The sequence below is a fragment of the Cyanistes caeruleus genome, chromosome 2 (assembly GCF_971803275.1).
Source record: "Cyanistes caeruleus chromosome 2, bCyaCae1.hap1.1, whole genome shotgun sequence".
NCBI classification, from domain to species: Eukaryota; Metazoa; Chordata; class Aves; order Passeriformes; family Paridae; genus Cyanistes; species Cyanistes caeruleus.
This window is the reverse complement of record NC_141702.1, coordinates 101,103,596-101,175,684: the sequence shown is the minus strand read 5'-3', so window position 1 is coordinate 101,175,684 and position 72,089 is coordinate 101,103,596. Positions and strand designations below refer to the sequence as shown.

Below are 72,089 nucleotides of genomic sequence, written 5' to 3'. Positions count from 1 at the left end.
GAACTGTTAGGTCAGCTCCTGCCAACCACACAGCCCACATGGAGCAAGGGAAGGGCAGAGGTGATGTGCATCCCACCCTCATGGCTCCTCACACCTACCAGCAGCACGAGTGGACCCAAGTGGGTCTTTAAGGAAGGTATAGCGAACCCCAGGGATGGTGCCGTCTCCAGCAGCTGCCCATCTTTGTGATGGCTGGGACTGTGCTAAAGATGCAAAGTTCACGCTGTCCCTGCTCAGCCACCACAACTGATTATCCAGCTCCAGCAGGGCCCAGAGGCACAACCTGACCCTTCACTTGCACTCTGCCCTAATTGTGATATTTCAGTCCATCACAGCATTCACTGCTTGTCATTTATTAATGTGGTGGTCATTTATTAACATTGCATCACACCCCCCCTGACTCCAGAGCGCTTCCCTGGAGAGCGACACATGCCCCAGCAGTGCAATAAAAAATCTTTTCCCCCCTTTTCTGTGGGAAAAGAAAGTGTTGTCTTTGCCAAAGGACATATTTCATGACTGTGTACTACGAGGGGACTCATAGGCCTGGTGATTTTTTATTGAGCACTAGTGAGAACCCCCAAGTCCTGTGTGGAAATAAATTTTCAAGGAAAAGCTTTCTGTGTACATTTGCAACTTGCCCTCCTTGGCAATGAGCCCTCCGGGTAAGATTGATGCCATTCAGCTCACTGTACTCGAGCCTCCAGAAGAGTTAGGAGGGTGGAATGGGTTCCCTGAATCATTCAAGCCCCACCTTTTTTGTTTAGAAAAATAAACTGGGCTGTGCAAATACTTTGCTGATCACAAAATCTACTGGCAAAATCATTGTATTCTTCATTTTGTACAAAAGGGAAAACAAATGCTGGCAAGGATCACAGTGTGGATATTTATGTCAAATCCAATAAAGGCCAGAAAACCACAAGCACTACTCAGCATCTGAACTGATATGAAATCAAAAGCCATTTTTGTTAAAGTTGGTTGACATTATCTAGAGTAATTCTTAATAAATCCTTTCACCTAGAAAGGGGTAACAAGTTCAGTTTAAACTGTGGGGGATTGCTTCACAAGAATAAGAAAGAAAGATTGAAGGGCAGCATAGAAGGCTATATGAGAGTATAAAAAACCAAGAATGAATAAAGGGGTTTTAACAGAGAAAAGGACAGAGCAGTGACAGTTATAAGGTAGCCATGGGATAGATGTTTCTTAAACAAGCAGGTAGCATCATGGTGAGGGTAAGATTTGTCACAAATATAGCATTCATTTTCCTGGGGAGCTGTGAAAGCTTTGCAATAGCCAGGAGCAAGAAGGTCATAAGTGACCAAAATGTGAATGTTCTCTTTTCCCTCACATTGAAGTTCAGACAGGTTTACCTTGGCTGCTCAGCAGATGCTGCATTGCAATTACTGCTTTAGGTTAAAATATTGTAAGCCAAAGTCTTTCAATTTCCCTTCCAGACACAAAACAGCTACTGCCACCTTAAAAGATTCAGCTAGGTTACATCTGAGGAAGCTTTAACCAACTTTTGTTTCAAATCAGTAGAGATATTTGCTTTGCAATGTAAATTCTCAATTTTCATGGGAGATCAGCACTCAACATCCCGTTTCCATCTTGTTTTTTCATTAGGACTGACAGCATTTCATGGGAACTGAAGTTCAAACTAAGGATAGAAACTGGAGTGTTTCAGCTCTAGTCCACTGAATTTAAATATTTGAATTTGTTTATTCTTAAAAAAATCCTCAATTTTTCCAGAAAATGTATTTTTCTGGTGGGTTCTAATTATATCCACATACTGACTGACAGCTGGGCAGAGTCACCACAGAGAGGATGGCATTTGAACTGCCTTGTGGCTAACTCTGGCAGCGGGAAAAGTTCATTGTGTCCTAATCCATAAGTCATCCTTGTTTCTTTTCTGGAACACTTCTCAAAGACAAACTGACTCAACATGATGATAAATGCTCGTGAACTTAAATCACAGAAAGGAAAGTACCTTTTAGACTTCTATTTTTTTTTTTTTAAGACTCAAAGAAAATCAGATGACCTTTCCAAAGTCCAGTGGGATAAGGTTCATATACCTCAGGCAGAAACAGCTTGTGCTTTTGTTTAAAAAGTAGACAGGCAGATGAAGAAACATGTGAACCCTTTTCTAAGATGCACAAATTGATCAGTTATGATAGGAAGAACAAAGATTGAGCAATATTTTCAATTGTTCCTTTAAGCATAATTCTGATATATGCTTCTCCCCTTAACTTTCTGGGTTCCACCATCCCTTTGTTTGGTTTTGGGCTTTTTTTAAACAGAGTTTAATCTTTTGTAGCACATTTTTTTCAAAATCTGTGACTAACCCATTACTAATGAACCAATGTTCTACACAGAGGACAAGTTTTCCTGCTTTTTTTGTTTGTTTGTTTGTTTCTTTTTTTAATTAAAAATTCATCTTCTTACTAGACAAAAAGTAAGAGAAATGAGGGAACTTAGGAAAACCACAGCCACAAGTTAAGGTTCTTGTTACAAGCACATATATGTCTCCCTGTCCAGGTGGACCTGCCCCGGGTTAAAGTCCCTCTAAAGGTTTCAGGCAGTGGGAGTGATATGTGCTGCTCTATGAATTTGCTGGGCGAGGACTTTTCCTGCTGTCTTACCACTCTTCAACTCTGAGCATCTTTAAATCAGTTGAGTATGAATCTTCAGCAAGATATGGCTATAAATTGTGGGGAATCCCTTTTGGGACGCTGCATTTGTTGATTCGAGGCTAAGTGAGTCAATTTGTTATTTATTTAAACATTCCATTCACCAGTACATAGCCACATAAATGTGGAATCACATTCTTGTGAGCATCCTAGAGGACAGTAGGCCACTGACCCATGCCAAATTTTACTTGAACCCAAGCCAGGTTTGTTCAGCTCACATACACAATGAAAAAAAAAATAAAAATCACTCCACAAGTTACAGCAGATGCTCAGCAACCTAAATGTATTTAATATATATCTCAGATTAGGGTCAAAATTAGGGATTGATTAGGGTCCCTTCTCCTCTGCAACCACCTGAGAGTGAATGAAGAATAAGGAAGCATGAGTCAGTCAAAGCATTTCATTGAAGCCAAGGCAAGTTTTGATACCAGCCCAACCTGCTCCTCAAATTCTGAATTTGAGCATTCTGCTGCTAAAGAAGGGCAGCCCAAGGAACCCTCCTTTTCTGGAGAGATATCTTCAGTGCAGACAGCATTTCTTTCCTAATATTGCATGACTTAGTTGCTTCACTACCCAGAGGCAGAAACTGCTTTTTGGTAATGAATACATAAATATTGTTTGTGAAGTGTCATCCTTCCACTGTAGGTTACATTGGTGCAAGATTCCAGAAAGTATTACAAAAATGAAGTTGAGTGCTTGGCAGTTTCACTAATACAGTTGATGAAATCCAAATTTTAGAGAGCATTAAAATGAGTGAAATATTTAAACTCTCCTCACAGGATTTTCCTTTCTATTATTGAGTCTGTGTGAGGTAGGGAAAGATCATTCATATGCTCCAGTAGCAATTTTAAACAAACAAACAAACAAACAAGTAAATCAGTTAATCTCTCCTTCTATAGAAGCTATTAATGATTCTGTTTTGCTTTTGTTAAAGAGATAATTAAAGCATGCAGGTGCAAAGCAAGACATTCCAACTGAAGTTAGAGAATGCTCTGAGGAGAGCTTTAACCTTCAAGAGGGAACTGTTTTCTAGCTGGAGGGTGTGAACCCTTTTGAGCTTCTAGGAGGGAAAAAAAGAGTTCTCACAGTGTGAGGCGTGCTAATAGCAAGTTTCCTTTGTCTTTAAAAATCCAGCTAGAAACACATACTTTCAAACAGGGCAGTGCTTCCCTTGCCAGGGTCTGCCAGGTAGGAAGGCAGGGCTCAGAGAGTCAGGAAAGCATTACATGGATCCTCTGCTGTTGTAGGGCTTCCTTGTTAGCTGTATCCTTCAAATGATTTACAGACCTTTCACAAAAGTTTGGTCCCAGGACCTTAAAAGTCACATTTGACCCTCATCTCAAGGATCTAAACATTAAAAGTGTATTACTATCTTATATTCTACACAAACCGTATTTCACAACAGGAGGTACAATATCAAAAGGCTGTGCCTTTATGATTCAAAAGCCAAACTCCCCATTTACATTTAAGGATCATTAGAAGTTGGTTGAAAGAGAAGACACAACAGAAATTCAAGCAGAATGTGAGCTACCATTGCTGGCAAACAAATCCACAGTCACTAATAACAGTTAAAAAAAATGCAAAATGTAGGAGAAGGTGGTGGCAGCAAAAGAATACGAGAAAACAAACAAAAGCAACATTTGAAAATGCAGAACTTTGTTAAGTGGTGGAGAGACTCACATTAGAGAGACACCATAAGCCTGCAAGCAGAAATTAATTGCCTGATACACTGAGGAGACAGACTGGGAGTAGAAGAGGTGGGGTAGGCAATTTTTAGAAAGAAAAACAGTTTAATCAGAAATGGCTGTCCAGGAAAGAATATCACTCAGCAAGGTCTAGTAGCTATAGATGGTGAATTGTATCCTGAAGTGGGGAAAATGGAAAGAAGCTCAAGGTGCTCTGGAAACAGAGAAACCTTTGGACACTCTCTAGTAGTATAATATCTTTCTTATATGGCGGTGCCCAAAACTGCAACAGTATTCAAGGTTAGTCTGCACCAGTGCAGAGCAGAGTGGGAAAATCACCTCCCTCAATCTACAAGGTGTTAGTTGTTTTGGTGTCAGTTCAGCCTGTAGTTCTCTTTATGTTTCTGCTCAGTGATTTGAACTGAAGAATTTCAGTGCAAGTCTCCTCTTGTGTGTTCTGGCAGGAGAGCTTGCTGCCATGGACTATGTGTGTTGTGTGGGAATTCCTGCCCATGAGGGAGCAGGGCAAGGCCAGTAGCCAAAGGAACTGAAGAGATGGAGATGCTCTTGAGGGTGCTGAGCAGTGGTAGGCTTCTACCAGCAGCTTTTCCAAAATCTAAAGGTCAGGAGTTGAACAGTTCCCATGGTGCTAGTTTGTAGCCCTATAAAAATGTACTGGCAAAATGTGCTTTGTCCTAACAGGTTCTAAACTGCTATATTTCCATTTGAATGATGGAATAAGCCTGTTTCTCCTCTGCTCTAAATAACATCAGCTTGTAATACTTGGTACACACTTTTTCCCTATATTAGATTCAACTTACAGAGATGAAGGTAAAAGTTATTCTCAATTTTCATTTACCTATATAAACTGGTTCTGCTTACACCTTTCTCCTCTGACTTTCTCTGGGAAGTACAAAGTCACCAGCTCAGCCTCAAAATGTCCTTCTTAGATCTGGGTGATCAGATCAACACTTTATAGCAACATTATGACAAGAGCAATAATAATAACAATTATAACAACAACAAAATCCTACTTTTCTTTCTTTATCAAATACTCTGGTTCCAAGATTAGTGTTTTAATCTAGGAATAGCTGGTACACTTCCTTCTCATGACCTCATCCTTAGGTCTTACGTGGGAAATGGCTCATGGATACCAAGACATTTTACACAACTAGGAACAAGGAGAGACAGCCTTTCTCAAAATATCTGCTGTTGCCAAGGGTTGGTCATCATAGCATATAGAAAGTAGTACAATTTGTTACAGAAATAATAGTACATAGGTTTATAAAAGTGATCCTTCTTATCTGGATTCATACAGAGATATAGAAATAGTTGTATTTTAAATGCTTTCACTTCTGTGGGGTTTTTCCTGTCAATATTAAAGATCTTGCAGTATTCCTTATGACTCAAAAGTGCCTTGTTTCCTTTATATGGAAAATTCATTTTGAAAAAAGAGCTCTCACTACTGTAAAGATCAAGTGTCTATCTCTGGGAGATTGTTACATTCCTTTTTCAGGAGCCAGGGCTTAACAATGCTGTAGGAAAAAAAAAAAAAAAGGATCTATATGGCAAATCTTGTAGTACAAGTTTTTGTGGTTAACCGAGGAACATGTCATGAGTCAAGCCTTTGGAAACAGTTTAGTAATTAAAGACAAATGCTATGACATAACCATTTACACGCAGCAGAAAGATTTTTAGATTAAATCTGGCCTGACCCATTGCTCAGCAAGTGTTATCTGGGATTCTTGAAAGTCATTCATTTATTTACATACTAATTTGGCCCATATGTTTTATTAAAAACAAAGCCTACATTTTTCAGAGGAGTGAGCTCTAGTCCAGCTCTGGTTAATGAATTTGGTCAAGCAAGGTATGGACCTGTTCCAATGGGTGCTATATGAAGATACTCATGAAGCAGCTGAGAAAGTTTTGGTTCCCCTCCCACACCCGAAATTTATGTTCTTCAAGTGCATTTAATGCAGGTAGATGCAAGAGTCCTGTCTAGTGGCACTATCAATCATGCACTTGCACTCTACACACAGCAGATAAGCTGGTCCACAAAGCTAAGCTGTGCAGAAAACAGCTAATTTGACTAAGGCAGCTGGGCCCTCCTTGAAAGGGAAAAAAGTACATGAATATAACCACCTGGCAGCCTCCTTTGTGCATGTCAGGATATTGCTGGATGCAAATACCGCTCCATGTAATCACTGAGAGTAAATCTACTTCCCTCTTGTTCAGCCAGAATCACCTTGCTACCAGTTTAGCTCACTGAATTCCTTCTGCTGGGGATGTGCTGAAAAGAAGAAAGAAGTTTTATATGGATGGGGTTTTGGAAAGAAATAATGCAACACTTGCTGACAGGAATGCACCAACAAGAGGAGAAGATCAAGGTGCAAAACGCTTCTGACCTGGCATAGACAGAAGCAGAGAAGTAAAGCTGTAAGATTAATGACTAAAAAAATTTGAGTGAAAATAGATAAAGGATTTTTTTGGCTGTTAGATTCTGGGCTGCCTTCCTCCCCTGCTCTGTTCCTCTCTTTTGTCAGTGAGATGATGGAAAAGAAGGGACTGGAAAACAACAAAACACAGGAGATGAAGGAGGACTAAATCTGATGTTTCTGCAGGAGAATAGGGAGTTTTTCCAAATGAAAACAAGTTGCCCAAAAAGCTTTTTATTTTCCTGGCCAAAAAGTGATCATGCTCCTTTCATGCAGGGCAGTGAATTTCTGAGGTAGAGTGTTGTAAGCAGCTGTCAGGAAGGAAAGGTTAGGCTTTATTGTAAGCAGGTCCTCACACATAAAAAAAGCTTCTAATGACCTATGAAGCTCCCTCTCCTCAGCCAGTGCCTACTCCCACAGAGACAGAAGACAGAGCAGCACTGACACTGGGCAGGTGCCTGAGTGCAGGCAGGGTGATCTCTCAGCAGGCCTTGGGGAGCACCAGCTGTCAGTGCTTGTGTGGGAAGAGAAACACTTTAGGAGACACAAGCTGAGTAGAAACAAAACCAAAGCGTTGCATCAGGTACAGGTGAGTGCACAACTGGACTTGTCCCTGGGATTGGAGCTGTTCATTGCTGCTCAGGGTGAGTGGAAAGCAGTGTCTGATCCTTCTGTTCTGCCATGGAAGGTCTCAGCCAGCTATAATGCAGTTGGCACGGTTGAAGACGCAGGTGAGGACAGAGAAATAATTTGGATCTTGTTTGGATCTTTTTGCCTTCACAGCACTGTGGTTGTCCCCTCTTAGGGACAATTGCCCCCAAGGCAGGTGTGCTGACCTGGCAGGAGCCGTGACTGGGAACACTTGGCTGGGCAGTGCTACAGCTCCAGCACTCCAAGGCTCACTTCAATTTAAAAGAGGGGACCCACTCTGTACAGAGCAGGTGTTTTTGCAGGCCCACACTGACACTGGCACAGCTCTTTGAGCAGTAGTGTGCTTGACTCCAGAGTCACAGAATGATTTGGGCTGGGAGGGACCTTAACGATTATCTAGTGCCAAAACAGCCTCAAAAAGGCACCTCACTGAAGTGTGTGCACACTTCGCAAATAAAGAACTTGAACTAGCCCTAAAACTTTTTAAAATTTTAAAATTTTAAAAATTTTTGAACTAGCCCTAAAAGTTCAAAAATGGGTATGAAAATGATTGCAGAATAAGACAGTATTTTCTAATGTGTTTTTCACCTTTTCATGCATCTGCAGTTCAAATAAAGGTGCAGGAGAGTGGCTTTCTCTATTAGACAGTGCAAATTTTCTTTAATTTATTTGCTTAGGAGAGCTGAAATCTGATTCAAAGATGCTTTTACCATTAGTAAGTGCTTGGAAGTGGTATTTAAAACAGCTCTTTTCTATCTGTGGCAGCTTTTACCTTTACTTAAACCTCACAAACCCAAGATTTACAAGGTAATGAATACTAACTGACAATATGTAGACGATACCCTGTGAACTGGCTCTTTGGTGTAGATAACTAAGGCTTGTGAGTTTACTCTCAAACTGACTGCCTAAGCCTGGATATCTGCTGAGATACTTTATCCTTTTATGAGGGTGAATCCAGAGTGCACTGAGTAATGCATAATAAAATTAGTTTGAGAGGGGAAAAAAGAGAGCAAAAAGATAAGCACAGTAAAATAAGCTCAAATGACTTCACTGTTCAGTAATGACTCCTACCAAATAACTGCATTGTAGTTTTATCTTTCCAACCAAGACTGTGTTAATGCTCTAAAATTAAATCTCTTGTGAAAGTTATCTGGAATTTCTCAAACAAGTTTTAAAGGGGTTTATTTTTTCATCAGAGGTCATGCCTCAAGAATTTGTAGGAATTCCGCCTGGAAAGTAATAATCAGTGGAAACTGGCAGTCAAAGCTAATTTATATTACTCTTCCAGATAAAAATTCCTTCCATCTTAGACCTGCATTTCAAAAAAGATGATTATCACTCTTGAGAGAATACATCAGTGAAAAAAGAGAAGGAATGACTTAAGAGATGTCTCTCTTGCATTTGTAGATTTGGGGTTTAGAGTGGCTTTTTCATAACCCTTCCCTCTGAAATGTGTGAAGGACAGGCAAAAGGGCAGGAAAGGGAGAAGGAGAGGTATGTATGAGGAGACACCAAAGCAAGCTTGAGAAATCAGCTGTCAGGTAATTCCCCAGGAATTTCAGAACAACTGACTTCAAAGCAGATTCTAATAAATAAAATATTATATAAGGTGTTTTAAATAAAATACAGTCACTTCACCAAAGAGAGATGCTAGAGCCTATTCTTTATTTTGTTCTGCTTGTGGTCTCATACCATGTTTGTCACTACTGTATCTGCCTTTCTGGCAACACTCAGTTTAATAGGTTAACTGCTGCTAGAGGAAAAGTAAAACCATCTATTTTTAACTTAAAAAAGGATTCCAGCTTTGCATGCTGGTGGGACAGTTGTCACTCACCAGCTCTTGAACTCCACCCTATGCCACCAGCACTGGGCAGAGGCTGAAATGGCAAAGCTCCTGATGCATTTGGAGAGCAGATCCTGGACCCATCTGACCCTGTGTGTGAATGAGATTCAAAGGAGTGTGCACTCACAAGGTTAGAAGAGCAAGAGTTAGGATGAAATCAAAATGAAGGCATCCTTGGCAATGACAATTTAGGTGTCTGTCGTGTGCCTTCACATGTGCCTTTTCCATATGCTGGCCCTGCTGTCAAACTCTGCTGCCTTCAAAGTCCCAAACTGTGGTCAAAGGTGGCACCAGTAAGTTCTGGTGTTTGGTGTTCATCATCAGAGTGGTGGGCAGAGCAACTTGTGCTTTGTCAGTAGCCTTGTAGCTGAAGCACTGATCAGTTGACAGCAGCACCAGCTCGCAGGATCTGCTTGCAGAAAAGCATTTCTAACAACCCCACACAAAGGCAGCACGAGGCTGTTTGTTAACTGGATCTTATTCTGAGATGCTGCCAAATGCTACATAGCTCATATGCACATTACAAAACAACAGGGTTTTGCTGTTCTCCTGCACAGTCATGCTAGATCAGATATTTTCCTGTTCAATCTCAAAGCAGAATATTTGTGAATAAAGGAAGCCATCTATTTATTACAAATTTAATATTTTTTTATTGTAATACTTCAACAAGTTTTTTTTTTTCCCTTAAATCTGTCAGTGTCATACATGTGTGCATGTGTGTGTATTTATTTTTTCCACAGAATTCCAAATCATAATTTTGGTGTAAGGCCATAAATAATCCCATGAGTTTCAGAGAGTAGGTAATCCTTTAGGAGTGGAAACAGAAGACAGATTTGCTTCCAATGGTGAGCTCATTCCTAGGTCACCACTGAAAGCAGAGAGAGAAACATGCTCCAAAATAAACAATGGTTTGAACTCGAAAGCATTTTTCTTTTAGGGTGCCCAGCTTTGCATGAAGGAATTCCTGTGAATTCTCCTCAACTCTTTTGAGGGTTGTTTTGGTTTCTCAGGTCACTAGTTGCACTTCCAAAAAGCACTGTGACAATGCACTGACTCTGTGATGCACTTTGAAGAGGAGCATTTCAATGAAATATGTAATCAGGTCCCTCAGAGGCTCCCAGCTGGAGCTACTTGGAGGAGTGGGGAACAGGGGGTTGGACACAAAACTGGTTAAGAACAATGCAAAGAAAGACCATGACACAGTGAATGACAGAAACCTCAGTGAGTGCCAGGCAGTTCAACTTCTTCTAACCTAGAGCTTAGCACCAGCTACTGGCTAACAGATAACTGTGTAGACTGCATTTGTAGACACCTGGAGTCATTTTCCAATAAATAAAATATTGAATAAGCTGGTGTAAATAAAATACAGTCACAGATAGGCGGCATATAACCAATTAATGAAAATTCCAAATTGGTTGCCCTTAATAAAGAAAAGGCACCTGTATGTGAAGCCCACACATGTGAGGAGTACCAGGTTGTGCAGTACCATGTCAGGGCTTCTTGGATGGACTAGACTGAGTGATTTCTGTGGCAAAGGAATCCCAGGCACTGAAAAAACAGGTAATTTTCCAGTGACCCGGCTTTCATGCAAAGGGATGTGTACCTGTTGGAATTCCAGGTCAGTGAGTGGTAGGATATGGGTTGCCTCTGATTTTAAGGCAGATAGTTGACAACTATCTGCAGCAGGAAACAGCAGGAGAAACTCTCACTGATGGAATGAAGTATTTGGTTTATAAAGAAGGAGAATAAACAGTTGGATGAGGTCAGGTATTGCCAGTGGAGGACTCAAATACAGAAAATGGATGGATTCATCTGCAGTGACCAAGCAAACCCATACTTGGTAAGTGAGGTTAGGTAAGAACCAGGATTCACCTCTAGTCAAGCACATAGACAGTGATTGTGGTGGAACTGTGGTTCTTTCTCTGAAGGGACAGAGGAAAGGAAGGAATCAACACACAATTAACTGAGTGAAAGGTTTCTTACCTGTATTTTAAGGTGTTTAAAAATTAGGACACTCTGCTGCTGCTGGGAAATAGGCTGTCTTTAATTTTATTTTCGAGCTGGATGCCAAATTATGGGACAGGTTCTTTCAGAAAAAAAAAAAAAAAAGCAGAAATTCAATATAATGGTGTTCCACTAATTTGTCTTGGCTTTACGAAATTAGTCTTGCTGATTTTTTTTCTGAAGTTGATGTATTTCTTTCCTGCATTTTTTGAATGAAAATGTCTTATTATTTGATATGCAAAAATGCCTTTCATTTCAAATATCACCTACTTTTAATAAACTAAAAAAAAAAAAAGTGAATTTGAAACAATAGAAAAAGAAGAGGTCAGTGAATAAGAAAAGTTATTCATACATTTTTTGCAGAGACCTTAATCCCAAATTACCCTCCTGACTCATGCTCAGCTTTGTCCTGCTTAGGCAAAAGTAAGCTTATGGGGTTGAAAGCTGGGTCCACTGGGGGCCTCCTTCCTCCCTCCTGAATGGAGGCACAGGAAACTTGTCTTAAATGTATTTCCTCCCATCCATCCATCTGCCTCAGAGACAAGAGGTGGCCTCCATCCAACTCATTCAGTGATCTGCTCTCAAAGGTCTTCTAAAATATGCTGTCAAATAAACAGATTATTTAACTCCTGCTAATCAAATCAAAACCCCCATAACTATCTTTAAAAAATAAATACTTTCTCACATAGTGATTTCTTCATTCCCAGCTCTCTAACTACACCTACCATCACTATCTAGGACTTTAACCTCCTATTCTCTTTATAAGAATAATTGCCATGATGAAGATTATTTTAACAAAATAATACAGCTATGGAGAAGAAGCAAATCATAAATGCATAAGCATTAAATTTAATCGGCTAGTCCTCACTGGAGATATTCAGGGAATGTCTGGACAAAATCCTGTGCAATGTGCTCTGGGATGACTCTGCTTGAGCAGAGAGGTTGGACCAGTGACCCACTGTGATCCCTTGCAACCTGACACATTCTGTGAAAAATTAAGAAGAAAAATTAAGAATTGTTTACTTGCCCCCCCCATATTAGAGTTCAGAGTCGTCACCCCAGAGAGATTAAAGGGGACTTGCTGAGACCAGGCAGACACTCCTCCTGCAGAGGATGGCTTTCCTGGCTTGTGACTCCCCTGGTAGAGACACACTGAACTCCTGGGAGGAGAATGGCCTGTCTGCAGTCACTGCTGGGAAGGGGAGATGTGTCACTGCTGTCACAGCACTCTGCTCTTTCCTGGATGACTTGTCACCTTCTCCTTGACTTTTTATTCTTCAGGGCTTCCTTTGTCACTGAGGTTCTGCACATTACTGTTGGTCATGATTTGCTACTTTTTTAATGCCTCGCTTTAGACTGCAATCAGCCTTCTTTGAATCATTCTGATCACAGGAGTAAAATCCTCTCATGGCAGGACTGAGGAGACACACTTTGAATTTACCAGTATATGATAACTGGTTGGATTTTGTACCAGTTGCTGCTCTGTGGGGTTAAATGAAGAGGCCAGCTATGAGTAATGATCTTTGTAGGTTCTTTGTAGACCCTGGGACTCTGGGCTTGAGACCTGGGTTTCAACCTAAGCTCTCATTTCTCATGCTGCTGTGTAGGTCTGATCTGCACCCCAGTGGGAGCAGGAAGAGACAAAGCAGCTTCTCAGACAGGCAAATAGAAATGCAGTTTTAGTACATGTTTGAAACATGACCTAAAAATCTGCTTTAAACATAAAATCTGCTTGTGGCAGATTGTTTGTGCCACAAGCTTTGGATGATCATATAGAGGATTTAAGAAGCTTGGTAAGTCTAACAAGCAATACAGAAAATATCATGGTGAACATTCAAAAGCCCATTTTAAGTGTGTTTCTCTGTTTTCAGAGAAGACAGCATGTGGGATTTTTTTGCTTTCTGAATCTTTCTTTCCTCATTCTCTTCCCTGACTACTGTGAAAATACACTGAACTCTTACCTCTGTCTTCTTCTGCTGGCCTCCCATTCTCCAGAGTGTCCAAATTTGACATTTTTACCTGCCTTTCAGCAGAAAGCTGGACAGTCAGCTATGAACCTATGCTGTGTTTATTTACTACCAGAGTGCTCTCAGAGAGGTCACCGCTCAAATGATGGGAGAGATGTTCACCCTGGAACCTCTGGCAAATGACTTTATGGGTGATATGATCCAGTTGCAGATCTTGATTTATGGAAGGGAACTGAGCTGTGATGAACAAATTACAGCTCCCAGAACATATTCCAATTTCTGCACTCAGGGCTTAATTTGTACTTTCCTGAAAGTAATAAGATTTTCTTGACAGGGAATGGGAGAGGAAGAGAGAACTTTCTCTTCTTTCTCTTATATTAAGATTTTTTTGAAAGAGGGCAAGTAGGATGAAGAGAAGTCACTGCAGTTCAGTTTTGGGTTTTTTTTCTGTCCTTTGTAAGTTCCCATCAGTCTGTTATTTTCACTCCTCATTTCTGCCTGTTCCTGTCTGCACCAGAAGATGAATCAGGCTGTTCCTTTGTAATTACATCTTAATAGAGAGTCATGGGTACATTGTCTCATACTGCCCAACATCACTCTGAATCAACTGGCAAAAACTTCTGTAAAAACACCTGAGACACCTCTAGGAAATTATGGCATGACAATGATAATAAGGTGATGATTATGTTCCAGTTCCGTTCTGAATACCGGTGATACATAAGGGAAGGCAGATCAGATCCTGTTTCAACAATTTCTGCAACCTCAAGTTATTTTCACCATTTTTTTCTGTCTAGGTTCAAGACCAAAGATGCCATTGCATCATTTGAAATTAATTTAAAGGTATTTTAGGCAAGGGAACTACAAAAAAAAAAAAATTATCTGTTTAGCTCAATTATATATTATAGTCTTAAGAAACCCATTCCTGACTTAAGGGCACCTGACTTAAAAGGAGTTTTAAAGGGATGATAGACATAGTGACAAGTTCAGGTTAGGGGTTAGAGATTAAAAATGATAATATTTTTTACAGTTAAAAAATCTTGTACATTCACATGTTAAAAAAACCCTCTGAGAATTATGCAGCACTAGTTCTGAGATCTACAGTAGCTTAATGATTTAATATTTGCTATATAAATGTAAAAATATACTTAAAATTCAAGTTATTTTCTGAAAGACAGAATTTGTAATGTGTTATTAAAAGCAAACAAATATAACCCAAACCAAAACAGCAGAACCAAAGAGTTTGTTATTGCCCAACTCACTGTAACTCTATATTTCAAAGCTTCAGCTTAGCTATTGTGCCATAGGAAGGTGAATATCTGGATTACAAAATTAAAGTTAAAAATGAATAGTAAACATGGTTTCTTGAATGAAATCTTGCTTCAGATAAGAAGTGATTGTACTTTTTTAATATTTCCGTGTAGGAAGAAGTAAAATGATTACTGCAGCACTCAAAAATAAGCTATAAGATATTTATTTTGGAAAAAAATCATAATTTGATTTGAGTAAGTAAATTGTGGTGATAGCTCTGCCTAAGGTTAGTACATGGAGCTGCAAAAAAGCTCCTGGTGTAAAAAGCTGATTTCTCCTGTGGTTCAGGGACAAGTCCCTTAGTATTTTTATTCTCTTGGGAAATTTTGTAAAACCTCCCTTGATAATAGCAGCACTGGCAGCTGAGTTGTTTCCCAGGAGGAGATGCATCTGTATCATATTTTCCTTGCCTGCAAATTATTAATATTATCATCTACCTCATGCAAATGTTTTGAAACTCAGCAGATTAATGATGGTATAAAAAACGAAGCAAAGCAATTTTGAGCAAAGGTCAGATGAAAGCTACCACATGTGAGCTAGAAGGCGCTAATCATGTTTTATCATTAGTACTTCATGATTCACATTAAAGTTTTATGTATAGACCCTTGTGACAATCAAGGACACTCTGAAGAGTTTAAACTGAGAAAGTCTTTTTAAAAACAGTTAAGGTATTGTTTTTAAATAAATGGAAAGCTCTGCAGTGAGTGGCTAAACTGAGACACTCAGCTTGCCTTGCAGACCAGACAAACACTCAGGAAATGACTAAACTGGGACATTTATGCTCAGAAACTGGCAGCAGGGACAGAAGTCAGTGGGCAAAACTTCTGGGGTTTGGATGACTGGCTGTGGTCACTTCACTATGTTTTCCATTGCACTCACCACTTACTTTCAAAATACCCCATGCCATGCAACAAATAAATATAAAATCAAGTTCAGAGCCTTTACAATACATCCTAATGCTTAAACCAGTCCCATGAGGTTAGGAATTAATTTGTATTAGTTGGGGGCTAAATAATTTCAAATGTTACTCTGTGCTTCTGTGATGTCTTCAGAAAATATGAAATTGTAGGTTCTGTAGGAAGAATGCAGTTTTTTGATTTTCATTAATCCATTGTTTGTCAATATTGTAACTGTTCACAATAAACTATTCCTTTCACTCATTATCCTTAAAGGTGCTGCTGAGAAGACAGAACAAACAAAAGAAAATGAATGCCATTTTTTAAACTTTTTCCATTGCAAGAGAATTCATAACTCTTCATTACCCAAACAGTTTCAGCCTTTACCTTTTGAGAGTTCTTGAGACTCCATGAGGTGGGTGTTCTACAATCTGTATCACCCAAATGGATTTTTCTTTTACCATGAGCATTTTAGAATAATTTCCTACCAGGACTGTCAGATATGCATGAAAATGAGGTTGATTTCCCTTTTTATCAGACTTTGTAACAGTTCCACCATTTATCTGAGGCATTAAATACATGCTCGCAGCAAATACAGTCCCTTTGGAACAAAACATGTTCTGTGTGGAAGGTGGCAATTTTCTGATGCTACAGAAAAATCAACACTATATTTTCATGGAAATATATAGTGTCTCTACAAACTAGATTTTGAACATATTAGAAGAACATATAAGAATCAAATTTCAATGTTTTTTAGGTGCTTTTCTAAGGATGCAGACACGTTTGAGCAGGTTTTTCAAAAGTGTCTAGCCATATAGGATCATTTCTCTGAAAGAAAGTTTCATCATGATCATGTTATCTCTGTCTCTGTTAGTGATTAAACATAAAATTTAATCCATAAAATCTGGATCTATTGGCTCTCCACATAAAATATCTCAAAATATTTTGTAAGATGCAAGATATCCTGATCTCTTCCTCCACCAAAATTTCCTAGTTTCTGTAAACAGCAGGGTAAAATTTTGGGCTGAAAAATATTTTCATCTTTATTTTATATTGACCGCATAAAAATTGTTTTTATGAAAAAAAGGATAATGACACTTTAAAACCTCAGCCTCACAGAAATCACATGTAATTTCAGCATCTAGGACCTAAGGGAATCAGAGAAGTGAGATGTGGTGCTTTCAAATTTTTTTTACTTCAAATCATTGAATTAAACATATGGGTGCCTGACTTGAGACATTATGGATGTTTTAGAAAGATTTAATCAGGAATAAAGTTTTATAGCAATAATCTAACCAGATCTATCACATGTTTTATTGTTTCTTCTTTGTCACTGTCTCACTCCTCCTTGGAGCTTAAGCAACACTTTGTAGCCCTCTGTCAAAATCCTGCCTGCACAAAGGCAGCTATGTCCTATTCACTGAGGGACTGCAGATCTGTTTTGTGTGAAGCTCCTAACGAGCAAATGTGTTGTTGCTGCTTTGGAAAGTTGATATATGTGCCCTGACACAGCCTTCAGCAGAACAACCATGGGACTGAAGCTGCTTTATTGCCCTGACCAGAGGTTTTCCCAGGAAGGAGGCAGGCGCATAATGGGCACGCTAATCTGCTGTACTTGTGATCTGCCCTGAATGACCTTACTGCTACAGACAGAACTCGGTCTTATTAATCCTTGCCTATGCTCAAATCATGCTTGGTTTCAGCTAAAACTGCTTTGAAGGGTGTAAATTAGCATTTTGTAGATAACTGAGTTTGTGATCCTCCCATTTATCCAATGAGAAAGTGTATTAGGATCATTTGACAGAACACATCTGCAATACTAGATGGAAATGACAATGCAAATACAATTTTAGCAATCATAGTGTAGAAAGTTTTCATTTTTTGATCTGCAAAAGAACACAGGTCATGCAAATATCTTTGACTTTTGCTTTTTTTTTTTAATTTCACCTTACTAAAAACTGAGAGCACTTGGCCAACAACACAGGCTCTTGGCAAGTGAAAAATATGCACAAGGAGAAGAAAACCTAAGGGAAAAGAAAGACAGCTCTCCTGTCTTTTTTCTTCCTTCTTTCAACATATAGTTTTGCTCATTGTAAAGTGCAGTGATTTTGTTACTTTTTTATTGTTTAATCAAAGAATAAAGACACATATGAAAAGAAATGACAACACTGAAGAATGCAATAGGCATCACCACCCCTGTCATGACACTGTTGTTGTTTTTCTGCTGTCTGTAATACAGACCACAGACTGGGGAGGGACCTCCTGGGCTCTTGGGCCTCTCAATAACTACATTATATGAGCTCCTTTCGTAACTAACCATGTTCCCACTGAAAGTAGGTCAGTGTTTCACCCATTTCTCCTACCAAAAGAATGCTCCAGACTCTGTACTTAAGCTCCTTCTGAAAGCTTAGTTTATTCATGAATTGTTCAAGCTCATTTGTTCATGGGCCAAGAATATCCTCTAAGTAATTCTTTCCTTTCCTCTTAATCCCCATGACTGGCTCACACAGATCAGTCATCTTTCTCATTTTTCTGCGCTGGACAAACCAGGGTTTACCCTCCCCTCCCAGAACATGCATGCTGTAATTTAGTTAATCTTTCCAGAGAACAGATTACCAGAGCTCTGGAGTGCAATATTGATGCCAGCTGACCAGAAACCTTCACGGTGGTGGTGGTAGTGCTCCTTCTATTTCTGAAATCCTGTGAGGCAAATAAGGTTGAAAGCATTCCAGAAAAGTTTATCAGCAAGGATATCAATATTAACCAGCTCCTTACATTCTAGGGAATTTTAGAATTGTGAATCCCTATTTTCTTGAAAATACTTTGAGTAGGATAAAAGGGACATAGTCCTAACCTGACCTGTATTTAACTGTATAACTTCTTCCATTATAGGCAATTTAATGCCTTTTTTCAGTTTTACCTGTTATTTAGCTAGCGGAGCAGGAGTTGGAAGGCAAGTTTTGCTTCCTGATTCTGCAATGCTCTAACAGCAGGATTGTTTGGAACCAGTTCAGGGATTTCTCTGAAGGCAGTTATATAGCAATAGTCAAAAATCCATTCTGCATCAGCTCTCCTCTTAGGTCAGCAGGTGAATTTAAGGACAAAAAAGGAGTAAAAAGACAAATATATTCCAAGAAAAGATTAAAAAAAATCAGGAATGGTATTAAATAAAAAATAAACCAAAATACAAGAAAAACTAAAAAAAAACCCAGAAAAACCCCCAAATCCCCCAAGTTTTCTATTGGCTCTCTGGTGTTCATAAACACAGGTTTTATGAAAACTGCTTGGTCAGTATATAAGTATATAAGTCAGTGTTTTATATTGATTAGGTGTCAATGAACAAATGGAAAATGAACACAATTTTACACATGTAGAAAAAGAAAATACTGGCAAGACTTGTAGTTGCAGTTGTGACTATGCAAAAGAGGTTTAAATCATCTTTATTTGGTTTGGTTTATCATCATTTTTATTCATTTCCATCTCAGATGAGGCTTAAAAATCAACAGAATTTTATTTCTTGATAATACGTAATTTATTTTTTTTCTTTTAAAAGCATCTTGCTCTTAATTCTCCTCTTTCCTAATTTACTGCAACAAAGCCTCAGGAGCCATGGACTTTTATTCTGTTTATACCTTCATTATTTTCCTGGAGAGAGGCATTTCAACACAGAAAACTTTTCAGAAGTTTCAAAACTTCACATCTTCAACCAAGGTGTTGAAATACCTGCTAAATATATTCCTTCATGGTCCTCAAGGAAAACACAAAGCATAGGCTTTCAGTCATAAACTGTAACGTGAAGCAGGCTATCACAGATTAAAAATGGAAGAGAAATGAAGGTCAAAATCAAACATGGCTAAGCTCATGTCTAAGCTTGCCTCTTGAGGAAATGAGGTAAAAGGACACATGACAAATTAAAAATTGAGTCTTCTCTTGTTGCTGCTGGAGATGAATAGGTCACACGAACACAGCTCGAGGTGTGGTGACAGGAAGAGCTTTATTTCTTCTCCCAAAATTTATAGGTTTCTGACCATGGTCAGGATAACACTGCCAACCGCACTGGCCGTGAGAGATGTCCATCGAGAGACGTGTAACAGAAGAATGTACACATATCTATGTTTATAGTTACTGTCCTGGGAAAGTTCTTTAGAAACTATGTCAACAAGGTCCAAAGTTGAGTTTTCAGGGTGACATTTTCTCACTGTTTTTAAAACACAGGTCCTGATCACTCCTGGACTGAGGGGAAAATGATGAGATGCAAGTTCAGTCTGAGGACCACCACCATTATACAGTCTATGGTGGCTCTTCTGTGGCTGCCAATGCTTTCTTTTAAATGTCTGTGTTGCACCAGAACTCAATGATAGAAGGGAGTGTGACTACTTTAACTAAACCAAAAAAGATTCTGTTCCCCAGACCCTAATGTTTCAAAGGGTTGTTATAAGTTGGTGAGGGTGTTTTTGTTTTAAAATACTGTTCCACAGTAATCAATAGATCAAAATTGGCTTTGGCCAAGAAATGCATCATAGAATGGTTTGGTTTTGAAAGGACCTTTAATATCATCTCATTCCAACCCTCCTGCCATGGGCAGGGACTGCCTTCCACTAGATCAGGTTGGTTAAAACCACACCCAACGTGGCCTTGAGCACTTGCAGAGATGAAAGCAAACACCCAGATCTTTGAGTTACCCCACTAGTGCTTTCTGCTGGTAAAAGATTTCACCTCTGTAAATCTGTTTGGCAACATAGCTATTGCAATTAATTGGATTTCATTCTAATATCTTTTGTTTCTAGAGAAGTCCTGTACTTAAACAATGATTCTGGCTTATATTTTTAAGACCAATGACAAAGAGAACAAACAATTGTTTCATGCTGACCCAAATCAATTAAAAATCTGAGATTCCAGCAGTAAGCAAATGGTGCAGCTAGAGAGAGCACACAAAATATTCAGTACAGATGGGTGCACTATATGGAAATAATATGGAAAACTGAGGCACTTATAATCCCTGCTCTTCTACAACTCTCAAAAAAAAAGTAATGTGTTTATTGTGATGTTTTCTAATTCTTATTTGAAATATTTTTTTCTGAACTTATTCTTAACTTGCATCACTTGTGTGAAAGTCTTTTTCAAAAACTTGCATTAGAAATGTTCTAGAAGGTTTTTTGTGCATCATACCAAGTAGTTCTAGAAGTATGGTAAGGAACAGTGGCAAATCTAATTAATGATTTTGAGGGATCACGCAGATTTCAAAGATATAACCTTTCCAGAAATCAGAAAGCAATATGTGCAATCAGCTGGTTCCCAGGGCAACACAAGCAGATTTAGTTTAGAGAAGGTATTTCTGATATTTCAGAAAGACAAAATGAAGGTGACTGATTTCTATCACCAGTAGAGAGATCTGCAGAGACTGAAAATTCTGTGAGATTCCCAGGATTTTCTTCCTTTGGAGAAAGTAATTGAAGCTGCATCAAGCATACAAATCAACAATTGTCTATCACATCCAGGATGAAGTAAAGTCTACTGAATATTAACCTAAAAAGTACTCAGAACTAGTCAAAGAGATTAAGGAGACAAGGATATGTAAGCATCTTCTGAAGCATTTCAGGGTATCTAAGCATGCATCAGAGGGCAGAGTTTATCTGTACCTACTGCTGAGGATCCACTTCCAGAGCTTGTTTTCTGTTTCTTTTCTTGCTTTTTGCTCCCTGTTGTCAAGAATGACCACTCAAACCCAGCTGCCATGGTTCTTCTTCACTGCCTTTGCAGTAAGTTAGCCTCTATTTCTTATTTGTCCACTCTGCCAAGGCCCCCCATTTTTATTTGTTCTCAGATTTCATGCTGTAACTGAGGGCTCAACTGTATGCAACATCTCAGCCTCTACAACCATTTTTTTTTTCCTTTCTCCTATGTAGTACACCTATCTTCATTGCAAAAAAAAATGAAATATGGTCCTTTCTTTAGAAAAAGAAGTCCTTCCCTCATCAAAATGGCATTTGGCTGTATGCTACCTAAATTCATTCCTTTCCTAGTGACTGGAATACACACCGCTAATTACCGGGAATAACCACAGCTAAAATAATTAACTGACATCCCAGTCAGAATTTGTGAGATAACAAAAAGACAAGTCTTGTCTGGTGGAGCTTGAGTTGAAGAGTTTAGTGAATGACATAAGGTAGCAAAAACTGAGAGAGTAGGTGGAAGAAGAAAAGTGATGAAGATTGTGATGCTGTATTAGAAGCAGTAATCACAGAATTAACATTTCTGACATGGAAGGACAAATCTTGCTCTTATAGTTATATCCTATCCCAAGACTGATGAACTTAAAGAAATTTGTGGGAAATTCTATGGAAGAAGGCACTAAAGGGCTCCATACTAAGCAGAGAATCTGCTATGGCCACCAGAGCTGAAATGGGAAATTATGACCCCAAATCACATTAAATAAGGAAGCCTAGACACAGACCAAGTTTGTTCAGTTTGGTCTGGAATAAATGCAATAAAGGGGATGATTCCAAAGTATCTTGCTGCCACCAGGTAAATTACTTTAAAGCCACAAGGTCATGCTTTGGAAAGCATAAAGGCAATAAAAAATAGAAAGAAAACTCTGCCGGCCTGTCCCACTGGTGTCTTAAGCTGACAACAGGCATGCTACAAATACACACAAATCCTATGAATATCACCTTTTATAGATCACCTTTTGCTGTCTAAGGGAAAAGTGAAATCACAATGAGGATCCCCATCATGAATGAAGGGTATTGAAGTGGCCTACATGTGCCCTGGTATTGCCAGATGACATCATAGCGTAGCTCAAGATGGATTTCACATTGATGTAAAGCACTGTTTAATTTCAAAAGTGTAGGTATCTAACAGCTCTAAGACTTGCTTCATGGACGTTAAAAGAAATGTTTACTTTTGCTAGCAATTACTTGACTTTCCCAATTATCCAGAAAAATGACCTCATTGTAGCACATAAATGTGCATTGGAGACTCTGTATGTAAGCTATAAAAAATATGGCTTTTAAAAATAGATATGCAACAGGACTGAGACACTTAAGCCCTAGACACATGCAGTAGTGAGAATAAAAGGAACTTTTCTAGAGTTGTTACCAACCAAATCACACCAAACATTTGCAAAAAGATATCTTCTAAAATGTTTATAATGGTATCTGGCTTATTTGCAGATAACCAGCCAAGAGGGAAGAAAAAGACCAGGCTTTTGCACTGTGTGAAAAATAAGTCTTTACTTCCAACTTCCTCCTACAGCCCTTAGACAGCTCTCAATGTCTGCTTTGTGCTGGCACTTTGCTCTGCTTCACCTTGCCAGCACACAGACAAGTTCATGGGATGGGACTTCATTGGATCAAAAAAAATATGACCTATTGCCTCTCATAGGCTCTAAACTGAACATAAATAACCTGGGGCTTTTATTAGTTGAATTTACCTTTAAAACTTTCTGCAGGTGAAATTTAGTCATTCCATGTTGCAGGTTTAGTAGGAAGACAACAGCTGTAATGTTCTCCTGTGGAAAGGTATTTGGTGCCTCATACACAGTTTGAAGGGTTGTCAGGGCTTCTGTATTTACCATCAAGGCAAGCACTATTTGAGAGTACTTTTTTTGGACAAGAGGCTTGTGATAGAAACTACTATAATGCTAAGTAAATGCCTGCCTGAAATAAAATGAACTTACCTGTGTGTGAGCTTGAATTAGGAAATTGCAAATCAGGAAAGAGTAGGCAAAGGCTGAAAGACAATCAGTGATGCCAGCTACAAACTACTTCTCACGGTCTTCAGCAGCCTAAAAGAGCCACGTAGGCAGTAGGTGCATGCATGTGCAATATGTGTGTGTGAAAAAAAAGTTATGAATCAGCCTACTAAATATTTATAGGGTTCAGATCAGTCCTGTAGGTATTCATTCTTGCATGAGACATTGCATATATTTTCCCAAATAAAATAATACAGTGGAGACTGAAGGGATAAACTCATGGGTGGCACTCAAAAGTATGATGCAAACATAAGCTTTCACTACTGTCACCTTCTAATGCCTCTGTAAAATATTAAAAGGAAAAATTATCATCAAAAGAAGCTTGCATCCAAGGTTTTGACAGAGCTGGTTAATATGCACAGTTGTCCCAATAAATCATTTAATGTGTTTGCAGCGAATTCGTAAATCACTATGTGAGGCATTGAAATAACTGGCACTACTGTTTTGGCTCAGTTACCAGTTTTACATCAGGGACTTATTTTCCAGTTTTTTCCTCTAAGTTGCTGTAATCATGTGCTGCAGTTGAATCTAAACTGAATGGCATGCACAATAAATGTGCTCCCTCACTGAGATCATGCAAGCACTGTAAAATGTAAAAGAAAACAGTGGAAGGCACTGAAGTGGTTCACACTGTGACCTTTCATAAACCAAGAAGAGAAAAACAGCAGAAGACCAAATTTTTTCTGATTTATCTGCTCCTTTTGGCTCAGTAACAGAGATTATGTTTGCTTGTCTTGTGAGGACATCTATGGTGCAGGAAGAAGCCTTACCTGAGCAGAAAAGAAATCCCAGCTCAAAGTCTTCTTTCATCCACACACAGATGCAAAACTGCTGTGTATTTTTTTAGAGAACCTTCTATCTAAAGTGATGACCCTTTATGCAAAAGGAGTCACTGGAGAGAGCAGACACTGACTTGCAAAGTAAACAACTTCTTTGGATCCTAAAGACTCCTTCTGTACCTCAACAGAAATCCTGCTTGTCACAGCTCTGTTATTGTTAGATTTTATGCCATGTAAAACCCACAAATCGTCAGGAAACAAAATAGCCACAAATGCCAGAAGGGACATTAACATCTCCCAGTATCTTCCAAATGTAAACAGCTACAAATCAAAAGCTGATCTTACAAAGTGCCCTTATCAGTGTTTAAAAACAATCAGGATCCTGTAATAGAAGGTTATCTGCTTTTGGTTGATTTTGGTTCTCGTATTAACAACAAATATACAGAGCAGGCCAGAGGAAAGTGAGTTGGACCAGCCCAGAGAAGACCTGGTTTCTGCTCCCAAATATGCTTCCTGGCTCCCTGAACAAGATAGGCTCCACAGGGAGCACCATGGAGCAACTATTACTGTGTCCTTGGTTGTTTATTCATTCAAGTCTGACTGTTTTATAGGACAGGTCTCTTTGTCTTTAGAGTAAACTTTAGAGTAAAACCAATGCAAAGTGACAAGGCTGATTGCTATAGTAAGGAGGTATTAGCAAAAGCCCTATTCTCCACATTTCTTGCCCTCCACAACTGTTCTTCAGCTGAAGCAAACAAAAAAGTCACTATTAAGTGTAAACCACCTTAGCTTTTCATAATGCTATATAATCTTTCGTGAGTTCTATTTTCCAAAACATCCTATTTGACATCTCCACGTTCACAATTTTTAAAATGCAAAATTATGTACATTGACTGAAAATGCATACATCAGTCAATATATATTTAATACACACACATTTACATAAAAGCTTGCAGAGTGTAGCCTTTGTAATTTTCACTGCATATTAAGAAACATTACACTCATCCTCTGCTTTGCAATGGAAATATACTTTTCTAAAATAATGGTTTACTTCTGAAAAACAGGAGCTAAAAATATTAAGCTCTTCTGATTTAACTGTATTTCTCACTTTCAGACTATTCCTAATTGTATTTTCCAAAGGAAAACTAAACCACTAAAAGTAAATAGTGGGAAACCTGTTTTTCTCGTTTGGTCATATACATACATGCCTTTTTCTCAGATCCTCAGTTCTGCTACTTCTTTTTCTTCCATATTGATGCTACCTTTGGTAAAATGAATTCAAATTAACCAAAAGAAAAATAGGTTGGAAGGGACCTAAGGAGGTCACCTGCTCCAACTTCCTCAGAGCTACACCTGCTTCAAAGTGGGGTTTGGTCTGGCGGAGGTTCGAAAACCCCCAGGGAGGGATTGATTTTTCATGGTGCTTCGCCACTGTCATGACGAAGAATACCAACTTCTTTGGTTACAAATTGTTATGATTGTCTCCTGTCTGTCTGCTATGGTGTCTTTCAGAGGGTCTGACAAAAAATCTCTAAAAACTCCCTTCAGTAATGGAAGATGGCAACTAGATCCCCTCAACCACCTATAACTAAGCAAATTCTGCTCCATCAGGAATTCCACGAGCCTCTCATGCTCTAACCTTCTAACCACTGTAATAGCTCTCCTCTGGACTTGCTCCAGTTCATCACTTTCCTTACTGGGGTCTCAACATTACACAGTTGTTCAGATGCAGCTATTGGAACTTACCTACAAAGTCAGCTGAATAGCTCAGCTCCTCAGTGAAGGCTAAAGAACTTTTCCTGCAACAGATTACGGAGCTCTCATACACTTCCATCCAGTAAAGACCTACAGGTACTCCAATTTCTGGCAAAAGGTAGGTACAACTTTCTGCCACATCTGCACAGGGGTGTTTATCTCCTGCTCTGGATCCTTTTAAAAGGGTCTTTATATATGACCTTAAGGCTAAATTTCAGGTACCTGTCTCTTGTTTCTTGATTTAAATTCATTCCCATAGAGTCCTAGGAAGTTTACCTGCTGCCCAAGGAGAACTCCAGAAGTCCCAACTGCCCCAGCAGCCTGGGGAGTTGTTTTGTTATAGGGCTGAAGGCAAAACTGCCTGTATAAAATAGCTAAACACAAACCAGCTAGGAACATATCATGTCCCGGAGTTGCTCATGCTAGGAAGCACCACAAATCCCTTGGGATGCAGTAAAATCAATAATAAACAAAACATTTCATCTTCAAGGAGGGATCCAAACCAGAAACTACATTATTTGCTTATGCCCTGGCTCCATAATTTGTAACAGGAATACCATGGGGCCAAACAAGTGGCATTGCAAGTTTTGCCCTAAGGACTGAAGTAGCTAAACAGATCATTTGCAAATGTCTATAAATAACCTACATGTTGATCTTCAGCTTCCTGCACCCTGCGCCAGTATGAGAAATGACTCCAGGAATAATTCCAGAAAAAAGCCCTGTCCACTTGCTGACTTCCATTCTGCCTTTTGCTTTCATATCCACTTTTAGATAAAATTGCTCCTGTTGGAATACTCTAGCATACTGCAATGCTATGAAAAATCACATTGCTGCTCTGTTTCTCCTGCCTTGGGAAAGAAAAACAATCCTGATATTTCCATCTTGAAGTGCTTTTTTCATCCACTTGGTCAGTGGGTTTGGATGGAGTCTGAAAGAATGTTTCTTTTCTGCAGAACAATATTGTAAGAACCCTTATCACTTCACAGGTTTTGTGAGTCCCATAACACTCGTTGCAACCCCATTTGCTGTAAATTTCTTCCATAAATCTTCAGTGTAACTTTCCTCAAGCCAGGATTACATTCCCCAACATCCTCTGCCCCAGAAAACAACACTTACTTTGAGCATCCCCATTGGTAAATCTACCGATTGAATGAAACCAATTGCAGAGTCAATAGGAAAAAGTCCAATGGCAACATAGGAAGTCAGGAAACACTGGACAGATCCAGCAGAAATTACTGGGGGGAAAATCAAATGCCTGTACGGAAAGTGTTGTAATTTAGTTTTATTCCAGGTCTAAAAGTGGAAAAACTTAAAGCTTCATACTACTTTACAGCAGAACCGTTCAGTGTCTGCCAATGTTTCCATTATGAACTGCAATTTTCAGGGCTTTATAACTTAGCCATAAAAATTTGCTTTGGTATGAAGCTAGAAATAAAAGCTCTCCACCCAAAAAAATAATTCTCCTCCCTACCCCCCACCCCACCCCCCATTTTTTTTTTTAAGCAGAGAGTTAAATAGAATTTGGTTATTTTTTAAGCCATCTCGCTTTTAAAAAGGTAACTGGTTTTTTACTTTTTGTACTATCACAAACTATGGATGATGGATGATTTGAAGTTACACCATATGACAAACCACATACAATTCATTATCATTATGCTGCAAGAGGGCAAAGCTCTTTTTCGGTTTGCGTTAAAAATGCGAGCAACATTCCTAAGAGATGGGCAGAAGTTATTCTGTGCATCTTTGCTATTGCAAGGTCTCATCCAGAGGACTCCAACCAAGCACAACATTGAGCAATAGAAATTATATAGACCTGCAAAACATGACATAAGGCAAGGGTGAAGAATTTAGGTCTCATCTAGGAACTGAATATCAAGGAATAAATGACAACTATTTCCCTAAGATGAAAAAAAGAAAAAAAAAAATGAGGAGAATAGTGATCTCAGATGCTTTCCAGGTTCACTTCCAAAAGCATATGAAAAAAAAAAAAAAGGCTTATCTGCAAGAATGAAGTTTTAAATTACATGTCAGTAAATTCAAATGGCAGTGTAGTCATGCAGTGGAATCACCCTCATATTGACCTGGTCATATTACTTAGCAAATATTCCTCTTGAGGCTGGATGATCACTTTGAAGTTGGTGGTGAAATGTAGCACTCAAATATAGATTACTCACATATAGCACTCAGATATGTACCCTGAGGTTTTATGACCAGCTTAAAAAATCCCCAAATTATCTTTTTTACTAAAGATAATTTGTGGGTTTTTTTCCTTTTTCCTTTGCTTTTGATTTCTAGGGTTTTTAGAGCATATTTTCATGCAACTCAGACAAAAGCTTGAAATGCCAATAAGTAAAAATTCTCACGGTCATGACTTTAAATGAGCTACAGCTTTACGAAATACATCACAAAATCATGATATTTGGAATAGAAAGACACAAGTTTTTAGGTCTGCATTTAGTCCATTATGCAGTTGGTTTACTTTCCACATTCTATTTGGGACAGAGCAACTAGACTGAGTAGTTTATTTTTTATTTTTTTTTTACAGTGTGTCTTTTGTTTCATTTTGCTAAACTAACATACTTCCAAGTTTGCTAAACCAACAACTTTCCAACCTTTACCAAAGGAATTATATCCTATATATCCAAAGCAGCAGTTATCCACAACAGTTTGAACTGAATTTGGGAATCAGTTTTTACAGTCTCTTGGGAAAGAATTAAGAACTTCTTCTAAAATTATTAGCAAGAAATATTTGCTGGCTTCTAGTTCTATATCTGGTGGCTTATCACAAAGGCTGGGAGTTTATGGTAATTTTAATACAGTGGAAAAACATTGATTTATAATTTAAAAGATTAAAAAGCTTTGAAAAGCTTCTGACCATGTTTAAAATTTGGCTGAGGGATCAGCTGACAATGCACTTTATTGAATGCACTTCACATCAATTTTAAATATTTCTGATTCTTTCCTAAAGAGAAGCTTATCTCCAAGTGGTGGCTGGGGAACAGATCATAACCTTCAGACCCTCTTGAAGGCTTCTGACATTTTCTACTGCCCCTCTGTCCCCTTAAGTATTACATCTTCTGTGAAATGTGGTTATGGCCCCCAGAGTCTTTCCTCTAAAGGTTATTCACCATCTCTGCTGTCCTCCCTCACCCCCTCCCAGCATGTCTCATTGAATTGCATCATGCCTGGTATCTCTGATATCTGATTCCTAAGTATTGACTGCCAACTTCAAACACTATTCTGTCTCCCCATATTATTCATTGCTTTTGATCCTATTAAAAAAAAAAAAAAACCACAAAAAAACCCCAAACCAACCCACAAAAAATCCCCCAGTAGTACATGCCATTTGTCTTCCAAGAAAGTCAAATCCTCTGGGACCCTATTTCTCATCCATGCATATTGCTATGACAGCTCATCCCTCAGTGCACCTCAGATCTTGGATTGCAACACCAGATCCAAACACACTCAAGACCTAGAGCTTTTGTCTCTGCACTTGGGCTGTGCAAGGAAAGCCCAGTTTGTCTCTGAGTGAATGGGCAAGGCCTACTTGCAGCCACCCAACCTCAAAGCATGTTGACAGGCTCACCTTAGTCTGATGCTGACACCACATGTGATACTCTGGTCATGCATGTGCCACTCATTTCCCTGCAGGCAGAAGAAACTTCTTGAACATTTGGCTCCTGCCCTTTCACTCTCAGTTCTACTCTGAGTCCAAAACACTGCTCACATAAAGCAGCCATGGAGAGAGCTGGGATCCAAGCTGGGATCCATTCTTTGGGAATGGACTAGGTAACTCTTCCCAGATAAGACCAAAGGGAACCCAGGGTGAGCAGCTGAATAATTCGGCTTAAGTGATCTTCAACAGTACAGACAACATTGAAAGTTTGGGTTTGCCTTGAAACATTTCAGTCAACTGCTGTGAGACACAAGCCAAAGTTCTCTTGCAAAATCATGGGTGTAAGGTGCCAGACTTGGTGCACTTACCTGGTAAAAACAGTGTACAAGTCCATGTGCCATCAAACACGTGATGACTGAGCTTGGATTTACACAGTGAAGTCACAGAGCTGCACAGATTCCTCTGTTGTGGGTCCTGCTCTGGACAGTGCCCCACAGAGCACAGTGCTGCAGTGCAGACACTGCTCTAGGCTTCACAAAGGACTCAGTGCCCCCAGGCTGCCCCCACTCCTCATTACCACCTTCCCACCAAGATTTTAACAAAATAGACAGCAAGTTGTAGTAGCTGCACAAAGCTCTAATTTTTCAGTCTAACACTTGAGGTTCCCTAGACCACATATCACCTTCAGCTAAGGAATTTTCAAGAGAAGTAACAAAATGAAGCAATACTATTAGAAGCAGCCCTTGGGTGGGTTACAAGTCACACTGCTGATGACTGAATAACTTTAATCACCTTCAGAGCCCTGCAGCTTCCCTGAAATAACGCAAAATGTTATTCTGAAATGGAATTTGTATGCTGAGAGCAAGAAAAACAGACTTTCTAATTTACCAGACTTACAACTATGATTAGGACTATAATGGTGGGTCAGAATGTTCTCATTACATCAGTGGGTCTATAATTAGCCCCTAACTCTGTTTTTGAGGGCAGTAGTGGCTGTATGAATTTGAAAACAAGTGCCCCCTCTTCAGCTGTCAGCATTATGCCATCATTTCACCAACTTGTTTTTTTGAGGTTTCTAAGAAAATAATAATAAAAAGCATACTGCTGAACTTTTTGACATCATCTTTTCTATCCAGGAGAAGCAGATCTTCAGATGACACGATGTCAAACCCCCAGTAACTCCAATCATGTAAGAACGTTGTCTGATGTATTTTGGCACAGTTCAACTAGTCCTAAATGAGCTCCAACAATTTACTGAAGGAACTGGCACAGACAACTCTGCTCTACTCTGTATAGCATTAACAGGTCCTCCTAATTATTTATTGAAAGAATATTTTATTTTCCTAAAATAATGCTCTCCTAAAACCAAGACCCTCCATGGTGGTCTCCATCCAGTGCCTGGAGGTAGATATTAAGCTGTTTTTGAATGCCTGAAAGTTCTGTGTTCCACCACCAGGTAACCTGACCAGGTCTGGCCAGCCAGCCAGAACCTAAATGTGTTCAAAGCTCTGGAGATTATGTTGGGCACAAATCTAGGAACACAATTTGTGCCATTCAGTTGTCTCAGTAAGCCAAAACACAATTTTGACTACAAGAGACAGGAGCACACGCAGATGTACAAGTAAATTGTTATAACACACTCGCTTGTGGTTGTAACACTGGAAGGAATTTGACAAAGTAAAATTAAGCCCATCCTTTTTAGCACCACTTCAGCATTCTATTAAGTACAAAGGGAAGGTTTTAAAGAAACTGCAGTGAGTTAAATTTAAATGACTTGAGGTAATTACAGTAATTTTTAAAACCTACTTTAATAGTGACTGCTATGGGGGAACTCTGTATTAAGCTTTGACACATGAGTTTCACTACAAGGAGGGAATTACACTGATTTCAAATACTACTACATCCAGCAAGCAAAGCAAGTACACACAGTAACAAGATCACAGAAGAGGATCTATGCTATTACTACTGCTGCAAGTGTAATGTAACCTGTTGTGGCAGCCCATTAAAGCCCTGTGGTGAAAAATATGATGGCTGAAGTAGTTTTGTCAGTACTGCTTCCTGTTAAAGAACACAGACTGTCACAACTAAAAAAAAAAAAATTCAGTATTTTCAGAATTTTTTTTTCCAAAAAAATTCATTCCTAAAGTAATTAATTAATATGGTAAAGAGGCAAACATTAATATTGTAAAGAGGCAAAGACAAAAATATTACCTTGTATTACCCTGTCTTCTACTTATCTCCCCTTATATCAATTTTCCCTGGTAAAAGGAAAGAACTAGAAGAGAAATGAAGACAAGAATCCCCAAAGGAACCAAGAATCTTTGTAGCTTTTGAAGATAAAATGAAACTGTTTTCCAGGGTGAAAGCAAGGTTGTTGGGGAGGGTGGTGAGAGAAGGGAAAGAAGAAAAACTTTAGTGAAGAAAATTTTAAAAAATCCCCAAACAAACAAAACAGAAATTGTTGCACCATAAGTTGCATTTCAAACCTCATACAATAAGGGCAGCCAGCCTGCAAATCTGGAAGGGAATTCAGCCCATGTTATTGGTGGATGATTTCAACATAGGCCCAAGGGGAATGCATTTAAAGATCCATATGTTTGCTTGGCACCAAACCAAGTTCCATTAAATAACACTGTATTCATCTACACAACAAATATACTTACCATACATTTCATATGAGAACTAATTTGTTTGATAGCAATATTGCTGATGTTTATATTAGTTTACTGTAATGAAAACAGTATTTTCCAAACTATGAACAAATGCATACCAGTAGTTTTACAGTGGCTTAACCAAAGTACTGGTAGTACTTCAAGAAGGGAATTTATACAATATGTATGTTTCTCAGTGCTACCCATGCCAAACATAGTAAGGGGGTTCCACTGCAAGGATGGAACTTGCTTGTATCACCAGGAGAGCCAACCTAAGTCCCTTCATGGGCCATGGGGAGAGCTGCTGAGGCCAGCAGGACTACAGGCAATCCCAAGCTTGACAGCTTGCTGCGTCCAAAAATGACTTCAGGAAAACCAAATATTCAGAGCTGCTGGAGTGGAGCATGACACAAGGCCCTCCCTGCTCATGACATTACAGAAATTATGAAGGCAAACACTTAACTGCTGTTTAAACTGAATGTTAAACCCCTAATTGCAGATATGAAACCAAGGGCCTTTATATAAAATGTGAAATTCACATACCATCGCCTATCTGGTCAACAAAGCTGCCAAATATTTTCATATACACAAAAACATTGACAACCAAGTTGTGCTATAAAAATACTAAAACATCTTGAGGATTTCACTCAGTAATTCCATGAGGTCTGGCATTAATCAGTTGGACATCTTCAGAAAAAATATATTTCCTTAGTGAGGAAAAAATCCAGTTCTTCCAAGAAAGTCACCTTCAGTGCTTCACATGTTTATATTTTTGCTTAGAGAAGCATCGTTTAAAAAAAAAACAACTGAGAAAGAGCCAAGGATGATTTAATGATGCACTTACTGAAACCTCTGCAAATTGTCCTTTTTGTCAGCTTTTGATATACAAAATCTGCCCTGGCACTTCTAATATTAATATCCATTATTTTCACCAGCACAGTTCTGACTTCTGGTTATGATTCATGCTAAATTATAAATACAAACAGAAGCAGGGGCCACATTGTTTCAAAAACACACACACACACACACACATACACATATATATATAAAATAAATTATTATAAATACTGGCAGCACTATCCTTCATTTGCCATCCAGTTCATTTCTCAGGAAATTATGTTAAATTAGCACGTGGCACTCCACACCAGCTCTGTATAAGCTGCAGGTGCCCACAGTACAAAAATTTGTATGGTTCCAAGAGTAAATCTGATGTGATGTGTCATGAAATGAAATGTTTCTCCACAGGCTGACTGCCCAAAAGGAGAAGGAACCTACTTCTAAACAAGCTTCCTCCCCCTTCTCAAAAGAGAGAGGAAGGAAAGTGGCCAGTCAGATGGGCACCTGTAAGTCCTAACCGAAAAACACTGTTGGCAAACAAAAAAAAAGAAAAAGATTTAATTTCACTACTGAACCCTGAGTTCTTCATTAAGCATTGATTTAACCAATTTAGAGTGTAACCTGTTTCAGTGTGGAAAAACTGATAACATTATTTTCTCTGAAAAAAGGAGGCTCAAAGCTTAAATCAAAATGGGTCTATGGATAAACTTGACTTAAATTATCATGTATTTTGGAAAGATCCTAGTGATGAAAATGCCATAGTTCTTGCACCAAAGGTCATCAGTCACCCATTGCTACTTCTGCAGTGCAAAAACAATGAAGGGAAGCTCTGTTTTAAGTGTAGAAGTTTGTTGCCTAAATCATGCATTGCACTAACCTGCAAATCATTCCAACCTCCATGGCATAAAAAAGCAAGGACAAAAGGGAGACTCCTCTGATATATAAACATACCTTATGTGGACTAGAGATTAGCAATGGAAGCTATGGAACAGGAGCATGGTTAAGCACTCAATCATTCTTATTACTCTGGAAGCATTAAATCACTGCTTTTGCAATTTTGGCATACTAGTGTGACTAAGATTCATAATTATTTTGGCTGCCCTTCACAAGACCTTGGCTACATTAAGAACTTCACCCCAAACCCCCCAAACTCAAACAAAAAAAACTCCATCTTTGAAGCCAGGCTTTCTACATAGATCCATCAGTGGGAACCATAGGTTCTAAGGCAACAGAGGTTGTTCACATGCTTGAATATCAGTATTTGGCTGAAACATGCCCCAGAAAGCATTTTTCTACTAAGATCAACTATGACAGCAGGTAATGCTTGCAGTCTGATTAATTTCTGCATATTTTAAAGGTCAAGAAGCAGCAGAAGTTATATTTTTACAAATTTTCTACTGTATACATGACATAACATCTTGATGGTCTCCTTGATTCAACTGTGATCTGACATACTTGATGTCTATCCCTGTACATTCTTTGTGATGAAAAACACCTTTAACCAACCAAGGCAGCACAAGCAAGCAATTAATTCTTCTATGCTTTTATTAGGAGTTGCAGACTACTAGATTATTACTGCTTCACGTTGCATTTAATTTAAAACAGTAACTACTTTTAAGAAGCCAGGGTAAAATATGCACCAACCACAAAGTACTGGCCCTATGAAGTGGTGGAAAAGTTCTAAGTATACTCTCTGGTTTATTTTGACAATCTTCACTGTGTATTAGGACACAGGTTACAAAGCCTCATTGGATTTGTTCTCTGTAATCATGACAAATGACAAATTCCTTGTCATTAGCAATTAATGGTCCAAAAGTAATGTTTAACACCCACTACACAACTGTTTTTAAGCACTTAATAAGGAGATAACAACCTTTTGCATTTTTAAAGGATCCTACATATTGGCACTGAACCCACTAAAGATTTTAGGTGCCTCCTCACCAAAGCAGTGGCGACAGCCTTCACATGCTTAACAGAAGAGTGGAATTGCTGCCCTTCAAGCCCACACAAAACTTGATGACAACAGGTTCTCAGGCTCAACGCTGGGCCATGGGGAATAAGAGACCTTTCTGGAATCACACCACTGGCTCTTCTAAATTATGATTTTTTAATCTAGCTGTTGAGTAAACACAGAACTCACCCAAGGCACAGCTGGGTGCTAAGTCCCAGTGCAGTGTGCAGAGAAAGATTTGAACAGATGTGATATGGAAAATAGAACTGATAGTTCCTCTTCTGAGAAGTAATACCAGGTTCATGCAGCAGAAGAGGATTTGGAAAAGAAACAGAAGTAGGAAACTGCACTGGTAATTGTTATTTCCTTTCTCTAGAGTACCCTTAAGCAGCTGCATCTCAAATGAAGGTTGAGTCAAGATGGAAAACTTACAGAACAGGTTTCCCTTCTGTGATCTCCCAAACAGTCTTCACAGCTGTTCTAGAACATGTGTCAACTGCAAAGAAAACTCATAGCCGCTTTCCTCCATCTATGTCTTTTGTTCTAACATTGTCCACTAGGTTTTCATTTCCCTGTTTTGCCATCTGGATCTCATCTTTATAAATACAAGTTACTTTCACCCACTTGGCTCACTTCATCTGTAGAGACTTGTTAAATGGCTTTAAAGATGATTTACTAAAAAAGCAGCAAAAGATCTAACATGAGAAGAGATTAAATTAAGTAGAGAATTTCTTGCTTTAATGTCAAAATTATGTTACCAATGACTTCTGGCTTCCCACAGTGTTCAGCCAATTTCTGCCTTATTCATATTTTTTCTCTGGCTTTATATATCTGTACAAACACATGAATTACTCAGAAGGCACCCATATTCACAGCAACAATCTACTCACAAATTTCAAACATCTGAAATATAAATGCATAGTGTCAGAAAAGTAGAAAGAAAAGCAAGTCCAAACACTAATGCTTTGTTTCTGAAGCACCATGGAACACATTAACTGAGCCCAGAAATGAAAGATTTTATTAAATTACTTTTCTTTTGCCTACTGAATTGTGTATTTCACCAAAACAGTGAGTACCAAGCTCCAAGAAAATAATATCAAACTGAATGGATGTACTCAGTCAGTTATTCCAGTTGTTTTTAAATGGTATTGAAAGTTTGTACTTTAAAGGCAAAGTCTTATCTAACTTTGAGAGGGAAGAAGAAAGAGCCTCAGAAGAGTTGCAGTAAGAGCATAAACCAGCACTGCCAAGTAAGTGCTTCTGCCTCTTCTGGAGCAGGATAGAGCTGCCCTCTTTCTAGTTTATGTTCTCATATCTTCAGTAGCTCAAGTAGCACAGATCCACACTTGGCACTAAAATTTTGCAATCCCTTCCTCAAAATGCTCTTCAGGACTGTATCTTTAAACAGGACAGAAACAGGACAAAGCTCAAGTACAAAAGGGGGAAAAAAAAAAAAGAGAAAGCACCTGAAGTTGATTACTCTTAAAAGTGAAGGACATCTCTTGGCTTAATATTTTTGTATGATCAGGAGTGAAACATTAGGGATGAACAAGAAAGGTAGCATTCTTTATCATTCTCTTCATCTGAATCTAAATTCAGCTGGTAAGACATACCAGTTCAGGGCTCTGTATGCCCTGGCACCTGGTACAGGAAGTCTGTCCCAACAACAGTTATGCAGTCAAATGCAATGTCTTTTTGATTCTTAAAAGACTCTAAGAAGAACTTTAAACTCTACCCAGAAATCAACAGGCAGGTCCTGGAGCTGCAGTGCCAAAAGCATTGCAGAGATGCCCTTCTGTCAAGTAAGCCCTTACCGTGTTTCCGGTATCAAATTAAAAATTAATTTTTTTAAAGTGTAGTAGAAAAGGGCCAAGTTAAAAAAAGAGGTTAGTCAGTCAAAAAGCTGCCTGAATTACTTCTGAAACATGCTCTCAGATGGCTGGGATAATTTTGACTGTTAAGGTTTTCATTTGACTAGAGATCCAACAGCAGGCTCACTGTCTTCAAGGACTAATATTGCCTCTGGCTGCTTCTCAATACCAACCAGCAACCCAAATTTTTCTGGGCTAAACTTTAATCTGTCAAGTATGAGCTTGGCACCATCTGGGACACCATCAGCTAAAGGGGCAGGCAAGTCCCACTGTCCTCACTTCCTGCAAACTGAAGGAAAACTATTGAGTTCTTCAACATCCCAAAAGCGACCACAAAACCTCTGAGATCTGGGACTCTGTTACAGCAAATACCTAATGGATCTCCAGTCCTGTGTCACAAAGAATCTCCTGGTAAGATGGCATTTCACTCACAAGCCAATAAAATGGGAGAAAATAGATGCAAACTGGGGACTTACTGTTTTCTAAGGATGTCAGGACATTTGCAATTGCTTCTCAACCTATATCAAGGGAACTAGGCCAAACCCTGTATCCACTGTATTTGCAGTTATTGACATTGCAAAAACAACCAAAAGATCTGGGTTTGGCTTGGCAATATTTTCTATTCCCTCCATGGTATTCCTTCAACTGTTTTATGCTATTCTCTGATCCTGTTAAAAGCCACCTTGCCAGAAACCTGCCAGTTTCCCATATGAATGCACTTGTCACCCAAATGAATTGCCACCTTGCATAACTGGTTCAAAGAGCCTCCTGATAGGAGCTCAGGAAGAACAGAAAATGGGGTAAAAAGTGATGCATTATCCCTAAAATACTGCTACTTCACTTGTCAAGGATTGCAATTAGAGCTGGGCCAAGGCAATGTTAGCTCAGCTGCCTCTGAACACACCTGTTTCAATTTAATTTGCAGTAATTAGGAAGCCTAGGGCACCAGGAAAAACTGCTGTTCACTCACTGTTTCAAATAGCTGAGTTTTCATGTACCATTTAAAATGCTGTTTTTCAGAACAGACTGCTGACTTGCTAATGCTAGGAAAATGAAATACAGCAAAATATTTTTAGCAGCAGGAAGTTGTTACTTGCTACTGCCAATTACATGCCTTGTACTTGAACAGTGACATTTTTTTTCCCCTTGCTTACTCTTCAAGATAGGTAAAAGCTGGCTGAGGTCTCGGGGCATGAGGATTTGGATTAAACCTAGTCTCTGGGAGCTGGCTGATATTTCTGGAGTCATAGTCAGTACTGGCAGCAATCTTCTGTGACAGAGAACACAACAGTGTCTCAGATCCACTCCTCAAAAACGGGAAAAGGAGAGGATTAAGCAAGAGACTTGGATCTATTGGCTTTGGCAAAAAGCTGAATAGCTTGTCATGCTAAAAAAATTACTGCAATTGGGGAGTAGAAAATGGGGCAGAGGGGGGAGAAATAAAAAAAAGCATTACAATTACATAAGAATAGATATTTATACTCTGAGTTAATTTATCAAACTGACAGAGCGATGAATCATCCACCATTAAAATAAGGGGATACAAGCTTTCTTTATATCACAATCATTATTTACAACTTTTAAATATTCATGGAGGAGTCAAGTATTCTCATCTTTTAATTTAAAATGGTCTTGCAGGCCAAAAGAAAACTCTTGGCAAAAATAAGTTTCTACAGGAACAGGGCCCAAAGAATGATTTCTTCAAAAACAGGATAGATCTTAGCAATCACGATGATACTTCTTTATTTAAAAATCTACACTGCAAACCACAGAGGGCTCAATAAACTCACACAAACCTAGACCTTCAAGTAACAAAACAATGAGAAAGGGCAATAACAAGGACCTGTGGTATAGCTAGACACAGCGAATTAGGACTTTTTAAAATATAACACAAATGTGTTTTTTTTCAGGTGACACACAGCTCTGCTTTGAGGCCGGTTCATTCCCACATGCTGAGAATCCAACTGAAGACAATACAGTTTCTCTCACTGAAATAACTTCAACAGACGCATGCATTTCTACAAGTAAAACTGTATTATTTAAATAATTGGCCTTTTGTTGCTGCAATGCCATTAGAAACAGTGATGCCACTGTATATTTTCCCATCACCTCCCTGCCTAACCCTCCCATCCAAAACAAAACCAAAACCAAAAAAACAAACCCCACAATTATCTGGGAGACTCACAGCAATGCTTCTTGAATATTGCTTTGATTATTTTGAAATGGCTTTAATATTATCAGTTATTACTTTTTGTAGACTGACGTGTGCTTAAAAAATGGTCAAGAAAACAGAAAAAGAAACCCATATAATAAAGTGAGGTTTAGTGATCAGCACCATTTTTTCAGGTGAACTTTATGGAATATAAAAGTGTCTGCCTGAAGCTGTGCTTATATAAGGGATATGGGACACCCATATATATGTCACACATGATTTTAAAACTATGAAAAATCAAAAAGTATGAGGCTGGATCTTCATTTATTCATATGCCTTTGGTGCTTCAACAGGCAATTTCTTTACAATCCAGGATTTTAATTTTTCTATTTCAGTTCTGTTCAGCTCATGATTGAGGTTTGGAAAAGTATGAAGTGATGCTGATACTCCCAGAGACTTTAACATCTTGTTGGTCTCTTCACCCCATGAGTAGAGAACTAGTTCATCAGCAGTTCCATGGCACTGAAATAATTCTGGAAGAGCATTTTCATTTCTTTTCAAAGCCTAGATGGAAAGGAGACACTGTCAGTCAGATATACTGCCAAAAGTTTCAAAAGAATATTTACAATTACATGGTGACAATTTATTGCATTTACTGATCTACATTTTAGAGGTCATATTGTACTATCTCTATAGAAATAAACAAGGAAATCTTGGAAAAAAATGGCCTTCAAATTCCAATACAACAGCTCTTGAGAAATGATAGGGTTTACTTTAAGGTAAACCTTAAGGTACCCCTCTCCAAATAAGAGAAACAGAAAAAATTCATGACAGCAAATATAATGCATCACACATTTTCAAAGAATAGTTATGCTTACACAGACTCCTTAACAATTAAGGACAACTAGTAAAGCATTTCATTTGTTAATTTCCTTCTACACTTTAATATTGTACTGTCTGTGCAAAACAAAACAAAAAAAAAAGCACTATTTAAAGACAGTTTTAAAGCCTCACTTCCCTAATACTCTGATTATCTATTTCCTGGAAATGGTGTAAGTTTAGAATACAAATCAACTGCCTCAGATGTATAAACATGTACAGTGAATTTTAATCACCATGTTTTCCATGTAGCTAAGCAGGCTTTCCATAATATCTAATATACACTCACCTGGTAAACAGCAGAGTCTTTATTGAGAAAACTAGACAAGGCAAAGACTCCTGCCAGATCCTGATGAAACCTATATGCCAAATGCATTGCCATTCCACCTCCCATTGAAAAGCCTCCTAGGATGCAACAAAAAAACAAAGACTGGATTTCTCTTTAAGTCTTTGTAACCCAGTGTACAATTTCTTATCTTCAGACTTGTTCCTTTTATACATAATACAACAAAAATACCATCTTGAGTATCATAAAAGTTACAATGATTTTAGAACCACAGAATCACTTAGGTTGGAGAAAACCTCCAAGACCATCAAGCCCAATCTATGACCCAACACCACCTTGTCAAGTAGACCATTGCACCAAGTTCCACATTCAGTCTTTTCTTGATCACCTCCAGGGACAGTGACTCCAGCACCTCCTTGGACAGCCCATTCCAATGTTTAACAACTTTCCTGTGAAGAAATTCCTTCTGACTTCCAACCTGAACGTGGACACTATATGGCATAGCTTGAGGTTTAAATCAAAGCATGAGGCAATTAAGACACTGGATAGCTAAAGCAGTGCTGAAGATTCATTACTGAGAGAGGACAAAAAGGAACAGCCAAAATACCATTACTCCAGAAGCCACTGGTGTATGGTCCCTACCAGGTAGCTGAATACTGTGGCCATACATACTCTGACATTAACAAATGAACAGGTAATTCTCACTGCTTTTTGTAGTCAAGTTATTTCTCCCCTAGGCTAGCAGCATTCACACATGAAAGATCTCTATTGTACATAATCAATGAGCATTCACATTAAACTATCATTGAGGATATTTTTGTTGTTATACTGTGGGATATATAATAAATAGGGAAAAAAGCAATGTACTCCCCCTGAGCTCTAACAGGATCTCTGAATTAATGGCCTTCCGTGATCCATATGTCTCTTCAACTATACTAATTCTTTACTGAAGATAATTCCACAGGGATGATTTTTAAATGACAAATGCTTACTCATTAGGAAGGAAATCCAGACTACCACATTACTTCACAAGGACACAGTACAGAGGCCATTACATTGACTATATCCAGATAATGACTAGAGTGAAGTTTCCTTTATTTTCTTATGCACAATCTGGCCACTTATTTAATTTCCTTTTGTTCATTCTGAAGAATGCTGTCATCCCAAAACCCCAAAAGAAGCACTTGTACTCTAAGAAACCATTTTGCATTTGCTTACAAATAAATACAGACAATGCTTTGTCAACACATAAAATGAAGTCCATTTTAAGTATTTCAGGTTACAGGAAGAAAAGCTGCATTGAAAAGTCATTACTAGTTTGTAAATGATTTAATCTTAAAATTTTGTACCCAGTTAGTCACAATCTGGCACACTGTCTGCAATTACTCACCAGCAGTCTTTGACAATGCAGTCACCTTCTGTTTAGAAGAATATTAGGTAATGGTTCTTTTATGTGGTTCATACTACTACAAGAAAATGCAATACAAAGTACTAGCTCTTTGAATTTGATTTGCATGGGAATACCTGAAGTTCATCACCTGATACCACAACCACCTCCAAGAAAACGTCAGAGGATATAAATGTTTCAAAAACAACAATTTGAATAAGCATTTATAGATGCGGACTACTTTTTCAATTACAAGAACAATTTCAGTATATGTTTGATATAACACATACAAGACATTCTCAGCCAAGAACTCCTACAAGAATTCAAATTTTGAATGAAGGAAAAACAAGAGGCAGGTACAGATATTACACAAAACAAATGTATGGAATGACAGAGAGTAAACAAAACTCAAAAGTACATGTATACAGATGATCTCAGCATGAAGAATACATAAACTGTACAGCATTGCTAATGCTGAGTCTTAGACAAAATAAAAATGACACAGCAACATCTAATCCTTAGGTGGGCAGAACATTGCAAGGTCTTCACCAATCTACTTCTCTACTTGAGATCAATCTACTTCCAAGACACACAAAGACTATGCATTGAAATTCAGAGTTTGCCAGTATGTTTTAAATTTAAAAGTACATTCACTTTCAGTTCTCCTCTCATACCTATTTTAATGAGAACTGTGATTAATGCTTCACAGCAGTTAAACAGGGTTAGCTTGACAATGCTCAGGATGCCAGTTCAGGAAAGCACCTAACTCTTTGTGTTAACTTCCTGACTCACAAAGGAGGTTTATGTGTAGACTAATAGGGGAGCACATACAAAAGACTCAATTATGTAAAACACTTCAAGCTGCAGAGAAAGTTCACTCATGGATGCATTCACGACTTCAAATCTGCTTCAGTGTAGTGCTGATTTTTAGGTAACACCCCTCTGCAATAAGAAGAAAGCTGCTTGTGACTCACCTTGATAGCTGAGAAAGATCTGCTGAAATCGCACAGTTGTAACACTTTCAAATTATAGAATTTGAATCAGAAGGAAACTCTCATGCAATACTTTACTAAAACTAAAACACTCTTTTCTGGAATATAATCTATAACTAAATTCAGGCAATCTCAGGCACAGGATGATGTAACACAATGTGAACAGAAACTGAATTTCTCATACGGAATTTATACCTGATTGAATAAAGCAGAAACCCTCACCACAGTTGCCATTTTTCAGTGATAAAATATTCCTTTCAGAGCTTGTGAATGGCCTTAGGAGCCTTTTAAACAAAACTCCAGCTCACTTTTGCAGAAGATCTTAACTTGTATTAATTTGCTTCCCATTTGTATTTGTCTGAAACAATAACATTTTCTGTGATGACACTTGAACGTTATATGGGGTTCAGGAAACCAAGTATTTACCTACTATCAGACTTCAGCTTTGTTTCTTTTTTTGTACTTTGTCTAACAATGTGTTTGCATCTCAGAAAAGACAAACTTTATTATCCAACACAAAGGTTTATTTTGTATCTCCTGTCCTATATACATAAGAGAATGCTCAAAAACTGCCTTCTCCCTCATGCATCACTTTAGTGGCTGCAATGAGCTATTCCTAAATTCAGAAAATTCTTTAGCTCTTCAATCTTCTTTAAAGAAAAACCACCTCTCTAGCTCACACAGGTTTGACATTTCCAAGTGTATCCCAAACCATTTAGATCTGACTGTAAAATGTCTTAATCCATTTGTTATAATGATTATGGAATTAGGAAACAATAAATATCACTTCTTCACTCTTTTCAGTAGAATTTTTAACGTGCTCAAAGCTGCTTGCCATACTAGAAATCACAGCCATGTGAAAAAAAGTAGTTATCAATCATATCTAGTGCACAAACTTTGAAGGAAAAAAAAGGAACAGGAGAAGCTAAACCCCTTATGAGATTAGGATTTGGACTTGGGTGTAGGGGTATAGTTTGGGGTGTTTGTTTTAAGCAATATATCTACACTAGTTTCTCTGCAGTAGTTGTTCTTCATCTTTCCTGTATTTTTTCACACTTGTCAGTACAGCTTTGGTAACAAAGTGGCAAGAAATGAATCCTCCAGCACACAGTGCCTGTGCCAGCAAAGCACAAGACACTCTTCTGTTGTATAAGGCTATACCAGCACAGTTAGAAATTGTCTTGGCCTGTTCTGTTATTATTACAATATATTACATACTCTTGCCTCCTTTTCATTCCATTCTCACAACATTTTTCATTCTCAATTTCTCCTTTTTTTAATATTTCAACTTAGAGTTGCTTTAACCAGTTTGCTATCAGGAGTTTCTCCCTAAAGCTACATTCCAGTTTACTTTCCCCTCTCCACAGCAACTTTGTGATTTACCTTCTATTAACAGTAACAGCACAATCTTGTTCTACACATAATCTGCAAAAAAGCTGACTTTCTGTTTTGGCCTTCCATTTTCATCATGAATGGAATTATTATATACATTTAACAGTGTTCACAAATGAATATCAGTAAAGAGTACAAACGCCAGTGGAACAGCAAATTCCCTTCTCCACAGAACTCCTTAAACACTGCTCCTGTGTTAAGTGCTCAAACATGTACTTTGTCTCAAGTGAATTTCCTCACAGCTGTGATTTTTTTCTTTTAAACTCTTAATGGAACTTTATTAAACAAAAACCTTGCACACCAGCAGAACTGCAATCAATGGTTTCCACCTTAGATAACCTTGTTATTCTGTTTGTTACTTGGTCTTTACAAGAGCAACAAACTTGAGTCTTTACAAGAACAAAGGCAACTTCCCTTGAGTGGTTCAGCCACTTGCTCTTGTTAGGAACATGAATCAATTTGCTCCCCAACTTTCTCACCAGTCAAAACACATTTTGAAATGTATATTTAAGTGGTACAAGTTTTGCCACTTTCTTGTAAAAACAAGTGTACAATTGTTTCAAACATATCAACTCGTAGTAAAACCAGAACCACTTACAGTTTTATTTTCAACTGTTACGGGTAATAGAGGGGAACCCAATATGTGTGCCTAAGGAGTCATAATTTTTAGCACTGTAAGCAAAATAAAATCCATGAAAACTCTCAAATCAATTTTGATTGAGATGTTACTCTACCAATCTATGGCTTCCTTCATTTACCCAGTGTGTTTTCTTGGTTGTTTCTAGAGAAGATGACAGCACTACCCTGCTGCAACACTTACCTGTCACTTTTACAGTCAGCATAACTGCACAACATAGGAAAAGGGAAGAGAACAATCTATCCTTTCTGCTCACTGTATTTGTGACTCTAAACTGAATCACAGAAAGAAAAGTGGAAAATAGCTCTCTAAAGCAAAGAGTAGTGAAGCACAGAAACAGGTTATTGTTCTGCAGAGCTGTGAACCTTTTGTCAGCAGAAATCTTTTACAAAAAGTCAGAAAAGTAATGGCAAGGATTTGCCTAAATAGAGCTGAGCCTGCACTGGCACATGAAAATAGAATAGCAAATGTTGTGAATGTTGTCTCCTACAATTCTGTTGGCACAACTGTGAAAAAAGCACAGGTTAATTTGTACCCTGTGGCATGTCTACACAACTCTCAAGCATTCTAAAAGCCCATCCATCCACTGGATTTTGCACTGAACTCCGGCATTTATTAAAGATGAGTAAGGATATGTTCTCAACAGCTCCTAGTAAGGCTTAAAAGATCAGAACTTGATTCACTTTATAATTACTTTCTTACCGAAGTGATTATCTTGTATGTGATGACAATATCATGACTGAATTATTTTTAAGTCTATTGCTATGAGTCTTATTTACTCCTAATCTTCACTATCATTTGCTAAGCCAGTCATTTGCCATACTGAGAATGTGTCACCTTTCAGAGTTTTTAGATAATATTGACACCACCAAATGCTGGGAAACGAAGTAACAAGTAATGGACTACTCTTCATTAAAATTAGCATTGCACCTCCTATTGAAAGACTTATGAAGGAAACAGAAAGATTAATTTGTTAATGTCTCTTCTTACTTCCTGATGCATGAGCTAGAGTAGCAGAGATCCAAAAGAGAAACATGGCCAGTTCAGATACCAAAAAAACCCCTCAAAATCAAGAGAAGCAAACATTTACCCCAAAGAATAAATGCAAGGAAAATTTACATTCATGCACTGAAAATTAATGAAATGTTGCAGGTATTATGGGGCAGATGGACTAACAGTACTGCTTTGAACCTGGAATCTCAGGCACAATTTACATAAACCACAAAGTCACATAATGGGAGGTACAGAAAGAGAAAATTCATTTGAATTGCAGAAATAAACAGCAAAATAAATCCACAAATTTACTCTGTAAGATCAAGACTGTAAGCACCTCTGAATGGAAGAAAAAGTCCTCCTAATAAAGACAGAAGACACAAGTTAGGATGAGTGACAGCAATAGGCTTAGAAGCCAAAAATGTAAAATGCCAAGATTGTGGGTGAAATAGTTTGCTCGACACTTTAACGATTTATTGTTGGAAGTTTTTATCTTCACATATTTATAGCATTTGCTCTCTAGGGTGTCAAATCCAAGATATTCCACCTCCTCCATCCCATTCTCACACACACTGAGAGAGAAGGAAATGCAAATATTTACAAGCAGCACAGAGCTTTCATGTTACTTCCACCATGGTTCAGTAGCTATGTAAGAAGTCTAGCAATAAACAAAAAGTGGTTGTGTGTCTTGTGTTATTGTTATAACACAAGGCGTCAGGAATCATGCATGTGTTTTTTGGCATTTAGTCAAGTCTACAGGACTGTTATGGAAAGTTTATTTTCACTGGCTGCTTACATGAGTGACTACAGGTGGCAGAGACCAATGTGCTTGGATCAGCACTTCTGCGCTACACAAAAAGTGACCTGTGAAAGCAGGAAAGCAGTGCTAAATTAAGAATAAAAAAAGAACAAAAAGACTGCCTTTCACCAACGTGTAGCTGACTACAGTGAGCCATATCAAAATGCTCAAAAAATAAGAGGGGCATTTCTTTCAAGAGCTTCCTGAATAAGATTGTTGAAATCTTGAACAGTTTGCACTGAAGTGGACTTATTTTACAGTGCACTATCACTATGGAAGAAGTTAAAAAAAAACCCCAAAACAACAGAAGAACCAACACGAGAAAACAAAAAACAAAACCACTGCCACCTGAAAAACCAACTTAGCTTTAGATAGAAAAAGAAATTATTGTCCCACATTTTAAACTGTGGCTTGTTTGGCCAATTCAGCACTGAACTCAGGCATTTATAAAGAAGAAATACATCCTGTTTTTAAAGAAAGGATAGTATCAAAGCTCCAAGTGTCAAAACTTGACTAAATTTATAACAGTCTTTTATCTCCAAAGTCAATACAAACCTACTTAAAGGACTATTTACAAGGATAAAGGCTTTAGCCAGGAAGACCAGTAAGAGTAACTCAACAAGAATGTCTGGCTAAAAAACTAAGTGCCATTATTAAATTCTGGGGATGATATAATTATTTTTTTGAATAATTATGTATTGCTGTTAGTCTCCCTTCCTTCCTCCTCCAAGATCAGGGGAAATAAAGCTTAATCAGAAGTCTACTTCCTTCAGAAGACTTGTGTTAAAAGGAAAGCAACTCATGAAACTGTTAGGAGATAGGAATGGGTAGATGAGCCATGCCACAAAATTAATATGGATGTTTTAAAAAAAAGATTTCCTTTAGATCCAGTAAACTAAGTAATTTATTTCTATAGAAGTAGAGCATAGAGCAGCTGATAAAAGCAAGGCTGCACCAGCATTTTTCTTGGTAAAAAAGAGAGGAGTGGCACTGTACAACCTGGATTCTATCCTCAGCTCTAGAGTTCTTCTCTACAAGCAGCCACCTGTGGACTTCAGAGCTATTGAAGCAAACAATGCAGGCTACAACTTCTTTCAGAGAAAATGCTCTTATTCTCCCACTATCCTGAGCCTTGTGGAAAGTCTGAATGGCTCAAGAAGGGGAATCATCCCCCAGAAGACCAGGTGTTTGGCTTCTCATTTTCCATGTTTGAGAGTCCACTGCTGCTCCCCATCTCTTCCCACTTGTTCACCTTTGCACAGTGCTCCCTCAGATCTCGCCTTCTTATCCTACACCTCTGAGCTGTCAGCAGCTGCCCACCTTCCTGCTTGCCTAACACCTCGCTTGCCCTCATCCAACAATATCTGACACTCACCCTCAGCCTGTAATTTCTAGTCCTCTATTCCATATAAAACCATAACCTTCAATCTTGTTACACTCCTCAGAGTAATTCTGTTTTCTTTCCAGTCATTAAAACTCCCACTTACTACAAAATGGTTACTTAACTCAATTCTCCTTAACCCTTTGAGGAGCATTTCATTCCCTGTAAGTACCTTCATATGACTGCTCTGCTCTTTGGTTTCTGTGACCCTCCCCAAAAAGGTCCCCACTGTTCTTCACAGACTCCCAAGTTCTCCAGTTGCTTCTCTCAACTATTTTGTCCCCCTTTTCCATAATAAGGTATGTACCAGTACTGCCATTATGGATCTTCAACATGACTCAACAGCAATGAATGAACTATGAATTCACAGCAAAATTTCACTCTGGTTTGCCTCTGCTATAAATGTCTTATTTTTCCCTTTACCTCACAAAGACTGCCTCCTCCAGCTCCATGGTACCAGCAGTGACAAGCCCACTTTCTGCACACCCTCTGTTACCTTAGGCTCCACCTTCTTGTACCAGATGGATATTCCTGACGTTTTCAAAGAGAAGTCTAAAAAGATCGGACTGAACTCAGTTATCTGACATTCTAAGCAAGTAACCAAACCTTCCATTATCTCCTGTACACCAATCTCCCAAACAGAAAAATTTCAGGCCACACATTTCTCCTTTTCAAGTGGACATTACAGTTTGGTGCAGACATACTGACTTGGCCTCATATTTTCTTTTGATCAAAAAACCACAGCATGGTTTGGGTTGGAATAAACTAAAGATCATTTGGTTCCAACCCCCTGCCATGGGCAGGAAGTCCTTCTACTAGACCAGGTTCCTCAGGGCCCCATCCAACCTGGCCTTGAACACTTCCAGGGATTGACCTCCACAGCTTCTCTGGGCAGCCTGTGTCATTATGTCACCACCCTCAAAGTAAAAAAAAATCTTTATAATATCTAATCTAAACCTACACTCTTTCAGTCTAAAGCCATTCCACCTTCTCCTATCATTACATGGCCTTGTAAAAAGTCCCTCCCCAGCTTTCTTGTGGGCCCATTTAGGTATTGGAAGGTGCTGCAAAGTCTTCTCAGAGCCTTCTGTTCTCCAGGCTGAATACTATAAATGTACAGAGTGCCTTTTTTCCTGTTTCCTGTAAGAAAGAATGCCAGAAGATGGGCAATTATTTGCACAAAGTCCTATCTAAGACAATTAATGTTACCTTTATGCAGAGAGACCTTAGAGGATCTCTAAGCTTCATTCTTCACTGCGTCACACACTGGTTAATCATCAAAAACAGTGCAGAAAAGGCACAAAGTTTTTGTGGAAGAACACTTAATCTTGTACAGCCACAAGTGATACAATTTTCCACTACCAAGTTTCTTATGCATCCACATGAGTCCCCTTCTGTACTTTGGACGAAGTAACTCAAGGCTGCCTTATTTTGCTTCTTGCATAAATACTGGACTGAACCATGAGGATGTATGCTTGTAGTCTCTGTCAGGTGGGGAAACAGAGCTCTCAAGAGTGACAAAACAAGTACAGTTATTTCTGATTTATATGTGAGGAATGCAAACACACAGAGACGGGGACTTCCAAAGAATCTACGGGATGAAACACTCAGTGCATGCCAACTCCCTTACTCTGCTTATGACTTGGAAAACAACCTTCATACTTCGCAGTCTGGCTATTTCTAATTTTGAAGGCTACAGAGCAAAGGAAAACAGCCTAGTAGCACACTGGATCTGTTCAGAGAGCATCTCCAGCTCGCTCAACAACAAAGCACCTGCACTTCTCCAGCTGCTTCCAAGCCAGCAGGTGTAACAACACAGGAAAGACAGATCAAAGGGACTCTGTTGACAGCCATCCAAAACAATGCACTCTGCAGCCAGGGCAATGAGCCAGAAAGGGAAAGCAAGCACAGGCCTTCACAGAGCAACATGGGGCTGGACAGGAAAAACACACCAGGCTGAATGGTAGTGGCTTGACCACGCAAGATTTTGATGGCATGACTCAGTTGGACATACATTTCTAAGATCCCACTTTAAGAGCTTTTTTCCCAACCTGAAATAGTTTGTGGTCTAGAGATGGGACAAGGAGCCAAGGACTTTTGAATTCTCATTCTGTCTCTGCCATTGGCTATTTCATCACCCTCAATTCCTGCGCCTCAATATCCCACCATCTATTTCACAAAAGTACTGTGAAAGTTACTGGAAATTTGTGGAAAGAGAAATAAAGATAGACACATATGAACTATTACAGCTAATACTTCATTTGTTATCAAGTGTTAACCTTTAGTGCTGTGTAACATGCACATTTTTCCTGCATGAATTAATTTAACCCAAAATTATTAGAACAGTAAGGAAAAGTTCATGATTATTTATATGCTTCATCTCCAGTCTCCAAAATGCACGTCATTTTTGGAAAGTGTACTTTTCCATCCTTGAAAAGGGCTTAAAGGAAATAGTAAAACTATGTACTTCTCAAAGTAAATCACTGCCCACTCTATTTTAAATAATGATTACAAATGACTGTTGACAATAAAAACAGTTTTACATTCTGAGGATACTGCTTACAGTTAGGCACATTCCCCACCTGATAAGGGTTTAAATAAGGATTCAATGTTGCTGAGCATTGGCTACTGAAAAGGCTGTTCAGCAGTTTCAAGTCATGCTCATGAGCCTTCATGATAGAGTAAATTCAAAGAAGATGGTCTCTTAACCATTAAAAAAGCCATTAGAATGAGCACATTATAAACAAATCTCTTACCTATGAGTATCCTGTTTTTGGCAATGCCGTTCTTAACCTCATCATTGATCAGGTCTGTAAGGCCCCGGCACATAGAATCAATGCTTTCAATGTGTTCAGGACAGTCATTACAGATCTTATACCTGTCAAACCACACATTGGAAAAGGCTCCTTTCATAGGTGTATATGGCCTGGAGTGGTGGAAGGAAAGAAAACAAATGATTAACCAAGCACAGGATTAAAAGCCTTGAGCATATATAATGAATAAAAATGATCCTGTGTATCTCCAGCAAAGCAGAGAAAAACCTCTTTGAGATCTTACTCCATTTACATCCAGTCACATTGCATTTCCTTGCATTGAAATCATGGTCCTTCAAGAATGAAGCCAACATTTGGAAGCTATGTAAAATTTGCAGTTTTCAGCCAGTTCAATGTTAAGGTTGGTTAGGTCAGCTAAACATTTTAAATCTTTAAGCCTGTCAAGAGGTCCTTAATCCTAAACAAAGTTAGGGATGAAATCCATGCTGGAATATGACAAACTGAAGTAACTTCTAAACAAGATAACTTTATGGAATTCAATTGCCTAATTCTTGACAAAACTGACAGAGGGTGGGTACTATAAACCTCTAGGTATTAAAAACACCTGCCAATTTTTCTTTGTGTCAAATAAATACAACCATCCTTATCTTAATGGGGCAGATATCTCATAAACATAACTGAAAGAAATGCCATGTGCTTACTGGACTGGTGCACATACAAGAGATATGATACTCCCCACCATAATACTGCGTTGTCTGAATGTTATTTTAAGGGCTTCAACAAGCTGCCCAAATCAAGAAACCTTCAATTCAAAGAAGACTTTTCTTTGGTTTTAAATAAAGATGATTAATAGAGCCCTGAAATCCCAAGAAAGGTGATCTAATTGCCTTGCAATGGCCCTACAATATGTTACAAAACATACTGCTATGAGATTGATCATCTCAAACAAAGCCCCTTGAAACCCTTATTTGCTAGGTTCAACCAGGGCAAATTCTTCATTTTTACTTAAGCTTAGATCAGATTATAATCCTTATCCACAAAACAGACAGATTTTGATATATTTCTGGATGAGAAAACACTGAAAATGCTGAAGCTGACTTCTGTGCTGTCTCTGGAATTTCTTCAATACTAGGATTAAACAAAATCACAACTAACCTAAAATGAGAAAGCCATTAATTCAGTTATTCGTAATGAAGGAACAATTATGCCTTTATTAACATCAAAGAGGCTTCATATATGTAAACAGTTATTTCTAAACCAGTACACTAGGATGAGTGTTCAAGATAATACTATTTGCACTATTAATATTAATATGTGAATTTTTACTTAATTAATAATTAATAATATTATTAAGTATTAAAATACTTATTATTTATTGGTCATAAAAGTAAAAAATGAGAGAACATAGATTTTCTTCTGCCTGTTGTCATGAACACAAAAATAAAGTCCATAACTTAAAAGCTGGTAAGAAAAATATACTGAAAGAGGCAAGAAACAGCGACAGATAGGTACAAACAGAAATACTACAGGTTCACCTTTTTCAGCAGAGCTTCAGGGTACCTAAAACATACCATTATTGAAAGTGCCATACAATATGTGGTCCAGTGCCTGAAGTAACCCCTCATTTCCTTAATTCAAAACAAACTGCACACTTAAGCACCAGAATTCAAAATACCGAGCTATTAGTGTTCAAGGTATCCGTTACCTGTCTATTAAAAAGTTAACTCCGAAATTAAAAGGAAATTCAGTGGAAATATCTTGGATAATGAGCAACCCAAAGCTACGTTTAAAAAACAGTATTAAAATCCTTTTGCTTTTTTATTGTCTTCTCTCTAGAATTCTGTCTCCAGGATTCTTCCCAAATGAACTGATCAACACCTAAGAAATAAGATTACAAATACCTAATTCACAAAAGTCAGTTTCTAAGAGGAGACACTCCAATCAAATCTATCAAGAGCAGAATCAATGGAGTTTCTGGAAGTCTCCTGGACAATGTGATGTACAACAGATGAAATGCCGGGACAAACAGCATTTAAAAATCCATGATTTAACCTTCTCTCAAACATTCTTACATCAGACCTGGTTAAAATGCTTAGCAGCCAGAGTGCTTCATTTCTAGTAAAGTCAGACTACCTAATACTAGCATAAAAAAATGATGTAAAAGGTTTTAGTATTACTACAGCAGGTTGACCTGAATTTATCATTACAGCAGGCTGACCTCCAGGATTTCCATGGAACAAAGATACATACATATACTGCATTACAGCAATTTACCTTCATATTCCATAAATATTAAAACATGTTTCCCCACAACTAAATGACAAGATCCTGACATTTAAAACAGGTCAATATTCATCATGAGATTATAATATTTGATCAGATGTTGAAACTCAGGACTTCTATCTGTTTTCTTTGCAAATTCTTCCTAAATCAGATGAAAGACCAATGTCTTTCAAGCTCACAGGAAAAGACCCCCAAGCAAACAGACAAGTGCCTTTCATCTGCTTCAAAAGCATCCTTGCAAGCACTCTTGAGTTCTCAGAAGTGCATTAAAAATAACCTTTACATAAAGCAGAGAAGTTAGATTCTTTTAATGGTTCACCCAACTGGCACATCTGTTTTAGTCATTCACCTTTTTCCTTAAATAATCCCTTTATTAGCTGGCACACTACAACTCAGACATTACCACGGTAAACAAATATGTTTGGCATGGAACCATTTGTAGAGCTCCAAGAATACAGCACCAATTTTTTTCATACAATTAAACCACAAAAAACCAAAAAAAATCTCTATGTTACAGTGACATGAGAAGCTGGACTGAAATATGCAAAAGCAAAAAAAAATACAGAGTGGAGTGGAAATTCCATCCAACAAGATCAACATGGTCAGTTAAGGACAATGTCAGACAAAAAAAATCAGCTTTAAGTTTGGAATGTTTTTTGCTTTCTTAATTAAAACTCATACCATTAGTCCATCTGTGCCTCACTTTCTTTATTGTCTTTTAAAAATTATACTAGAAATAAAGTTCTGTATCTCTAATACTGTGTGCTGTTGAAAGTGGGAATGAAAACATGGAGTTTTAACCAAGTGGTGTGGGTATTCTTTCTTATTTGGTTTTAATGGGTGTGCATGAGTATCTTTTGCTTGTTCTGGAGTACATAATAGATTCAAATGCGTATAAGAAAACAAGAATCAAGAATCCTCTCTCTGGGTAGATCCAGTTTCCAAACTTGTATCCATTTTTAAGACACAAAAGAAAAAAAGTTCAATTTGTATGAATTTCTCTCTTAAGATTTAAAAGTTAGGAGAACAGACAGCAAAGGAGACATGGCTAATATCAAACATTTAAGAAACTGTAGGAATTAGAGGACTGGAATCTTTAAAATGCTTCCCAACATCCCCAAATCACTCTAAATCATGTTTTCTGATTACTTTATAGCTCCTATTTTTAAGTATGTCATTGTAGATCAATATACCTCTTGCATAAGAGAGCAGTCTCAAGAGGATCCTACACAATACTTCAGTGTCTTAAAAGGAAAAAATATCCTGTAATATCTTTGTAAGTACTTATCATCCTTTCTATCTCAGACAGAAGTCATTTTCACTGCTGATTTCACTGCAAAGTTTCAAAGCAATACATAGCATTACAGATTTATCAAACTCAAGACAGATTAGCTTCTGCTAACCTCAGTTCTGTAGAACTGAAGAAAACATGATGAAAGTAGTAGCAACACCATCTATTTCCACCTTTCTGAAGCATGAATATATCCTCTAGACCTTCTTACTCATGTTTAGAATTGTGCCAATTAGTCTGAAATTATCTTAACAGAAGTGCAGAGTAACTCAATGATGCTACAAAAGGTTCCGTTTTCAATTTCAGATCTCAAACCATGGTGAATTTCATCTCCAAAATGATGCTATTAACATAGTGATTCATATAAAACTACAGGTGGTTTTGTTCATTACTCAATAAATCACAGTCCCTATCCAACATTTTAAGTTAGAAGACAAGCCAGCGGTTCTAGCTGCTTTAAATAAGAGTAGAAGACAGCACACTGATAAATGGCAAATATTCTTCCCCCAACTCTTTCTCCTGATACACAAATGCATCACTGCCTTCATGCTCAGCACTATGATCACCCTGAATTAGCAGACACATAAACCCAGACCACTGGTGCTGGCTTACAGGCTTTCAGACAGAACTTCCCAAAATGTCAGACAGAACTGGAAATTTATAGTGAAGTTGGGCTTCAAGATTGAAATAAAGACAAAGAAAGATTAAAAAAAAATTACGGAAATCCTCAATTTTTCTTGCTTCCCAAAACCATCTCCTCTCAGATAGGAGGTAGGGCCTCTCAAATTCTAACATTGCCTTTCAGAAGACAAAAAAATCTACAGGGCACACTATCACAGTAGTTCCACATTGCTCTGGTGAGAATCCAGCTGGAGAACTACATCCAGTCCTGGAATCCTCAAAACAGTAATGACATGGATCTGTTGGAGCAGGTCCAGAGGAGGGCCACAAAAATGATCAGATCACTCCTCCCCACAAAGAAAGGCTGAGAGTTGCATTTGTTCAGCCTGGAGGAGATAAAGCTCCAGGGAGACCTTGTTGAAACCTTCCAGCACTTAAAGGGACTTATAAGAAAGATGAGAACACATATTTTAGTGGGACCTCTTGCAATAGGACAAGGGGGAATGACTTTCAATTTGAAGTGGTTGGATTTAGACAAGATATAAGGAAGACTGGTTCTTAAAATAAGGGTGCTGAAACACCAACACAGGTTGAACAGAGATGGTAGATTCCCACCCCTGAAAACACTTGAGGACAGGCTGGATGGGATTCCAAGCAACATGATCTAGTTGCAGATGTCCCTGCTCATTGTTGGAGGGGGGGCTGTTAAACTAGATGACCTTGAAATGTCCCTTCCAATCCAAAATACTGAGTGGTTCTAGAAGCAAGTCTTGACTCTCTTAAAGCTGCTGACAGATTTTTCTAATGAAAGCAAGTTAGTCCCTAATTCCAAATTCTCTCATAGCATAATGTCACTGCTGAATTTCAGGACTACATTTCAATAGAAAATTTAGGTCCAAAATATGCTTTTTAATTCCCACTATCTGCTTGAAGCAGAAAGCAAATTTTAAAAGAAATGGGGAGGAAAGCAGAGTATCAAGCTAGTCAAATAGGAAATATAAATTGGAAACTCTAGTCCAAGGTACATCTTGTGTTAAACCTGAGGGTCAGCATATTTTAACAATGAAGCTTTGTGGTATGGTAACAGAGCATATGAAGAGTCCAAAATTCAAGCAGCTTTAACTTAGAACTATACTTAAAAAAAAAAAAAAAATTACTAAAAGGAAGGCAAGAGCCATCTCCATGAGGAGCAATTTTGGCTGTTCTCCAGAAAAGGCTGTGCCTGTTCACTCAACCACATGCAAATGCTTTTGATAGAGTTGTTCTGGATGCACATGGTCTGAAATGAGAGCTGACTGAGCCGGTACAGAATGGTTACCTGAATAAATACTGTGCTGACAGCTTTTGTTACTTGAGACAAATCTTATTCATTCAAGACAAAGGGAGCTGCAACTGAGTCCGGCATAAAACTCAGTGGGAGAAATTAAGTTTGTTTCTGTTTCTTTGTTTCTGTTGGTTTGCTGGGTTGATTTTTGATTGTTGTTTGGGGAATTTTTTTTGGAGAAGGTGGTGTAAATTCTGGGGATTGGTACTAATCGGAGAACAGCAATAATTTTATGGTTGAAAAGACCATAAAAGACCTTTAATACACATTGCCAGTTCCTCAGCAACCAATAGTGGCTGCCTTACAAATTAGCTGAAAGAAAGTGGCAAGAGGCAAACCAAGGTCCAATCTGCATCAGTTCTCCATTATGGGGTCTGAAAGGCACTCTGGAATTCAAAGTGGCATCTTTCACAAGCTGGTGGCAAACAACACTGAGGATGGATGAATGACACTAGCTAAGCACAGAAATCCTTTGAAAGACAGCAAAGCAAGAGCACAGAATGGCACATAACTTAGAAATCCACAACTGCTTGTTGGAAGGGTGATATAAAAACCACTCACTCCAACTCTTCTGTACTGGAAAACGGTTGAGGGAAGAAAAACAAGAGGAAGGATGTCTAAGAGCACAATGTAGTAAAGGGAATTAGAAATCCAAGATTATTTCCATCATGCTCTAATTTGTTTTCCCCAAGCATGACTACAGTTATCTCTGACATGATATTGTTATCTCTGTGTTTAGTGCATCCCACATGCTATTTAGCATCTGATGTAAGCATTAGATACATGCAGTTCTCCTCACCTAGTTCCAGAGCAGAAATAAAAGGAAAATACAAAGTTTATCCAAGCATACTTCAAGCATTATTATGCAGAACACATTGAATTTCTACTTAAAGGAGATGAAAGAACCACACCATGATACCAACCCAAACCTTCCCCATTTCTCCCTCAAGCTCCCAGGTTTAAAAAAGACTCCTTTGTCTTAAATTTATGAATGAGGTTAGGGCTTACAAAAGTCAAGGATTAATAACATTTGCTTGAGCCAAAAACAGTATGATAGGCACTGTGCACACTCCCCTCCAATCCATCTCAAGTCCGAGCTGCAGTACCCCTGCTGCTTTTCCAATCCGAGGCCTCTCACAGGCAGAGGCTGCCAGTGGAGCTGAGTGGTGCCAAACTGTCTGGTGGTTTTGTGATAGAGCCAGATGGGGACTATGGTGAGATGAAGCTCATTTCCACCCATGAGCTGAGCAAAGATGGGGATTTGGGTGAAAAGATGGAGTAGTGGGCCTTTTAGTCTTTACCAGCCACATAAAGATAATGGAAATCAGAACAAATCGGGGCCACCCCCACCCCAGACAACAAATTCTGCACAGAGACTTATGTCCCACAGAAAGGTTTGTTGAGTGAATGTCAGAAAGATCCATAAAATAGCCAAGTAGTATTTACAGTTGATTTTCTGACTTGCAGAAGAGAAGGACTGTCAGAATGGAATGCAAGACAATGCAAAGAATCTTTGGCTGAGATTTTTTCAGGGAATTATAGAAGGCAAGGTATATGTATTAAAACAAGCAGAGCCTAAATGGTTTTAAATTTACCACGTTAGCTCCTGCAATGCCAATTTAAACTATCACTTTCTATTAAAAAAAAAAAAAAAGTTTAAATTGGGTGGTATTCAGTTCTGATTTAGAAACTCAATAGAAACCTAATGTTTAAGTCACAGTTGTAGCAGCTGAAACAGTATTTAAAGTTGTAGGCATCCTGACCCAAATAAAAAGGGAAAAAGGAAACCCTTTCCTTTAAAACTATTAGTGTAGACGTGGCTTTAGGGATTGCATCAGCTACTAGGGCTCCAATTTGAGCTTGTTTTTTTTTAAGATATATATTAACATTACAATGGAGAGAAAATAGAATTCTGTTGTGTTTAACAAATTTAATCTATGTGCAGAAGCACTAATCTTGACAGAAAGCTAGATACAGCTAAAACAAGTTCTCTACTCATTTTTAAGTATCCCAGTAGGCTATATTACTATATTACAGAAAAAAAAAACCCAAACCTCCAAGAAATGTGCAAAACTTTAAATTTCTAAAGCAAAATTTACATATGTCAAGTAAATGCAGTTAATTTCCAAACACATTCTAAATTCAGGTGTCAGTACTCTCGCTACATCACATCATGCCCTCAAATCCACATATTTTTTCATTTTTCTGTAAGCATAGTTTTTACTATATGTGGTTTACTTAGCATTTTTCCAAGTTTTCCTTTTTTAACTCTAAGTTTCACTATCCACATTCTGTTGTTTTTGCTCAGGAAACAACCAAATATGAGACTCACTGCACTTTCCAGTGTGATGGGGGATAAATGAGGCAAAATGCTGCAAACACTGGCTGTCCAGGGGGCATCAGCTGATTGCTGTCTGTACAAACCTTTAATATCACAAAAATTATTAAAGAAAAGTAAATCTCTTTTAGAAAAAGAAGTGTGACTTTTTACAGAGACCTACAGAGTAGAGTAAAAAACAGTTTTATAAAATGTAGCTCCAAAACATTCCACTGCTTTTACCCATAATCTTCTCTAGTGTTTGCTCAAATCAATGCTAGTGGAGCCAAAGAACATATTTCAGAATTCTTCCTGATTGTATGCTGGACTGGTTTTCCACAATAATTTTCAAATATATTGACTCTTGAATCAAAACATGTCTGAACCTCTGATGCTGTACAAATTAAAAATATGCATGTTTCAGCACCTGGGATAAAATCTAAACAAAACATAAGTATAATTCAAGTCCATTCTTCACAAAAAAATAAAAAAAAAATAAAAAATTCAATGTTGTGTTGAAAAATGTGAATTCCACTGTTTTTCAAAACTCTGTTGAGCAGACATGAAGAATGCATAAGACCATATCTATGCATCTATCAGCAGAATAACTTCCATCAAAGTAAATTATTATATAAATTATATAATTATTATATTATTAATTATATATTATTATATTATATTATATTATATTATATTATATTATATTATATTATATTATATTATATTATATTATATTATATTATATTATATTATTCAAAGAAAGGAGGTATTCCCAACCTGCAGTTTATCCTGTCAAAGCCCCAAGCTTTGCAGTTATATCATCAAACCTGCTTCTACTGGCATAACTACTTCTTTTTCAGAGAACATTTGATGTGCATGTGCAAAGCTATCCTGGAAAAGAGAGGAACTCAGAGTATGAAGTACATCCACATTAACAGTATTTTGCTAGAAGAGCACATTAGTCAATCCTAGAAGGGTGTTACCAAGCTTCAAGATTTTCTTTGATTTCATCATCAGCACAAGAACCTGCAGGCAAGTTTTGCACTGACAGTGCAGTGGCAGCTTAGAGACCCACAGCAGCCTGACTTTCAGCCAGCACATTCCTCAGCCTCTACGTGGGCAAAGAACCTGGTTTCAGAATCTTCTCAGCAGATCTACACGCCCATAACCACCCAGCTATAGGTCTCACCAACAAGGATGCTGAACTCCTTCCCTGCTGCCAGAAAAATTTGGAATTCATACCAAAACATATACGTATATAAATATACACATGCATAAAACCAACATATTATTTTCAAGTTTAATTACTTCAATGTCTGCCATTCAGGTTAAGTTCTAGGCCTTGCCTTTATTTTCTGTGAAAGAAAGGAAGGCAACTGTTACAAAACCATCTCAAAAAAGCATAGTGTGGTTTGTTCTTGAATACCAAAACAATATTAAATAGGTCTGTAAATGCTTCCTTATTTTGGTTTCATGCAATGACATGTATCATCACAAACTTCAGCATTGCTGCAAACAGTGCTTAGGAGCATCTGTTTTGTCTTACTGTGTCAGCTAGGGCTGTTTATCAGCAACAGACGGCTGTACACAATAGTGCTTTGCTTGTTAAAGACAAACAGTGTGGGTATTTGATATTCTTTGAATATACAACTTTTCTGTTTTGCTAAAAGCAACTTCTGAATCAGCTCATGCATGAATCTACCTGCTCTAGAAAAGAACAACCTCAACTTAAAGAAGGACAAAAGAGGGTGAAATAAAGTTTATTCACATATTTTAATAACAACACTATCTTCCCATCTGTTTACCAAAGTACTGAAATTCAAAGTCGTGAGATAAAAACAAATTCCTTCATTTGAGGCAAGAGATCTTGCTGGTTAATCATTTATACATCATTTACATCTGTAGTTACCCAAAGAAACAGGAACAAATAAGAAATGGACTGGACCTCAGAGGAGCAGTGGGATGGAAAAGTGAAGCAGTGGCCCAGCAGATGTGGTCTGAGTGCTCTGGCTGTATATCACATAGGGAGAAAAATCATTTCCCAAGGGAGCAATTCCTCCTGCATTTCCCCAGTATCTGCTGTGCTGGTAGGGAAGCAGTGGAGCCCCTCAGCATGTGTGATGTGCTGCTGATAACTCTAGCATTACTTTTGCCTGTCATCAGAGAAGTAACAAGCACATTATTTACAGAAAATGGCATTCACTCCCTGCTAACCCAGAACACACTGCTTCAAAGGCTTCCACTCACGAGCTTGATTTTTCTGTAACACAGTGAGTACATTCACACTGCAATCTCTCAGTTGCTTTTCCTGCCTAAGTAGACCATAAAAAAATACATGGTCAAAGAAAAGGGTTTTTTTAATGTACTAGTGAATGCCAGACAAAATCTGCTATTATACTTGTTTATACCCTTCGAGAATTTTTTTCTGACTTTGAAACTTCTGTACCTCAAAAGTCTGTGTCACAATTTCCTTTTCTGTTCAGCATTCATCTGAATGCACAAATTCAGAAAGAAACTCAACTCCATTACCTTTCAAGGAAACATTTTCCTAACTTACAGCCATAGACACCTTAAAAATATTGTATTAAGAAAAGTTAAACACCTCTAAAATTTAGTATTATATATTTAATATATGTTACATACATAATATATGTTATTAATTATATATTCTATACGCAATATTATCTTTGGATAACTAAGAATGGGGTAGGTGCCCAACTTTTAGCCTCTAGGTTTGACTGCATAAACTTTAAATTCCTACAGGAAAAAGTTTTTATCTATATTTCCATCTACCACTGAACACATAGTGTCATTTAATAACAAGGCTTGAGCTTACAGCAAATGTTGAACTCAATTATTTTTTAAATAGTTGGGCTAGGATTCAAACAAGAAGTAATGTGGATTTTTATACTCGCAGTCCTTTCTCCAGGAGCTGAGGATCTTGGATATCCTACTTGCCAAAAAGACCGACCACCTTCAGTACTGAAACCTGGCATTAAATACAACACAATATTTAATAATTAATATATGGGAGTTATTATGGGTAGGATTGTGATCTGGATCACGACTCTCTAATGCCACTACAACACACATTGCAGGATCATCTTCTACTTATATGAAGGAAATGGAAAGTGACTATGAGGACAATACCCAAATTTCAGCTAGAGCCTGTGACTTCTGGAAATCATTTAGTCTTAACCACTTAAAATCACAGTTCCTGGACAACAATGCATAGTTGAGCTTCAGTTTTTTCAAAAAATATACACATGAGAAAGAAGAAAGAATTGTTAAGACAATCTGTACCAATACACAGAACTGTATTTTACAGAACTAGAACAGAGAAACTTAATCCTACAGTTACAATATATTAAATGGTACCTGGCAGGAGCTGTTGGGTAAATTACTTTTATATGTTGAAATGCCATGTCTTGATTCAAAATTTGTTTTATCCATGCTCTTGCTCCTTGGCCAGTATCACCTGTATCACACAGAAGAGTACAAGAATTATTCTGTGCATTTAGCAAGAAAATTATATAATGTCAAATATACTTCAGATTGACTTAAATTATGAATTTAATACACTAAAATGCTAAAAAATAACTTTCTAGAACAACTTCAGTCCCCTTTCCAATGGACTCAAAACTTCCTAGAAAAAGACCACTTAAGAGATCCCACAACATAAGTTTAATCAATACTTTACTACATTCTAAGCAGACACAAGGCCTTATATCTTACTTACAGTTCACCATATTTGCTCTTAAGTGATAAACAAAAGCTTTGATGAATATCTTAAAAAGTGAGGTAAAATAACTGTTGCTCCCCTTAGAAAAGTTAATTACTTTTACCAAAGAATTTTATGTTAACCCACTTCAGAACCCAGTTAAAAACACTTCTCATTTCATTATGCTAACATTGCACATAGCCTTTAAGGGAAAAGACAATTTATAAAGAGATAGATTAATTTAAAATGTCTAGCAGACTCTTAAAGAAACTTTAATCACACAGTTCTGTTTGAAAACTAGTTGAGATGCACTCCCAATATGGTTTTTTTCCCCCGGTCTTACCAATGCAGCCTATGGCCAAAACCCCTGCAGACTGAGGTGCTATGAATGGGAATTCTTCTGTAAATAGCATTTTCTCCTTTTAAACTAATCTACATATATATATGTATGTATGTATATATATATATATATATATATATATATATATGCACACACATATATATAGACAGTGTCTCCAGCTTGTCTTTGCACCACTGGTATTTTCAGCTATAACATCACTGCCACCCCTCTGCAGAGAAGGCATACACAAGTCCTCTGTGTAATACAACACTTCAAACTTAAGGGAACCGATCCATCAAGGAATATAGTTTACAGTAGGAAGGATGTTTAACGTAAAAAAAATTGAGCAGGGGCTCAGCAAACTGGAATTTCACTATTGCCACTTTTGCCATAGGACTTCGGTCTTGCTTGAAGCTGAGGTTCCCACATATTATCAACTCAAATTGCTAATATTCTCTATTATTTTACCTCAAATTGTTTGGTTTGATGTTAGAACTTACCTCATCATTTTCAATACAATGGCCAAGCCAAAAGTAAAAAATATCTCTGTCCCTAGCCAGGCTTACTGGCACATTACATGGGCTCATTTGAACAATGCCACATGAATATAACAATTCATTGTTAAAACTATTATAATTCCCCAATGGAGAAAATCTGCTCCTAAGCACTCCAACAAAATTCAGCTGCTTTTATTTACAAATATAATGAATGTATCTTCAAAATTAATACAGAAATCAAGAAGGATTCAAACCCAGCAATTTTTTTCCTCTTAAGCACAATTAGCATAACTAGAACTAACTGTTCTCTGACCTAAACATTCTATGTGACAAATAAAAAACAGGGTTGCAAAACTAACACAAATCTTATCCTGTGCTAAGCTAAACATTAAAATCAAAGTTACCACCTTAACTGGATGCCTCAGAACACACCCTCACAAGCACTTTTCTTATGCAAGTACAGGGGTCTGAAGTCCAAACACACCTCTGATTTTTCACAGACACTCTTGACAGACAAGGTTTTCCTGAAGGTTGTTGTCACCTCACTTATAAACAATGTATCTTAGGGAGGCTTGAACTATCATTTTTTTTCCACTATACACTGCTTTTTTTCACTTAGAAAGCCAGGGTGAGGCCTTGCAAATACCTGCACAGAATGAACCCTCAGATAAGTCAACCAACTATCTGAATGATTACAGAATTGAGACCTGGGCCTTTACAAATTCCTTAATAACGTAGGACAAATCATTATTCTATTATTTATTCCCACCTCTTAAGCTTCACAAAGATCTGCAGAAACATTTACTGTTATTGAAGACAGTTTGTCCATTAAAAGGTCACAGAAAATTCCGTAAGAGAAAATTTAACGATGACCTTCTGTATGTCAAAACCTGTCATGGTCCAAATGCTACTCAAACATGTGAGCACTTGTATGCTCAGATAATGTATTTTGACTGCTAGGAACAGAACTTGGAGGAGAGGGAGGAAAAGAGGAAACTGACATCAAACAAAAGCCAACAAACCTCCTGAAATGCAAGTCTTTCAGGCTCTTTTGAAATTTTAGCATTATATGTTCTGAACACTACAAAAAGAAGCAAATGATGAGTGATTCTGCTTTGAGTCAGTTTACAAACTGAAAAAGACTGATGGAAGCTATATTATCTTCTCCCTCCTCAAGTAAAATATTACTTTCTTTACTTTCAAATGTAGCTTGTATTTCCAAGTTTTCTTTCTGTGTAAAGTTTAAATTTAACAACATGTAACATGTAGACTGAACATTAGGAAAAATTTATTCACCAAAAGGGCTTTCAGGCACTGGAAGAGGCTGCCCAGGAAAGTCACTGAGTCACCATCCCTGGAGGTATTTAAATGATGTGTAGATGTGGCACTTAAGGACATGGTTTAGTGGCAGACTTGGCAGCATTTGGTTAATGCTTGGACTCGATGTTCTAAAAGGTCTTTTCCAGCCCATGATTTTGTGATTGTTACGACACGGCAAAGTTGTAATCTTCAGCCTAAAAAATTATTACATACTTGCTATGTCCATTTGTCTTCCTGCCAAGCTACCAAATGGAACCTCTACCTAAATCTGATACCAAGATTGCTCTAATATTTTTCTATACCATTTTTCATTTACATGCTGCCCTTGTTATAGTTTGTCTAGAGCAAGCATTGTGAACAAAATGGATTCGTGCCATTTGACTGCCACTTTCCATCACAAGTGCTGTACAAAGGTTTACAACACAGGTTTACAGGCCAGCCCACAGCAAGAGCACTGTGGCAACTTCTGTTCTAGACTCTATTCTGCATAACTGCTAGAAACCAAATAAAACCATCCCATTACAAACATTATGAATAAAGTCATATTAAAAAAAAAAAAAAAAAAAGAGAGAAAAATTGTAGAGTACTTTAACCACATGTGGAATCAACCTCTAACCATAATCTCCCCTTACTCCTCCAACATTAGAGGAAACTATTTCCTTAAGCATTAAAGCATTAGCATTAACAAGAAACTTGAACACATAAACTCTTTCACTTTCATTCTTTTACTCACAGAATTTTTAAAAAACAAAATTATAAAAATGAAACTAATTTAGTAAGGACACACATCTTTGTTAAATTATACAGAAGCACCAGCTAAAAGCAAAAGTAAGCAAAAGACAGGGAAAGTGTTGAGCATGTTGCCATATGCACATGGGTAGCTCAGTAGTATTGATTCTCAAGGCCTTGTTCTAGTAAAGACCTAAAATTACTGATTTTTTTTTTTTCAGTGTCATGTGGACCTTGTTGCTGTTATTCAACTCACTAGAAACAGCTTTTAAGGAATTAAACCGAACAAAACACACGCTCCCCTCCTGCCCTCCGACCTGTCACTGATGTACATAACTCCCCTCTGCAGAGGGTGGCCATGAAGCCAGTCTGGACATGGACAGGGCCCTTCTGAACAACCAGAAATCGGTAAATGAACGCGGGTTTTAAAAGGGTGCCAAGAGTACTCTCATGCCGATTCTAAAACAGCAAGAGCCACTTTAACTGTGAAAGTCATGCTCTGAACGTGGCTGCCCTCCGAGAGAGGCAATTTAGGGAGTAACAGGGCTCGGGGAAACGGGATGAAGCATAAGGCCGGTTATCTGGAAAAGGTTTTTCACCCAGAGAATGGCTGGGCACTGGAACAGGCTTCCCAGGGAACTGGCCACAGCACCAGGCAGCCTGACAGAGTCCGAGAAGCCTTGGGACAGTGCTCTCAGGCACACGGTGTGACCCTCAGGGTGCAGGGCCAGGAGCGACGATCCTGATGCGCCCCTTCCGACGGAGCATGTTCTGTGATCTCCTGGAACTCGTGTGTTCCCAGGGAAGCCGGTCCGGTGTGAGCCGGCGCCGTCCCTGTGGGACCCTCTCCGGGCACCCGCACACGGCTTTGCCGCCCACCGCCTCCACCTTCCGGGCCCGAGGAGGGCAGAGCCGCGGGGACAGGGTCACTGCAAAGCGCCTCCCCAGCCCTGGCGGCCCCCCGTCCCGCCGCCCCCCTCCCGCAGCACCGGAGGGGCCGATCCTGCCCGCTTCACCCGCTCCCCGGAGAGCCCCGTCCCCAGGGGCAGCGGGGAGAGAAGGGAGGGAAAGCAGGCACCTGAGCCGTGCAGGAAGATGAGGGAGGCGGAGTGCCTGCCCGCGGGGGACACCACGCTCCGCTGCAGCGCTGCGGGCGCCGCCATGGCCAGCGCTCTCCTCCCACTCCGGGCCAGCCCTGCCGGTTCCGGGCCTGCAGCCGCCTTGTCTCCGCCCCCCGCGCCTCTCCTGAGGCAGCCCCGGCTCTCCTGGCGCCGGGCTAGGAAAGTTCTCCCTTTCGACGCTGTGCTCGGTTCTCAGAGGTTGTTTACAGGCACTGCGGACTCCCTGCAGACGCTGCATTTAGCAGTGCGCTGTGACAGGGACCGGTCCGCCTCTGTGGTGTCGCACGTGAGAGAGAGAAAACCCCGCGGGCGTGTGCCCCAGTGGACACAATTCCTTTATTCGAGTAAAGTTGCAGGGCTCCTCTGTCTCCTTTCTGGACATAAACCTCTGGTGTTTGTGGATTTTCCTGACACACGTGTGCGGGGAGGTGTGGGGCTGAAGCTCACCAGGAGCAGCCCTTCAGTGGCAAGGCCTGGCTGCGGGAGAGCCCAGGGGAGGCCCAGGAATGGCGCTGGTGGCTCCTTCCAGGCGCTTCAGAACGTGAAGGACCCGCAAGGAGCACCATGAAAAAGGTCCCGCAGACATCTGAGAATTTGTCCCACCTTAATCAATGTCTAAGAACAGCTATCCTCATGCTCCTGCTAGTCTCTACCGAACTGCCATAAAATGGTGTAAGGAGTAGGAACTTACTTTTGCGCTTTGAGGTAACCCATACACGTTCAAGGTCATATTTATTTTATTTTATTTATTTTTCCCCGCTAGTGCTGCGCAGATTAGCCATCTGCTTCAGCGCTTTGAGGTCGGCGACAGTGGGACGAGGATGGCCGGCCATAAAGCGCAGTGTCGCCTTTTGCCTGGCCAGGTGCAGCGCGACCCGGGGTGAGCGGCGAGTGCACGGATTAGTTTTGCAGTTCATCACAGCGAGTTTTGGCAAGGCACAGGGGCGCACCTGCTAGTTCTTAAAGATGTAATGAAACCCTAGCCTCTTGAGGTAGCACGTTATTACCTTCAGAATGGCCCGTGGGTTAAGTAGATGAAACATCAGTGTGTGTGTAGTATGAGGAGCACGCTGTGCTTGTATTTCTGTTCAAATTACTGTCCTGACTACTCTATTCCTGTTTATTTAGGCCATGAAATCTTAGGGCCCTGGTTAAATGTAGACTAACGAACAGCATGTTATTTTGCCCCTCTAGAATGTATGCAGCTGTATTTTTAATATATCTGAAAGTGTTCTGCAGTGAGGCCAAGAAGTAAAGAGAAGGAGGAAAAAATCCGATAGCTGGGGAAATGAATAAATTGCATGGTGGGAAGGGATGAAAGGTATATATAAAATTTTCTGTGGTGTCAGTTGTGCAGTTGAGGAATACAAAATCTCAGCAATGTAGTGCCAAAATGAATAAGTCAGTATTGATGGAGTTTAGTAGCTAAGCCACACCTTTCTTTTCCTTTGACTTTCAGTACACAAAAATAGTTGTGGCATTTGAGCCATTAAGGCTGATTTATTTTATTAGCTTGGAAGGAAATTTAGTTATTATTATAAGACAGGGTCACTCAATTATGCTTATTTGCAATATTTTATTTGTCTTACCATCTTTCATGAGCAATGTCATTTTTTGAGGATTATTACATGTGAAGAGTTACTAAACAAAGGTACATCACTGATGTGTGGCTTTGGGCACACGCTTCTGCACAGTTATGGCAACAAACCATGATCAAGATTTTTTAAAGCTTATAAATTGTCATTCCCTGCCTCTGAGTTACAAGCTTGGAGGTACAGGATTTCGCTGTGCCAACAAATAAAGCTTGATGCCAGGAACAAAACAAAGAATAAAATATCACACCATGTAAAAATAGTACTCAAGGTTTGAAGGATTTTGTCTGTTGTTTTTTTGTTTTGCTTTTCTGGGTTTTTTTGAAGAGAAGCAGTCCAGGCATAAGATTTAGCCTTTTTTCTGTGAAAAAGAAAAAGCTAACTTTATCTTTCCCTGAATAGAGGGTACTACAGGGCTGGCTTCAGGGGAAAGACTAATAGTTTTTAAAAAACAGTCATCTACATAGAAACTTGCAAGAGAGTAGGAGCTCTGAACAAACATAAATGCAAAAGTGGTGTGTTACAATTTGAATGACAACAAATATACTCTAATAACTGGTTATTTATACCTGAAGAAAATGTTTTCTTGGGTTGCTTTTGAAGTGTATTAATTATATTGAATATTAGAGATATTAAATGACATTTAATGATTTATGACATTTAATTATTTTTTTTAAAAAAAAACCCAACCCCACAGCAAAAACTCTTCAATGGGTCTGAATCAAGTTCTCAGACTTGGCCAGTAGATGATTCTATTGTTTATGGGAGTCTTCTGTTGTTAGAGGAATAAGAGTCCCCTTCCCTGCCAGTTTTGCCTTCTACCTAAAGGCAGGGAAGGAGGAAACATGCCTGGAGTAAGAAAAAGGTTATAACTCTTTTCCTGGTCCAAAGCTGTAAAGCCAATGAAGGAGAGACATTTCAATGAAGCCATAGAAATCATGGCTCCTAAGACCTAGCCTTACTAGCTGGAAGGACTCTCCTGAATGAATTAATACTATGTTAATAACTGTAGAAGATTATAGGCAATATGGAAAATACCTCGCAAATTTTGTTAAACTAACATATGCTTAACTTGTAATGCTTATGATGTTTTACAAGTCTTTCACTGGTAACATGTAACATCTCCAGAAGGAATTTATTACATTTCACAGCATTAATAAAATGTGATCCCACACCCTTAAAAACATATTCTGTTGCAATTCCTTCTCTTTTTATTTTTTTTTTTTCCTGGCCTTAATGAAATAAACAGATTACATTGTGACTTAAGTGTGGAATAAATATGGAAATGTAAATATGTGGCCATATTTAAGTTTTTCAAAGAAAATAATTTTGTTTTTGTTCTTGTTTTGTTCCTTAGGATAGGCCCTTGCTCTAAGTACTCACCAATTGGGTTCTGTTCTCTCACACTGACTCTGCTCAGGAAAAAACAGAAGACTTTAATTTACTTGAAATCATTTTGATACTTTTTCTCATTTAAAATGGCTTTGCACTTTAAAATTGACTTTAGCTGAAGGCAGTATGTTGCAGAGTAATTTTTATGTTCAGCATGTGTACATCTATAACATCCAGAAACACTGCTACAGCTGTATATGCAGAGCTAAAGCTCCTGCCCTTGATATTGAAAAATAGTTTTCAGGTATTGTACAGTTACTGTTTGGTTTCTTTTAGAAGGTGAGTTAATCCATAGATGCTTCGCTGGTGGTTACAAAGTATTATATCTGATTTTTAATTGATTGTATTATAATATATAATGTATATAATACTTATGATTATATTACTATCCAATTATTATATATCTAGGTGATTTTACAGAAGCAGAGATTTTGGTGTGGAAATAAAAATTCCAAGTGTTTGAAACTTTTCACATCCCCCCTTTATTTCTTTCTCAGTAGTGTGGCATTATCATCATCACCATATCTGAAGATGATATAATTGAGTGAAGCTGTCTTACATTTGTTTTCTTCATTATTGAGTGTTCAAATTAAATGCTGATTTTGACTTTTTGTACATTTCTTCCCTCTCCTACCCTTCTGCCAGGGCTCAAGGTTCTGTCCCCTATTTTCAGACCTTCATGCCAGTTACTGTGGTCTGATCAAAACAAAAAACTCTCCTCTAATTTGCAGGTGGTTTCATTTATTGGAACTCAGTGGCAGTGCTTTGACATAGAATTTATATTTTTATCTTTCTTCTTTCAGTATTCATCTTGGCATAGTTTACTCTGAAAAGTTCTTGTCAAGAGCTCTTTGCACAACTGCTACAGTAGAGGTAGGAAGTGCCACAGAAATTACTATTCAGGCGCACAACCTAGTGGTCCATTTATCATGCAAAACTAATCATACTCAAACCAAGCCAAACAAAAAATGTATTTCCATTCATACTTTTTTAGTTGAACAGTTGAGTCTTTAGCAAATTATCAACTTTCAAAATACATAAATTTTGAAAAGTTGATTTCTGTCCAGTCAGAAATATATTTTGGGTCTGCATTCTCCTGTTCCTTAGTAGAAAAAAAAAAAAAAAAAAATAAAAATCCCTGACTGGGCTACATCAATAATGTTGTGCATCATAGGTAAGATTTAGTGTGGAGTTGGGTAAGGGATGTCAGTCCACAAGAGAAAAGCACGTATGAATACTGTCTGGCAAAGTGGAATCTTGACACAATGTTTCTAGTTACCCAGAACAAGGTAAACAAGTAATAAATAAGCAGATCATGTTCTTCCTGGCCCAAAAGACAATTAGTATTTAGGGTCTTATGAGATAATTTTGCTAGCAGGAGACATATATTTACTGCATGCCATCCAATTTGTTTAAACACAAACAAGGGCTCCATCCCAGGGACAACAGGAGTTAGTTCCCTTCTTCAGGAATCTGAGCCTGCACCTAGCCAACAAGCTGCCAAAACAAATCCAGGCTTGGCTATGTTTGTGGTGCCTGTGTGTTTCTTCTGCTTGTTCTTTGCACCAGGTTTGGTGTTTCTGAATCATTTAAACATCCACTCAGCTGCTGCATCTGTAGTCACCTTCCAGGCAAGCTCCTTGGCCCATCTTGTTTAGCTCAGAGCCTGCTGGAGCCTGGAGGGATGTTCCTTGAGCAGCCCTCCCCAAAGAATTTCACAGACATCCTCAGGGCTTACCAAAATCATATTAACAGTATTCTTAGCAAATAGTGAAGATACTTTCTATTAATATCTCAACTAGTGGTGTCTGCCTTTTATTTAAAATGTTGTTGTGACTGGTTTTACATGGGTTTGAAAGTTGCTAGTAGAGCTGGTTTATGTATCAGACAGTATTTCAAACATTTTCCTGCTGGGCAGTGGGAGAGCATGGGAGATCTTCTGCAGAAGTGTTGTGGAAGGGTTTGGCTCCATGGGGAATGAAAGATCCTTCATCAATTTAATCTGTTTATGTGGCAAGTTGGTTACACCTCATAATTTTGTTGTATTTTGGTATTTCTCTCGAGGACCAGTGTTGCATATATGCTACTGAAGGCAAATCTCAGGTTCTTGCTGCCTTAAAAGAACATAGGCACTATAAATGGAGAAAGAGCTGTGAGAACATGAACCTTAAAATCCAGACTTGCATGAAAATACTCCCAAGACTGCTATTTCTAAACTCTAAAAATTTTGATTCAATTTTTGAAGTTCTGATTGGCAAAACAGAACTTCTTGAAATTAATAGGAATATTCTAGTGAAGTTTCTGCACTGGAGTTCGTAAATTAATGTGCCCAGAGCGCTGCTGCCCCATTCTGCTTTCATGTGTACGTGAATCTAGCATATTGAACATGCCACACTCTCAAATAAAATAGCAGTGCTAGAAACCTCTTTTGTTTTCTCCATAGAAATGCTGTCTATCCAACTGAAGCATCTTGTGCCAATGTGGAGTGCTTTTGCCAGTATAAATTGGAAGCCTGTAAAAGAGCTTTGCTCATATAAATATATTGGCAAGACTTTATACAGTCACAACAAAATCTACATTTGCTTTCTTAATGTTAAAATCTGCTTTTGGTTACCTTACTGTCAGTCTAGGGTAGCTCTCTGGTTGATCCAAAGGTAAGCTGAATGCAACAAAAGAGTCTTTTGGACTCAGAGTCTTGTGATGCCCCAGGAACATGGAAAAGGCAGAGGGTGTTTTTTTTTAATATACAGGTAGAATGTAATTGTGTTCACATTGTTTTTGGTTAATTTACCTTTTCTGAGCCTGAGCAGGTAAAGTGTAGAAATTTATATGAACACTAGAAACATGTGATACAGAGCTCCCTAAGAGATATTTGTTGCTTTCTTCCTGCTTTCATGCCAGTGGGACTCTGTGCAGCTTCTACATTTTGGCTGTTATTTGTCAAGATTGGGGTGTAGGTGCAAGCAATTTTTTGTGCCAATTTACATGATGCCATAAAGCAGCCTTTTCCTTTTTCTCAGCACCTCTTAGCTCAGCTCCTCAGCTGTGCAGCACCACACCCTAGGGCGAAACTTATAGAAGGGTAACTCTGACAGGTTTACACTGGCCTAAATTTGTAGCATTTCATTTGGGAAAATTGATATTTTGTGCACATTTCCAGCATAGTATTGTGACTATTTGACA

General features: G+C 38.4%; 2 protein-coding genes and 1 long non-coding RNA gene across 6 annotated transcripts; 2 read left to right on the top strand and 1 right to left on the bottom strand.

Moving 5' to 3' along the window:
* Positions 1–37,012: 37,012 nt before the first annotated feature.
* Positions 37,013–38,733, top strand: LOC111922057 (uncharacterized). Its single transcript, XR_002860368.2, has 2 exons — positions 37,013–37,097; positions 38,597–38,733. It is a non-coding gene; the product is annotated as an uncharacterized LOC111922057 (long non-coding RNA).
* Positions 38,402–66,193, bottom strand: LYPLAL1 (lysophospholipase like 1). Of its 2 annotated transcripts, none has more exons than XM_023922856.2 (5): positions 65,880–66,193; positions 61,573–61,672; positions 50,341–50,510; positions 40,007–40,122; positions 38,402–39,402 (listed from the first exon to the last, which is right to left on the bottom strand). In XM_023922856.2, the coding sequence occupies exons 1-5, from the start codon at positions 65,962–65,964 to the stop codon at positions 39,163–39,165; spliced, it is 711 nt and encodes a 236-aa protein (XP_023778624.2). In that variant the 5' UTR covers positions 65,965–66,193; the 3' UTR covers positions 38,402–39,162. The 2 variants fall into 2 exon arrangements, with proteins under 2 accessions (XP_023778624.2, XP_086734862.1); XM_086878736.1 differs by lacking the exon at positions 65,880–66,193 and adding an exon at positions 62,756–62,773.
* LOC147655045 (uncharacterized) lies at positions 65,933–69,375 on the top strand. 3 transcript variants are annotated; one of them, XR_015283741.1, is made up of 2 exons: positions 65,933–66,495; positions 66,686–69,375. XR_015283741.1 is itself a non-coding variant. In XM_086878737.1 (2 exons), the coding sequence occupies exons 1-2, from the start codon at positions 65,963–65,965 to the stop codon at positions 66,877–66,879; spliced, it is 498 nt and encodes a 165-aa protein (XP_086734863.1). In that variant the 5' UTR covers positions 65,949–65,962; the 3' UTR covers positions 66,880–69,375. The 3 variants fall into 3 exon arrangements, 1 of the variants encoding a protein (XP_086734863.1); XR_015283740.1 differs by having other exon boundaries at positions 65,940–66,594; XM_086878737.1 differs by having other exon boundaries at positions 65,949–66,266.
* The last annotated feature ends 2,714 nt before the right edge of the window (positions 69,376–72,089 follow it).

What these genes read in the sequence shown, in the direction of transcription:
- LOC147655045 (XM_086878737.1), top strand. Translation starts at nt 65,963, where the DNA reads ATGGCCAGCGCTCTCCTCCCACTCCGGGCCAGCCCTGCCGGTTCCGGG. An exon ending in GACACAATTCCTTTATTCGA is followed by an intron (nt 66,267 to 66,685) that starts GTAAAGTTGCAG and finishes TTTCCCCGCTAG; the next exon opens with TGCTGCGCAGATTAGCCATC.
- LYPLAL1 (XM_023922856.2), bottom strand. Translation starts at nt 65,964, where the DNA reads ATGGCGGCGCCCGCAGCGCTGCAGCGGAGCGTGGTGTCCCCCGCGGGC. An exon ending in CAAAAACAGGATACTCATAG is followed by an intron (nt 40,123 to 50,340) that starts GTAAGAGATTTG and finishes GTTGCATCCTAG; the next exon opens with GAGGCTTTTCAATGGGAGGT. An exon ending in AAGACTCTGCTGTTTACCAG is followed by an intron (nt 39,403 to 40,006) that starts GTGAGTGTATAT and finishes CTTTCCATCTAG; the next exon opens with GCTTTGAAAAGAAATGAAAA.